At 36.3% G+C, this 72,089-nt stretch overlaps 3 non-coding genes across 3 annotated transcripts; all 3 read right to left on the bottom strand.

Moving 5' to 3' along the window:
* Positions 1-27,297: 27,297 nt before the first annotated feature.
* LOC121210673 (small nucleolar RNA R71) lies at positions 27,298-27,404 on the bottom strand. The gene has a single exon (XR_005905787.1). It is a non-coding gene; the product is annotated as a small nucleolar RNA R71 (small nucleolar RNA).
* A 3,416-nt stretch (positions 27,405-30,820) lies between these two features.
* Positions 30,821-30,927, bottom strand: LOC121210221 (small nucleolar RNA R71). The gene has a single exon (XR_005905344.1). It is a non-coding gene; the product is annotated as a small nucleolar RNA R71 (small nucleolar RNA).
* A 16,378-nt stretch (positions 30,928-47,305) lies between these two features.
* On the bottom strand, positions 47,306-47,410 carry LOC121210531 (small nucleolar RNA R71). The gene has a single exon (XR_005905649.1). It is a non-coding gene; the product is annotated as a small nucleolar RNA R71 (small nucleolar RNA).
* Positions 47,411-72,089: the final 24,679 nt, after the last annotated feature.

Below are 72,089 nucleotides of genomic sequence, written 5' to 3'. Positions count from 1 at the left end.
GAAATAAATTTATCTTTAAATCGGATTTGTGGTTACGAAACAACTGTTCCGATAACATTGAATTTACGCCATTACAACTCTCCCCCCCTTTTAAGGATTTTCGTCCTCGAAAATTTTACCAGTAAAGAGGTTTGGGTATTGTTTCCTCATTGCCTCCTCCGGTTCCCATGTTGCTTCCTCAATCCCGTGCTTTTGCCACAATACTTTCACCAAATTTATCTTTATATTTCTAAGCTCTTTTGTCTCCCGTGCCAATATCTTGACCGGTTCTTCACTGTAAGTCATATCCGGTTGAATCTCTACTTCTGTCGGAGAAATAACATGTGAAGGATCTGATCGATATCGTCGTAACATACATACATGAAAAACATTATGGATTATATCAAGTTCCGGTGGTAATGCCAATCGATAAGCGACCGGTCCAATTCTTTCTATGATTTCATAGGGCCTGATAAATCTTGGACTCAATTTACCCTTTCGACCGAATCGAAGAACTTTCTTCCAAGGAGACACTTTCAGAAATACCTTGTCACCGACTTGAAATTTAATCTCTTTTCGCTTAAGGTCGGCAGATGATTTTTGACGATCGGAAGCTGCTTTTAGACTATCTCGAATAACCTTTACTTTTTCTTCTGTTTCCCGGATCAAATCAACCCCATGTATCTTCCTTTCACTGAGCTCTGTCCAATATAACGGTGTTCTACATTTTCTACCATACAAAGCTTCATATGGAGCCATTTTAATACTAGACTGATAACTATTATTGTAAGCAAATTCAATCAAAGGTAGATACCTCTCCCAATTACCTTCAAACTCTAGTATACAACATCGGAGCATATATTCCAATACTTGAATTACACGCTCAGATTGACCATCTGTCTGAGGATGAAATGCAGTGCTGAAATACAACTGAGTACCCAAGGCTTCTTGCAATTTGTCCCAGAAACGAGACGTAAATCGGGGATCTCTATCTGATATAATGGAGACAGGCACTCCATGTAACCTGACAGTCTCAGATATGTACAGTTCAGCTAGTTTATCTAAAGAATAATCCATACGTACCGGAATAAAGTGAGCTGACTTTGTCAATCGGTCTACAATCACCCAAATAGCATCTTTTTTCCTCGGAGACAAAGGTAGCCCCGATACAAAATCCATAGTGATTCTTTCCCATTTCCATTCCGGTATAGTAATTGGCTGAAGTAACCCCGAAGGTACCTGATGTTTAGCTTTAACTTGTTGACATATTAAACACCTTGATACAAACTCAGAGATATCACGTTTCATTCCCGACCACCAGTACATCTTTTTCAGATCATTATACATTTTATTACTCCCCGGATGTACAGACATAGTACTACTGTGGGCCTCGCATAGAATCTTCTGTATGAGCTCTGAATTCTGAGGTACACATACCCTACCTCTGAATAATAAACAATCATCAGAACCAATCTGAAATTCAGAATCATTACCTGACTCACACTGTGCCCGTTTAACCTGTAACTTCTCATCATTCTTCTGAGCTTCACATATTTGCTGTAAAAATGTCGGTTTAGCTCTCAATTTAGCTAGGATTGAACCATCATCAGTCAATGATAACCGAGTATTCATAGCTCGTAAAGCAAACAGAGATTTTCGGCTCAAAGCATCAGCTACAACATTAGCCTTACCCGGATGGTAATCAATAATCAAATCATAGTCCTTTATCAGTTCAAGCCACCTGCGCTGTCTCAAATTCAAATCTTTCTGTGTCATCAAATATTTCAAGCTTTTATGATTAGTATAAATATGACATTTCTCACCGTACAAGTAATGCCGCCATATCTTCAGCGCAAATACAATAGCAGCTAATTCAAGATCATGTACTGGGTAATTTCTTTCATGTGGTTTAAGTTGTCTTGAAGCATAGGCTATTACTTTACCTTCTTGCATCAAAACACAACCTAAACCATTTAATGAGGAATCACTGTAAATAACAAATTCCTTACCCGGTTAAGGCTGCACTAATACAGGTACTTTAGTTAATAGGTCTTTCAATCGGTTGAAACTTTGTTGACATTCATCAGTCCACTCGAACTTTACATCTTTCTGCAATAATCAAGTCATTGGAGAAGCTATCATAGAGAATCCCTGTACAAATCTCCGATAATAACCAGCTAAACCCAAGAAACTTCTAACTTCAGATACATTCTTCGGTGGACTCCAATTGACAATAGCTGAGATTTTACTTGGATCTACCCTGATGCCTTCGGCAGATACAATGTGTCCAAGAAAACTCACTTCTCGAAGCCAAAATTCACATTTACTGAATTTAGCATACAACTGCTTCTCTCGTAGAATTTGCAACACAATTCTCAAATGTTCTCCATGTTCTTCTTCATCCCGAGAATAAACCAAAATATCATCAATGAATACTACTACAAATCTGTCTAAGTACTGTCTAAATATTCGGTTCATCAAATCCATGAATACTGCAGGTGCATTAGTTAGCCCAAACGGCATAACTAGAAACTCATAATGCCCGTACCTGGTTCTAAAGGTTGTTTTTGGCACATCTGAGTCCTTTACCCGTAACTAATAATAACCTGATCGAAGATCAATCTTTGAAAACATAGTAGCACCTTTCAGCTGATCAAATAAATCATCAATCCGGGGTAACGCGTACTTATTCTTTATGGTTACTTTATTAAGCTGCCGGTAGTCGATACACAATCTCAAAGACCTATCTTTCTTTTTCACAAATAGAACTGGAGCACCCCAAGGTGAATGACTCGGTCGAACAAGGCCCCTGTCAACAAGCTCTTGCAATTGTGTCTTTAACTCTTTTAATTCTATAGGAGCCATCCGGTACGGAGATATGGAGATCAGAGTAGTTCCCGGAATCAAATCTATAGAAAATTCCACTTCTCTTTCTGGTGGCAATCCTGGTAATTCTTCTGGAAACACATCAGAAAATTCACATACCACTGGAACTACCTGTATCTTTGACTCAGATACCTTGGTGTCGAGTACATAAGCCAAGTAAGCATCATACCCCTTTTTGACATACCTCTGTGCTGCCATTACTGAAATCATATCAGATAACCCCTCTGTCTGATCAGATTCAACCCGGAGCAACTCACCATTCTGACATTTTAACACAATATATTTTTGTTTACAATTTACTACCGCATCATGCTGGGTTAACCAATCCATACCCAATATCACGTCAAATTCATCAAATGGCAGTAACATCAAATCAGCCGGGAAACAATAACCTCTTACCATCAGTGGACAATTTTTACAAATTTTATCCACTAACACAGACTGGCCCAGGGGGTTCGAGACTTTAACCATAAATTCAGTAGGTTCAACAGATAAATTTTTAACAATTGCAAGTTTAACACATATATATGAATGCGTAGAACCAGGATCAATCAATGCAGTAAAATCAGTATCAAGTAAAGAAAATGTACCAGTAATAACATCGGGTGCTGAAGCATCTTCTCTGGCACGAATGGCATATGTCCTAGCAGGTGCTCGTACCTCAGGCCTACCTATAGTATCTTTTGTAGCTCCTCGACTACCACTGACATTACCGGATGGTCGAGGTGGTCTGCCCCTCGAAACTAGATTACTCGGCTTCGATATATGTTCAACTTCTTTTTCAACCCTTTTTGGACAATCTCTGAGGAAATGGTCAAAAGAACCACATCGGTAACAAGCCCCACTCTTAAATCGACATTCACCAAAATGAGCTTTATTACAGTACTGGCATCTCGGTTTAGGAGTGCCAACACTGCCAACACTGGTCACTGATGGAGTAGAAGGCCTTGGATTAGTGCGTTGAGAACCTCGTTCTTTGCCCGAATACCCAATGGCTGAAGTAGAACGATCCTGATATTTCTTCAATTTCTTTGAAGCAGAAAACTGGGATTTTCCCATCGGTCTTTTACTAAAAATTCGAGCTTCCCTCTCATCCTGTTTCTTTTCTTTGCTCAATTCTTCTGCTTTATAAGCTCCCTCTGCCAATGTAGCAAACTCTCGAATTTCAAGAATTCCGATCAGTAACTTAATGTCTTCATTCAACCCTTATTCGAATCGTTTACACATTTCAACTTCTGACTGTACCCATTCTCGAGCATATTTACTCAATCGAACAAATTCTCTTTCATATTCAGATACTGATCTATTGCCCTGTTTTAGCTCAAGAAATTCTTTTCTTTTCTGGTCAAGGAACCTCTGGCTGATATATTTTTTTCTGAACTCGGTCTGAAAGAATTCCCATGTAATTTCTTCTTTCGGAACAACTGAAGCTTTAGTATTCCACCAATGGTAAGCTGTATCTTTTAGCAGTGAGACGGCACATTTCAGACATTCTTCTGGTGTACAAGATAATTCTTCCAGAACCCGAGTAGTATTTTCTAACCAGAATTCAGCCCGTTCGGAATCATCATCAACTGCTGCTCGAAATTCTTCGGCCCCATATTTTCGAATTTTATCTACTGGAGCTTTCCCTTTTCTGACAGATTCAGTACATGTACCTTGTAGGATCTCGGGAACCGGTGAAGGAGCAGGAGGGGGAGCTTGAACTTGCTGCACTACAGGGTTAGTTCTTAAGTATTGATTAAACCATTCATTCATCATTTGAAAGAAGACTATTTTTGCCTCCTCCCCTCGACCCTCTGTCTCGGGCCTTCTCCTGCTAGTTTCTTCTCTTTGTACTAAAGCCGGAGCATGACTCCCAGCTTCCTCAGATTGAGCTCGGTCGAATGACATTACTATAAGAAAAACACATTTTAAATGGTCAGGAGATATCACACTATCAATAATAATTTAAATGGCATGTATAGCTAATCCCGTATTTGCTACATCGGTCCTAAAACCGGCTAAACCGTAGCTCTGATACCAATAAATGTAATACCCCTACCCGTATTCATTTCCAGAATAGGGTACGAGGCATTACCGAAGTTTACGAATTAATTTTTTTTTCAATTCAACATATTTTCATGATAGATTCATGCATTTATATAAGATAACGTCATCACATATCTATAACCAGGTTTGTTAACCATACTAATGGCTAACTTTACATTCATTTCACGTTAACATTTACTTTGTTAGCTTATACATGCCATTGATTTCCAAAATAAAGTTTCTTTATATACCGAAATCCTGAGGTTGACAGTGTGATGTGTCTCCGACCAAATCCGACCTCCGAGCTCTTAACACTACAAAACAGGGAAAAAGGAAACGGGGTAAGCACTTTGTGCTTAGTAAGCTCATGTAACAAGAATTATACTTGCCTAATATTTTCAATACAATATAATAAACATTCATATATCCATTCAATGCATTATTACCCTAACATGCACAAATTCGACATTCAAGTTAGTACAATAATTTCCATGTATCAATAATATATATATACCATGATTGATTTACTCATCAATACCATGATTTTCATTCCCTTATTATTTTTCATATTTATCCCGTTGAATTTATTGGAATTTCGATGGATTCTCAGAGGTACACTTTTAGTGTACAATTCCGGGTCCGTCAATTCATATTCATGTGCGCACATTTCCATTTTAGAGAGCACACTCCAGCGAACCTCAACCTTGCAGCGGGATTACCAGTCCAGGCTAAATCCCCTGCAATATAAACTCATAGAGTATTGTCGGGATTACCAGTCCAGGCTAAATCCCCTGCAACGACAATTACTCTAATGAGCTTGGATCTGAATTACCAGTCCAGGCTAAATTCAGACCCTAATTCGGATTACCCGTCCGGGCTAAATCCATTTTACACATATTCTTAGGGAGGGCTATATCAGGATAGGATCACCCGTCCGGGCTAGATCCTTTTTACCGTCAATTCCTTTTCAGAGATCCATCGAATTTTCCTTTCATTCAACCGGGATTTCTTCCCCTTTTATCAAATATATCAATGTTTCATTAATTTTCATACAATGAACACTCAAATCATATTCACATCAATAACATGCAATCTCAAGCATTTAAGAATATAATTCAAGTTACACGAACTTACCTTGATACTTGTTTGTAAACAGTAAAAATCTATTAATCCCGAACTTTTTCCTTTCCTCGATCTAGCTTCGTATTTGAATCTTCTGGATCTAAATAAATAAATTTAATTATCAATTTAATACATTTCATGTTCATATGCAACATTCTCTATAATTCAACTATTATTTATAGTTCATTCAAAGCTGTCTACTTGAGTCATAGCCACTAAATTATTTATAACTTGAGCTACAGAACTCCAAATTAAGATCCGTTAATTTTCCCTGAAACTAGACTCATATATATTTTTACCATAAAATTTTAAGAATTTTTGGTTTAGCCAATCAGTACAGTTTATTCTTCAAAGTCACCCCTGTTCTGTTGTCTAACAGTTCTGACCCTTCTTCACTAAAAATAAATTATATCTTTATACAGAATTCAAATGATGTTCTTATTTGTTTCTATTAAAAATAGACTCATTCATAATTCTATACATATAAATTTAAGTCCCTAATTATTTTTATTCAATTTTTTATAATTTTTCAAAGTCAGAATAGGGGAACCCGAATTCATTCTGATCTTTTCTCACAAAATTCATTATATCTCAAAATTTACAAATTCATTGCTTACAATATTTCTTCTATGAGAAACTAGACTCAATAATCTTTAATTCCATATTTTTTTCATCTTCTAATTTGATTCCTACAATTTTTGGTGATTTTTCAAAGTTAGTCTACTGCTGCTGTCCAAACTGTTTTAGTGCAAGCTGTTTATTACCATTTTCCCCTAAGCTTTTAATAAATGATAATTTCGTCCCTACTCAATTAGCCTCTCAATTGAGCTGATTTTTCTCAATTAACATTTTATTCTATCACCTTAAACTAGTTTACAACCTTTAGGAATCAGAATTTCAGCAATAGACTTTAATTCCAAACATTTTCACAATTAGGTCCCAAAAATCAATTTCCATTGAAATTGCCTAATAAAATCATCTGATAAACAAATTAAAGCTTTAACTTCATTCTATTTCATCATAAACTTACAGCACTCAACCATGGTGACTTTAAATTTCTTCCATGAAATCAAAAACTAATGAATTTAATAGTAGGATCTAGTTGTAAAAGTCTTAGAAACACAAAAATTACAAGAAAAAGGCAAGGATTAACTCACTTGGTGCAAAAATTATGAAATACCAGCTTAGAGAACCCTCCTATGGCGTTTTTAGCTGCTGGAATTAAAGAGAAATGAAGAGAAATCTAGATATTTCCTATTTAGTCCTAGTTTTATTTAGTTAATCTTGCAATATTCCAATTTTACCCTTAATTTATCAATTTTTCTGCTGATTTCATACCCTTGCCGTCCAGCCCAAATAACTTTTGGGTCTAATTTCCTTTTATATCCTTTCTCATTAGACTAATAAGCTATTTAATCACTCTAGCAACTTTTACACCTATTACAATTCAGTCCTTTTCATTTAATTGACTACCCAAACATTAAAATTTCCTAACAAAAATTTAATACCACATTAATAACATTTCATAAATATTTATAAAATTATTTTTGACTCAGTTTTACGAGATAGAGGTCCCGATACCTTATTTTACCCAATTTCTTCAATAATTTCTTTTTCTAACTAATCACTAAATTGATAAAATTTTCCTATCAATATTTTCATACGATTTTCCTATCATATAAATTTTCAAGCAAAAATATTGAAATAAGTTTCTCTTTAAATCGGATTTGTGGTTACGAAACCACTGTTCCGATAACATTGAATTTACGCCATTACAACACCTGTGTGCTATGGCCGTGTGATACTTAGCTAGCTACTGACTTTAGCCCACGGCCATATGACACGCCCGTGTCCCCTGACCGTGTGGCACAATGTAGGCTTGGTTTAAGCCAACTTGCCACCAATTATGGGTCAACCTACAACAAGGAAACAAACATACATGTACAACCCAATCAACCATTCTTTATGCTAAAACGTACATCATTCATGCCATAGTTACAAATTAACATCACATATCATAAGCCTTTTTCAAATATGAGTTCAAACACAAATTAGCCAAATCTCATGGCTAACTATATACATCACAAAACATACTTCACAACTATTAGCCTATACATGCCATACTTCAAATATTTAAATTTTCAAAAGTACCAAAATGAGATCGATAGTGTGGTGATGATCCTCGACTATCCCCGAGCCTTCGGTAGCTACAATAACAGTAAAACAGACAGTAATCACATAGAGTAAGCTTTCAAAGCTTAGTAAGCTCGTACTCAAAACATTCATAGTATATGAACCTAAAATGATAACCTATGAGTATTTGCACAATTTCAATCCATATAACTATATCAACTCAATGAGATTCATATACATAACATCATCTACCACTTAGGCATTATACATACCTGAAGCTTCCCGTACTTATTCACTTTTGTACTTACCTCATGTTGAATATTATAAGACTTTCCATAATTTATTCATATTTTACACATCAGCACACTTAGTGCTATAAGGTTAGCCAAAGCTAAATATTTCCACATACTTAGTGCCATCTCAAATAACCGAGACTAAGTTGGTATCGCACACTTAGTGCCTCAAGTAGCTGAAGTTAGTTAAATCGCACACTTAGTGCCAAAACTTCCGTTTCATCACCATATTATTCAATTCAATTATATACAGCCTATGTATAATAAAGAAATCAAAACTTACTTAACATCATATTTTAAGTACGAACTCACCTCGTACTCGGACTATCTACTCGATAACCTTCGACTTTCCTCGATTTAAGTCCGAATTCCTCCTTTCTTGATCTAAATGTATTCAAAATTAACCCTTTTATTCACCAAATAATTCAATTCAATCCATAAACACATATTTAAGGAATTTTACATACCAGCCTTCATATTTTCACATTTTGACACTTTAGTCCCTATTTTACAAAATCACAAAATACACAAAATTTGTTTGTACAGAAGCTTAACCGAATTTTCATGGCTCTCAAACAAGTCCATACGTTTCATTTATTTCCACATTTTAGTCCTTCAAAATAACATTTCCACAAATTTGCTCAATTTACTCAAATCCAACTAAAATTCAAAGACAAAACATGTAAACTCAACATCAAACTTTCATATTTCACCATTTTGCAACACAAAACTCATGAATTCATCCATGACACATTTTCAAATCATCAACAAAATCAAAAATTCAGGCATGGGCTTTATAGTACACTTAGCAACGATCACAAAAACATAGAAATTATCAAAAACCGAAGCAAAAACATACCTCAATCAAAGAATACAATGGCCGAACCCTAGGTGTTCTTCTTCTTTTATTTTCTTTTCTATTTTCGACTATGAAACATGAATAATGGCTTTATTTTATACATTGTTTTATTTAACTAATAGTTATTAAACAAATACCCATTTTACCATTTATTTAAACATATAAAAATAATTTGAAATAAGTCTGTATATGTCCATTAACTAAGTAAATGGCATAATAACCACATAAGGACCTTTCAATTATAAAGCCAAGTCAAATAAGCACTTTTAACATCTAGCACATAGCTTTTACCTTTTTCGCGATTTGGTCATTTTTCGAATTAAGCACACAAACAGTTAAATTTCTACACGATACTTTCACACATGTCAATTCACTTACAATATACATGAAATTAATATTAAAATATTTTTCTAAGTTGGATTTGTGGTCCCGAAACCACTATTCCAACTAGGGTCAAAACTGAGCTGTTACAATTCTCTCCCTTATAGATTGTCGTCCCCGAATATCTTACCGTTAAACAGATTTGGATATTTCTATTTCATAGCATCTTCAGGCTCCCACGTGGCCTCTTCAATATCGTGCCGATGCCACATCACTTTAACTAACGGAATCTTCTTATTACGTAACTCTTTAACCTCTCGAGCTAAGATTCGAATCGACTTTTCTTCATAAGTCATATCAGACTGAATTTCAATCTCAGACGGAGGAATTACATGTGAAGGATCAGATCTGTATCATCGAAGCATCGATACGTGAAATACATTATGAACCTTTTCTAGTTTTGGTGGCAACAATAATTTATATGCAACCGGCCCAACACACTCAATAATTTCATACGGCCTGATAAATCTCGGACTCAATTTGCCTTTTCTACCAAATCGAAGCACTTTCTTCTATGGAGACACTTTCGAAAACACATTCTCACTGATATCGAACTCAATATCTTTTCTTTTCAAATCTGCATAAGATTTCTGACGATCAAAAGCTGCTTTCAAACTATCTCGGATCACTTTCACTTTCTGTTCAGTTTTTTTATCAAATCAACCCTGTGAATCTTATTTTCGCTGAGCACTGTCCAATACAAAGGTGTACGACATTTACGATTGTATAAAGCTTCGTATGGTGCCATTTTGATGCTCGACTAAAAACTGTTATTATAAGCGAATTCAATCAAAGGTAAGTACTATTCCCATGTACCTTCAAACTCAAGAATGCAACATCTCAACATATCCTCGAGTATTTGAATAATTCGCTCGGATTGACCATCCGTTTGCGGATGAAAAGCAGTGCTAAAATGTAGTTTAGTACCTAGAGCGTCTTGTAACTTCTTCCAAAATCGTAACGTGAATCTTGGATCTCTATCTAAAACTATAGGCATGGGCACACCATGCAATCTCACTATATCAGAAATGTATAACTCAGTTAATTTATCAAGTGAATAATCAGATTGAACATGAATAAAATGAGCTGATTTTGTCAAATGATCAACTACAACCCAAATGGCATCTTCGGAGGTAGAGGTAAACCCGACACAAAGTCCATGGTCACTCGATCCCATTTCCACTCCGGGATCAGAATCGGTTGTAGTAACCCAGACGGTACTTGATGTTCAGCTTTAACTTGTTGATAGATTAAACATCTCGAAACATAGTTAGAAATATCTCTTTTCATTCCAGACTACCAATAGCGTTGTTTCAAGTCATTATACATTTTTGTACTACCTAGATGCACAAATAACCGACTACTGTGAGCTTCACTCAGAATCATTTGAATTAACTCAGGATTTCTCAGAATGCAAATCCTATCTCGAAATCTTAAACAATTATTTTATCAATTCTGAATTCTGAATCTGTCTCTATATTACATTGAGCTCATTTAGCCAAAATCTCATTATCACTCTTCTGAGCTTCGATAATCTGCAGTAAAAACAAAGGTCTTACTTTTAATTCAGTTAAAAATGAACCATCATTAGACAAAACTAAATGAACATTCTTCGCACATAAAGTAAATAATGATTTTCAACTCAAAGCATCTGCAACAACATTTGCTTTTCTCGGGTGATAATCAATCATTAGTTCGTAGTCTTTCAACAATTCTAACCATCTTCTTTGTCGTAAATTTAAATCTTTCTGAGTCATCAGATACTTCAAACTCTTATAATCATAAAACACATGACATTTCTCACCAAACAGATAGTGACACTAAATCTTTAAAGCAAACACAATAGCAGCTAACTCTAGGTCGTGAGTTGGATAATTCTTCTCATGTGGCTTTAACTGTCTTGAAGCATAAACAATAACTTTTCCTTCTTGCTTTAAGACACAACTGAGTCCATTTAATGAAGTATCACTGTAAACAACAAATTCTTTACCTGATTCAGGTTGTACCAAAATCGGAGCTTCAGTTAACATAGCTTTTAATGATCAAAACTTTTCTGACATTTCTCAGACCATTCAAATTTCACATCTTTCTGAAGCAATTTTGTCAACAGAGTTGTTATCCCAGAGAAATCTTTTACAAATCTTCTGTAGTAACCGGCAAGTCCCAGAAAACTATGGACTTCAGATACATTCCTCGGAGGCTTCCAATCCAGAATAGTTGAAATCTTGCTCGGATCAACTCAGATATCGGAAGCTGATACAATATGGCCCAGAAAGCCAAGTTCTCACAGCCAGTATTCACATTTGATAAATTTCGCATACAACTGTTTATTGCGCAGAGTTTGTAGCACTATTCTCAAATGCTTGGCATGCTCAGATTCATCACATGAATAAATCAATATGTCATCAATGAATACTACAACAAATTGATCTAAATACGGCCTGAAAATTCTATTCATCAAATCCATAAAGATAGCAGGAGCATTAGTCAATCCAAAAGGCATAACTAAATATTCATAGTGGTCGTACCTCGTTCTAAAAGCAGTCTTCGGAATATCTGAATCTTTCACTCGTAGCTGATAGTTGCCCGATCTCAAATCTATTTTCAAAAACACAGTAGCTCCTTTCAACTGATTAAACAAATCATCTATTCGGGGCAATGGATACTTATTCTTGATAGTCACTTTATTCAATTGACGATAATCTATACACATTCTCATCATACCGTATTTCTTTTTCACAAATAAAATCAGAGCACCCCAAGGTGAGAAACTCGGTCTAGCAAATCCTCGATCGGTCAATTCTTGTAACTGAAACTTTAATTTTTTTAACTCGGTTGGAGCCATTCTATACGGAGCTATCGAAATCGGAGTAGTACCAGGTATCAATTCTATGCCAAATTCTACCTCTCTTACTGGAGGTAATCCCAAAAGTTCTTCAGGAAACACATCAGGAAACTCACAGATAACAGGTACAGATTCAACTTTCTTTTCCAAAACATTTGAATCAATCACGTATGCAAAATAAGCTTCACAACCCTTTCTAACAATATTCAATGCTTGCATAGAAGATATCACAATAGGTAACCCATTCAAATCACTAGATTCAACTCTAACTATTTCATCATTCTTACATCTCAAATCAATAGTTTTCTATTTGCAATTCACCACAGCATCATGCAAAGTTAACTAATCCATTCCCAGAATAATATCAAACTCATCAAAAGGTAACAGCATCAAATCAGCTAGAAAACAATTATCTCGAAACATTAACGAACAATTCCTGCAGACTTTATCAACCAAGACACATCTACCTAGAGGGTTTGAAACTCTAATTACAAATTCAGTAGACTCTACAGAAAAAGTCTCATTGTTCGCTAAGTTCATACATATATACGAATATGTTGATCCAGGATCTATCAAAGCAATCACAGAAGTATCATAGAGAGAAAATGTACTCGTAATCACATCTGGTGATGAAGCTTTCTCACGAGCTCGAATAGCATACGTTCTAGCAGATGCACGAGCCTCAGATCTAACAGCTGTGTCTTTCGTTCCTCTTTGACTACCACTTACATTTCTCGTATTTCTGAGAGGTCTACCACGAGAAACATTACCACACTCTCTCGGATTCTGAACATTATCTTTTCCAGCCAAATCTGGGCAATCTTTAATAAAATGGTTTCTCGAACCACAACTATAACAACTTGATTATTACTTTTTCCCTAGCATTCACCAAAGTGTCGTCTTCCACATTGCTCACATTCAGGCCTTTCATTCTTTGCATTATTAACACTTGCAATAGACATGGCTGAAGATTTGTAATTCGATTGCAATCTAACACAGTCTCTATTTGAATATCCCACACTAGCCTTTGAACGACTGCTGTTATCTCTAAACTTCTTGGATCCAGATTGAAATGATTTGCTCGATGATCTCTTTCATACATCTCTAGCTTCAAACTCAGCCTTTCTTTTCTCTTTCCCAAGATCTTCCGCTTTACATGCTCGTTCAACAAGTACCACGAATTCTTCGATTTCCAGAATCCCAACTAACAAGCGAATATCTTCGTTCAAGCTGTCTTCAAATCTCTTACACATTATTGCTTCCGAAGATACATATTCACGGGCATACTGACTCAACCTTACAAATTCTCACTTATATTCTGTAACAGACATACGACATTGCTTAAGCTTAAGAAACTCTTTACGTTTCTGATCAATAAATCTTTGGCTGATGTATTTCTTCTAGAATTCAGCTTGGAAGAAATCCCATGTAACTCGTTCACTCGGAACTACAAATGTCAAAGTCTTCCACCAATGATACGCCGTGTCTCACAGAAGTGAAACAATGCATTTTATACATTCTTCGGGACTCAAGGATAATTCATCAAAGACTCTTATGGTGTTCTCTAACCAGAACTCAGCCTTTTTTGCATCATCACTTGTTGTAGCTCTGAATTCTTCAGATCCATATTTTCTAATCTTGTCAACTGGTGGTCTACTCAACTGTACTAAATTCGATTGTGGCGTATTCAAAGTTTGAGGGAGATTAACCGGGGGTCGAGGCTGTTGTACAGCTGGATTGGTTCTAATATATTGGGTGAACCAATCATTCATCATCTAATAGACGTCTTGCTTAGCCTCACCATCACGGCTACTTGTAGCCAGTCGTGAATTAACTTGCACCGTCCCATACGCGAGAGCAGGCGCATTGCTTTCAACATCGTCAGCTACAGCTCTATCGGGATCCATTTGCTATATAAAAGCAGATTTCAATGCCAGGAGTCATCACACTATAACAAATTCAGATATATGACATGCATAGCTAGACTCACATAGGCTATGGTAGTCCTAGAACTGACTAAACCATAGCTTTGATACCAAAAAAGTGTAACACCCCTAACCCGTATCCATCGCCGGACTAAGGTTACGGGGCATTACTGGACATATTGGAACATTTTGTAATCACTTAATAATCAAAAGTCAAACATAATCATAAAGTCCCTTAGGTCAATGAGACCATAAACCTACATTAAGAAGAGGTCGGGACTAAACCAAACACACTCGTAAATTTCAGAACTTAGAAAATTTTTCAATTCTATTGAGGTTACACGCTCTTGAGTCCAGGCCGTGTGCCTCACACAGGCATCAGACACACCTATGTGAACTAGCCGTGCCAAAACAGGGTGACCATACTGACTTTCACCCACGGCCAATAGGCACGCCCGTGTGCTATGGCCATGTGATACTTAGCTAGATGCTGACTTTAGCCCACGGCCATATGATATGCCCGTGTCCCCTAACCGTGTGGCACAATGCGGGCTTGGTTTAAGCCAACTTGCCACTAATTATGGGTCAACCTACAACAAGGAAACAAACATACATGTAAAACCCAATCAACCATTCTTTATGCTAAAAAATACATCATTCATGCCATAGTTGCAAATTAACATCACATATCATAAGCCTTTCTCAAATATGAGTTCAAACACAAATTAGCCAAATCTCATGGCTAACTATATACATCACAAAACATACTTCACAACTACTAGCCTATACATGCCATACTTCAAATATTTACATTTTCAAAAGTACCAAAATGAGATCGATAGTGTGGTGACGATCCTCGACTATCCCCGAGCCTTCGGTAGCTACAATAATAGTAAAACAGACAGTAATCACATAGAGTAAGCTTTCAAAGCTTAGTAAGCTCGTACTCAAAATATTCATAGTATATGAACCTAAAATGATAACCTATGAGTATTTGCACAATTTCAATCTATATAACTATATCAACTCAATGAGATTCATATACATAACATCATCTACCACTTAGGCATTATACATACCTGAAGCTTCCCGTACTTATTCACTTTTGTACTTACCTCATGTTGAATATTATAAGACTTTCCATAAGTTATTCGTATTTTACACATCAGCACACTTAGTGCTATAAGGTTAGCCGAAGCTAAATATTTCCACATACTTAGTGCCATCTCAAATAACCGAGACTAAGTTGGTATCGCACACTTAGTGCCTCAAGTAGCCGAACCTGGTTAAATTGCACACTTAGTGCCAAGGCTAGTTTAAATCGCACACTTAGTGCCAAAACTTCCGTTTCTTCACCATATTATTCAATTCAATTATATACAACCTATGTATAATAAAGACATCAAAACTTACTTATCATCATATTTTAAGTACGAACTTATTTCGTTGACTCGGACTATCTACTTGATAACCTTCGACTTTCCTCGATCTAAGTCTGAATTCCTCCTTTCTTGATCTTAATGTATTCAAAATTAACCCTTTTATTCACCAAATAATTCAATTCAATCCATAAACACATATTTAGGACATTTTACAAACTAGCCCTCATATTTTCACATTTTGACACTTTAGTCCCTATTTCACAAAATCATAAAATACACATAATTTGTTTGTACAGAAGCTTAACTGAATTTTCATGGCTCTCAAACAATTCCACACATTTCATTTATTTCTACATTTTAGTCCTTCAAAATAACATTTCCACAAATTAGCTCAATTTACTCAAATCCAACTAAAATTCAAAGACAAAACATGTAAACTCAACATCAAACTTTCATATTTCACCATTTAGCAACACAAAACTCATGAATTCATCCATGACACATTTTCAAATCATCAACAAAATCAGAAATTCAAGCATGGGCTTTATAGTACATTTAGCAACGATCACAAAAATGTAGAAATTATCAAAAACCGAAGCAAAAACATACCTCAATCAAAGAATACAGTGGCCAAACCCTATGTGTTCGTCTTATTTTATTTTCTTTGCTATTTTCGGCTATGAAACATGAATAAAGGCTTTATTTTATTCATTGTTTTATTTAACTAATACTTACTAAACAAATACCCATTTTACCCTTTATTTAAACATATAAAAATCATTTGAAATAAGGCCATATATGTCCATTAACTAAGTAAATGGCATAATAACCACATAAGGACCTTTCAATTATAAAGCCAAGACAAATAAGCACTTTTAACATCTAGCACATAGCTTTTACCTTTTATACGATTTGGTCATTTTTACAAATTAAGCACACAAACAGTTAAATTTCTACACGAGACTTTCTCACATGTCAATTCACTTACCATATACATAAAAATTAATATTAAAGTATTTTTCTAACTCGAATTTGTGGTCCCAAAACCACTATTTCGACTAGGGTCAAAACTAAGTTGTTACAGGGTTGGACCAAATGAACTGAATAAAATGTCTATGGTGATATCGTCTATGTCGACTAAGAAATATTTGAGGAAAGGATATGAGGCATATCTTGCTTTTGTGTTGAATACTCAAGTGTTTGAGTTGAAGATAGAATCAGTACCAGTGGTTTGTGAGCTTATAGATGTATTTCTAGAAGAATTACCCAGACTATCACCAAATAGGGAAATTGAGCTTGAAATCAAGTTGGTACCGGGCACGACACCCATTTCTATTGCTCCATATAGAATGGCCCCAACAGAGTTGAAAGAGTTGAAAGTACAGTTGCAAGAGTTAACAGATAAAGGTTTTCGAGACTTAGTTATTCACCGTGGGGCGCACTAGTGGTGTTTGTGAAAAAGAAAGATGGGTCGATGAGGTTATGTATAGACTATAGACAGCTCAATAAGGTAATGGTGAAGAACAAGTATCCTTTGCCAAGGATAGATGATTATTCGATCAATTGAAGGGAGCCACGGTGTTCTCCAAGATAGACTTGAGATCTGGTTATTATCAGTTGAGAGTTACAGAGCAAGATGTACCGAATATTGCTTTTTGGACGAGGTACGGTCATTATGAATTCCTTGTCATGCCCTTTGGTTTAACTAATGCCTCGGCGGTGTTTATGGATTTGATGAACCGTATTTTTTGGCTGTATTTGGATGAGTTTGTGGTGGTATTTATCGATGACATATTGATTTACTCGCGTGATGAGGGTGAGTACGCGAAGCATTTGAGAACTATGTTGCAGACCTTGAGAGACAATAAATTTTACGCCAAGTTTAGTAAAAGTTAATTTTGGCTTAAGAAGGTCGGATTTTTAGGACACATTGTGTCAGGTGATGGGATTAGAGTTGACCCAAGTAAGATCTCGACTATTGTTGAGTGGAAACCACTGAAGAATGTGACTAAGGTTCGAAGTTTCTTGGGCTTGGCCGGGTACTATAGAAGTTTGTTCAAGGGTTTTCTATGATTGCGACTCCAATGACGAGGCTATTACAGAAAGATTTCAACTTTGAATGGACAGAAAAGTGCCAAAAAAGTTTCGAGAAATTAAAGGCTTTGTTGACCGAAGCTCCAGTGTTAGTGCAACCGGTGTCGGGTAAGGAGTTTGTGATATATAGCGACGCCTCCTTGAATGGTTTGGGGTGCATGCTTATACAAGAAGGTAAGGTCATAGCTTACGCTTTAAGACAGTTAAAACCACAGGAGAAATATTACCCGACACATGATTTAGAGTTGGTTGCCATCGTATTCGCATTGAAAATTTGGAGACACCATCTGTATGGCGAGAAGTGTCGAGTGTTCATTGATCATAAGAGTCCTAAGTACTTGATGACTCAAAAAAAAGTTAAATTTCTGACAACATCGATGGTTAGAGCTAATAAAAGATTATGAGTTGATTACCAATTACCATCCGGGAAAGACAAATGTAATCGCTGTCACTTTGATTAGAAAATCACTATTTGCGTTGGGGGCCATGAGTACTCAGTTGATCGTGTCTAACGATTGTTCAGTTTTAGTAGAGTTAAGAGCTAGACCGACATTTCTTTAAGAGATCTGCGAAACTCAAAAAGGCGATGAGGAGTTGCAAGCTAAAATAGCTTAGTACGAGACGGGGAAAGAATCCGAATTTCGTATTGGTACCGATGGTTGTATAATGTTCAAAGATAGAGTTTGTGTACCCAAGAATAACGAGTTGATCCGGAAGATTTTAGATAAGGCACATAGCAGTTGTTTGTCCGTCCACCCAGGTAGTGTGAAAATGTACAACGACATAAGGAAAATGTACTGGTGGTCGGGAATGAAAAGAGACATTTCAAAGTTCATTTCCAAGTGTCTAGTGCGTCAGAAAGTAAAGGTTAAACATCAGGTGCCTTCAGGTTTACTTCAGCTAATCACGATCCCCGAGTGGAAGTGGGATCAGATTACGATGGACTTCATGGCGGGTTTGCCATAAACCCCAAAGAAAAAGGATACCATTTGGGTTATTGTGGTTAGGCTAACAAAGTTGGCACATTTTATACCAATGCGTATCGACTACTCCCTTGAGAGATTGGCCAACTTATACATTTCTTAGATCGTGAGACTACACGGGGTGCCCTTGTTGATTATTTCGAATAGGGACCTGATATTTACCTTGAGGTTTTGGAAAAAGTTACAAGAGGCTTTGGGGACTAAGTTGAGTTTTAGCATGGCATTTCACCCGCAAACCGACGGTCAGTCAAAAAGAGTGATTCAGATTTTAGAAGATATGTTGCGGTGTTGTGTTCTCGAATTTCAGGGTTTTTGGGAAAAGTACTTGCTATTAGTTGAATTTGTTTATAACAACAGCTATCAAACAAGTTTGAAGATGGTACCTTATGAAGCTTTGTATGGGCGAAAGTGTCGAACGCCTTTATATTTTGGACCGAGCTTAGAGAGAGTCAGATTCATGGGGTCGATTTAGTCAAGGAGACTGAAGAGAATGTTAAAGTGATTTGTGACTGCTTGAAGGCCACCTCGGATAGACAGAAATCCTACGGGGATTTGAAACGAAAGGAAATCGAGTTTCAAGTCGGTGATAAGGTATTTTTAAAAGTATCTCCGTGGAGGAAAGCCCTCAGTTCTGGTAGAAAAGGCAAGTTGAGTCCTCATTTCATAGGACCTTATGTGGTTACCGAGAGAGTAGGGCCAGTTGCCTACTGATTGGATTTGCCACCGGAATTGGAAAAGATTCACGATGTGTTTCATGTGTCCCTGCTACGTCGATATAGATCAGACCCTTCGCATGTGATTACACCGTCAGAGGTTGAGATTCATCTGGACGTCACTTATGGTGAAGAGCCGGTCAAGATTTTAGCTCGAGAAGTCAAACAATTGAGAAATAAGAGTATAGCACTTGTGAAAGTTTTTTGGCATAGACATGGAGTCGAGGAAACCACATGGGAACCTGAGGAGACTATGAGAGATCAGTACCCGAACTTATTCACTGGTAAGATTTTCAAGAACGAAAATCCCTAAGGGGGGAGAAGTGTAATAGCCCGATTTTAGGGGCTAGTCAGAATAGGGGTCTCAGGACCACAAATCTGAAGTCAGGGAAATTATTTTATTATTAAAATAGAGTCATAGCATGTTTATAATAGTGCATGAAAAATTTGGTGAGCTAATTTTAGCGTTTGTGAGCCCAATTGCGAAAAAGGATTAAATTACATAAAGTACAAAAGTCTTAAATTGATAACTAAGGGTGTCAAATTGCCATGTATCAGAAATTGGGGGTTCTAAAAGTGAAATTGGGCCATTAAATAGGTGATGGTCGGCCATGGTAGATGGAAAATGTTGAAAAGTCAACATTAGGTGAAATTTGATGACATAAGGTGTATTATAATAATACTTAAGCCTAGCTATCATCTTTTTCTTTCATTCTCTCTTCATTCCACCTATATTTTTAGCCATTGATAAGGGTTCTAAACTTCAAAATTTGCAGCAAATTATTCCTCTTACAAGTAAGTGATTTTAATGAGTTCTCTTGAAGATTTTTGCATTTTTGAGACCCTTGAAGCATGAGCTGTCAAATGAGGGGTCTATGTTGCAAAATGATTAAGAGTTTAGGGTTTTACCATGAGAGTATTCAGGGTGTTTTCTGAAATTTTATGGAAGAAAATGAGTCTTGGGTGTCTTATAAACAACTTTTGTGAAAAGTGTTAGCATGAAAACACCTAATAGGACTAATGTGCATAAGTTGTAAAATAGATAGTAAATGTGTGAAATAGTGAAAATCTGGAGTTGCTATAAGAGTCAAAAAGGTTCGGCTAGTCTTGAGAAATAATGAAATTCGATAAAAATCAATTTTCGGGCCGAGGGGTAAAATGGTCATTTTGCAAAAGTCTAAGGGCAAAATGGTCATTTAACCCAATTGTGAATTGTTGAGTGCTTAGGTTGATAAAGTGACTTAATAAGTACATTTTGTTATTATAGATCAAGAAATATTGAGTCCAAACCTAGACCGAGGGAAAGCCAAGCAAACCAACTAAATCTGCTAGTCGCCAAATGTTGTAATCCGAGGCAAGTTTTATGTAAATAATACAACTACATTTTTAATTATATGTGCTTGAATTATTACGGCATAAATTGCTTGATTGTGAAATTGAGAATGTATAATGATAAATGAGATAGTAGAATTTTCTTTGGAACCTTAGGAAGTAAATCGGATATTCATGCCATGACATTTGGGTCATTCGTGTGTGAGCTAGTGTAAGACATGTCTGGGACATGCACCGGCCACATTATGAGAGCCAATGTAAGACCATGTCTAGGACATGGCATCGGCATTGAGACGAGGGCTACTGTGAGAAATGTCTGGGATATGCATCGGCTACGAGATGATAGTCAGTATAAGACCATGTCTGAGACATGGCATCGACTTGAGATATGAGCCAATGTAAGACCGTGTCTAGGACATGGCATCGGCACCTTACCTTATGCTTGAGGCTTATGTAATGTCCGATAGTATTCTGAATGGTTCAACAGTGAAAGTTATGTTCTTAAGCTAATTAGGAAAGTATAACCGTGTTGTTAATGGTACAGGTACCTAATTGGTACGTATGAGATATGAGCTTAATATATAATATGTGACTTGTATGGATGGTAATGAGCAAGTTATGCTTATGCCTACCTTGGTGTTATGAGCATGTTGATTATTGATAAATTGTTGTTGTATACTTACTTATATGCAACTTACTAAGCTGTTATGCTTACTCCCTTCCCTTTTCATTTCCTTACAGTGTCGCCTAACTAGCTCGAAGATCACCGGAAGTTAGAGATATTGATCACACTATCAACCGAAGCATTCGGTATAGTTGGATTTATATTTTTAATTATGGCATGTATAGGATTTAGACTTTATTATTTTGTATCATTGAGGTTTGGCCATATGTATTGGCTTGGATTGGAAACCCTTTAATTTGTATTAAGCCTTGAATGATGGCTAACATTCATTTTGAATTTATAAAAGATGCATTATCATGGTTGAATAAATGTCTATTGTGGCTGATTTGGCTATAGGAATTATGCTTGTTTTTGTATTGGTTGGTATTTGTATTGAACTACATATGTAAGTGTGGCAATGGATCTTGGCAAATAGCCTGATATTGTCCACATGGGTAGGCACACGGGCATGTGTCTAGACCGTGTGTGACATACGGTCTACCCCATGGGCATGTGGTCCGGCCGTGTGTCCCATACGCGTAAAAGATTTCAAGTCAGTATACATGGTAGTAAACACACGGGCAGAGACACAGCCGTATGTCTTAGCCGTATGAAGGGCACGGCCTAGCACACGGGCGTGTGACTTAGCCGTGTGGCCCTTAAAAATTGCTGACGTCAGAAATAGAATATCCAGGTTTTTGTACACGGGCTTGTCATGGCCTTGTGAAGGACACGGGCCAGAGACACGGGTGTGTGCCAGGCCGTGTGAAAACCCCTGTAGGTGTGCATTTAGAATTTATTCCACACGGGTAGAGAACATGGGCGTGTCCCTATCTTGCTTAGGCCATGTGAGACACACGGGCCATCAGCACGGCCATGTTGGAATGCTCACACGGGTGTGTTGCCCCTCCCATACAGGCGTGTGCCCCTGTGTCAAGTGACATTTCTCTATAGTTGGAAAAAGAACCCGGATTGGTCCTGAATGATTTCCGTTGTGTGTTTTGGGCCTCGTAAGTCCATATAAGAATATATTGATACGTTTAAGAAAGTTTAAATTTTCCAAGTCATCAAGTTAAGTCCCTTGATTAACTCCCCCCACTACTCCACTTCTTAGACTTTTAGTTTGACCAAAACTCTCTCGGTCAAATGAGCAAAAATAAACTTCCTTGCTTGCACAGGGATTCCAATACAAGACCTTTAGCAATCCAACACTCAACTTAACCACTAGACCAATAGGCCCATTTTGATATGATTTTACCAATAATTAAATAAAAGTCTATTGAACATAGATAAGGCTTTATTCATAAATTAAACCTAAGTAAGGCTTGAACTTGGGACGTCTCACACACAACCAGAACACTTAATCACAGAAGCAGATACACATTTAAGTCACAATTTAACAGGAACAACAATATAAATTTTGGGGTGTTACAAATATTTTATATTTTTACCCCAAACTCCCAAACCTTTTTACTTTCTCCCCAATACTTTTACTCCCTCTTACTTTCCCTCCTCCCAAAACTTTTACTCCCCTATCATCCCACCCCCATCTACTCCAAACCCATTTTCCCCCATTTACTTTTCCCCCAAAATTTTACTCCTCCAACCCTCAAAACTTTTTATTTTCCCTCTAAATTATTTCTTTTCACCTTTTATCCCCAAATAAAAACTCATCCAAAAAAATTCCAAAAATTAGATAGTAATAAATTTATTTAAATTAAATTTCACATTTTGTACTATATATATTATTGAATTGTTTAATCATATTAAATCTTTATAACTTTCGGATAAAATTGAATTATTAATGATGCCATAAAATATTCGTGTTAAAATTTTATATTGGTATCAATTTCACATTCTATTTGTAAGATAACTTTTATTAAAAAATTAATTTTTTATATTTAATATATTTTTTGAATTTCAAAATATATAGTGATAAAAATCAAAAGATAATTGAAGCAACTAAGCAAGCAAAGAAGCTAACCCGAATATAAAAGATTAATAAATAAATTATGAGTAGATGAAAGTTAATAACAAATTTGATTACGATGGGTGACAATGGTTATAAGGATACAACGTCATTTTTTTAAATTTAACTCGAAAAAATATATTTGATTTGATTTGATTTAATTCGAATTCCATCTCACTTGACTCGATTTAGGATGAAAAAAATAGGATTCATCAACTCGATTAACTCAAAATTTTTTCATTCGATTCAATCAAACTCGCACCCCTACTTTTGGATATGATAGTAATGCTTTGAGCTTATAAGTGGAAACACTAAAATATATAGACCTTTTCAACACCTTATAGGCATTAATTCATGCAAATTCCAAGTATTTTCTATCAGATTTTGTGCTTTCATTATAAAATAACTAAATTGGACATAATTTAAGACACATCTTGATTTTTAGTGATTGATGTAAATCGCGATAATTTTTATATTTATGATTGATCGTTCTTGAAAACTAACTATTATCACGATAAAGGCAAGCGCACCTATCGAACAGTAGTATAGTTTATAGCAAGACCGGAATGTCGAACCCACAGGAACTAAAAGTACTAGTATTAACCTTCTTTTTATTATCTAGCCTAAAAATAAGAGGTTTTGTTTTATCTAAACTAATTAGCTAAACTAAGAATGCACAGGAAAAAAATTGGAGAAATACTTTTGGGAAAACTGATTGATTTGGACAATACCCAAGGGAAATTCCACCTAGACTTCATTTGTTACTTGACTCTGAATTAGATGATTTATTCACTTGATTTGATCCGTAGAAATCCCTAAGTTATATTATTATCTCTCTTGAAACTAACAACGTCTAACCCTAGGTTGATTAATTGAAATCTCTTTCTAATTAAAACCCCTAGTGTTGCATTAACTCGATCTATGGATTCCCTTATTAGGTTTCACCCTAATCTGGCAAAATTATGTTGCCCTATGTCTAGGGGTGCAATCAACTCCGCTTAATCATGCTAGATCTACTCTTCGAGAGGGACTTTTGCTCCTCTGAATAAGCACATCAATACCTGAATCATTATCCTGGAATATTAAAGCAAGAATTAAGAACTCATAATTAAGAACAAATCAAATATTTATCATATAATTAAGAAAATAATAACAAGATCCATTTTAGGTTTAATTCCCCTTAGGTATTTGGGGGATTTAGTTCATAAGTGTAAAAGAAAACATCTCAGAACAATAATGATAACAAAACATAAAGAATCCCAAAAACCCTGAAGGAAATTGAAGGGAGATCTTTAGTCTTGAAGGAGAATCCGGCTTCTGAGATGGATCAATCAGCTTTCTTCGAGTAATTCCTTGCCTCCGACTCTGTGTGTCTCCTCTAGGTACCTCATGGGGTGTTTATATAAGCTTTAGAAGGCTTCAAAACCCTCTGGAGTGGCCTTTTTCAAATAGGACTAGATTTGGGCTCGACAGGGACACGCTCGTGTGAGGTGGCTTAGGTCGTGTTGCAATCTGTTAAATAGACACGGGCATATGAACTACCCATGTGAGGAAGTCCAGGCTGTGTTGATTTCCTGTGTTGACCCATTTTCTTTGTTTTTGGCCCGTTTCTCGCTCTTTTTACTCTCTTATGCTCACCTAAATATGAAACATGAAATTAAAGAATTAGGAGCATCGAATTTTACAAATATGATGATAATTCATCCAAAAATATGCTAAGCATGGGTGCTAAGCATGGGATAAAAATATGTATACATTATGACTTATCATTTAGCTATTATGATATTAAACTTATCGAATTCGACCAATTTTGAACAATTTTGTGCAATGGAAGCAAAATCATCCTTGAAGTCACCTTGGGAAGATTAAATTTCTAGAGCATCTCTGAAGCATTAGGTGATGAATTAATAGTCATGATCGTCCCAAATTAACATACTCGGACTCTCTAAAAAATTAGTTTGATCCATGATAAGTCATAATTTATACATATTTTTATCCCATGCTTAGCATATTTTTGGATGAATTATCATCAGATTTGTGGAATTCGATGCTCTTAATCCTTTAATTTCATGTTTTATACTTTGGTAAGTATAGAAGAGTAAAAAGAGCGAGAAACGGGCCAAAAACGGAGAAAATGGATCAACATGGGAAATCAACACCGCCTGGACTTCCTCACACGGGTCGTTTACACGCCCATGTCTATTTAATAGATTGCAACACGGCCTAAGCCACACCACACAGGCATGTCACACGGGCGTGTCCATGTCAAGCCCAAGTTTAGTCCTATTCGAAGAAGGCCACTCTTGAGGGTTCTGAAGCATTCTAAAGCCTATATAAACACCCTAGGAGGTACCTAGAAAAGGCACATGGAGTAGGAGGCAAGGAATTACTCAAAGAAAGCCGATTGATCCATCTCAGAAGCCGGATTCTCCTTTAAGACTGAAAATCTCCCTTCAATTTCCTTTAGGGGTTTTTGGGTTTTCTTTATGTTTTGTTATTATTCTTCTGAGATGTTTCCTTTCACACTTATGAATTAAATCCCCTAAATACCTAAGGGGAATGAAACCTAAGACGGATATTGTTATTATTTTCTTAATTATATGATAAATATTTGATTTGATCTTAATTATGTGTTCTTAATTCTTGCTTTAATATTCCAGGATATTGATTCAAGTATTGATGTGCTTATTCAGAGAAGCAAAAGTCCCTTCCAAGAGTAGATCTAGCATAATTAAGTGGAGTTGATTGCACTCCTAGACAGAGGGCGACATAAATCTGCCAGATTAGGGTCAAACCTAATAAGGTAATCCATAGATTGAGTTAATGCGACACTAGGGGTTTTAATTAGAAAGAGATTTCAATTAATCAACCTAGGGTTAGACGTTGTTAGTCTTAAGAGAAATAATAATATAAATTAGGGATTTCTATGGATCAAGTCAAATGAATAAATCGTCTAATTCAGAGTCAAATAACAATTGAAGTCTAGGTGGATTTTTCCCTTGGGTATTGTCTAAATCAATCATATTTCCCAAGAGTATTTCCCCAATTTACTTTCTGTGCATTCTTAGTTTAGTTAATTAGTTTAGATAAAACAAATTTCCTTATTTTTAGGCTAGATAATAAAAAGAAAGTTAATACTAGTACTTTTAGTTCCTGTGGGTTTGACATTCCGGTCTTGCTATAAACTATAGTGCTGTTCGATAGGTGCGCTTGCCTTCATCGTGATAATTGTGAGTTTTCAAGTACAGTCAATCATTAATATAAAACTTATCACGCACATCGAGTTTTTGGCGCCGTTGCCGGGGAACTAAGATATTAGGAACCCTTAATTTTTATTACTTTAGCCATTTATTTATTGCAATTTAATTTTTATTTTTATTTTTGCTTATATCATTAAATTTTCTTTTATTTACTTCTGGTAGGTTTTTATAGTTTATGACTAGAAGAAACCTGTCAAGACCTCTACTTTTTGATAGTGAGATCGAAAGCACAGTCGCAGAAACTGAAAAGAGATAAGGCGAAGTCTACAATACATAGAGGAACGGCAAGAGGAAGATATCCATACTACAACCGAGGAGATGGCTGAAAATCAGAATAATCAGCTTCCTCCAGTGGTTGCTGTAGATCCAATAAATCAGGATCCTGCTCCTTGTACTATGTATGATTATGCTAAACCTACTTTAACAGGAGCCGAATCGAGTGATATAAGTTGAGGAATGATATCTCTTCTTTTGTGCAGATGGATCTACAAACACTCTATGATGCATGGGAGAGATATAAGGACCTATTACGAAGGTTCCCTCACCATGGGTTACCTTTATGGTGACAGGTTCAGACTTTTTATAACGGTGTGAACCCCTTAACAAGATAACTCATTGACGCAGCCGCCAGTCAAACGTTAAACAACAAAACACCTGAAGGTGCTTATGAATTTATTGAAGAGATGTCACTGAATAACTATCAGTTGCAAGTCATGAGAATAAAGCCAACAAAAGCAGCCAGTGTTTTCAACCTAAACACGGTTACTATACTATCTAACCAGGTAGAACTGTTAAATAAAAATATTGACGGTTTGTATGGTTCTACACAGTACATCCAGTGATGAGGTGCGATTCTAATGGAGGAGGAGTACACACAGAATATCAATCTTTCAACCCTAGCACCGAAGAGGAACAAGTTCAATATATGGGTAATAATAATTCTAGATCTCAAAATTACCCATACAATAACACTTATAATGCAAGTTGGAGGAACCATCCCAACTTCTCATAGGGTGGCCAGGGAAATCAAAGGCCACAACATCCCTTAAGTTTTCAGCAACCACCTTACCAGCAGGAGAAGAAGCCAAACCTCGAGAAGATGCTAACAAAATTCATCTCGGTGTCAAAAACTCATTTTCAGAATACCGAAACCGCACTTAAGAATCTACAAGCACTGATCCAAGGGCTCGAAACTCAGATAGGCCAGCTTGCCAAACTGATTTCTGAACGACCATAAGGTAGCCTGCCGAGTAACACTGAATGTAACCCAAAGGAGTAGCTTAATGCGATTATTGTTCAAGATGAAGAAAGGTTAGTTGAACCTGAACCAGAACTGAGGCAAGGAATTGTGGTAAGTAAAGGTAAAGGTGAGGTGGACCACAGTAAGTGAGAATCGGTAAGTAAAGAGTACAAACCTCGCATACCATACCCAGTTCGACAAGGAAAGACCACATGGACAAACAATTTGGTAAATTCCTTAAATTATTAAAGAAATTACATATTAACTTACCGTTTATTGAAGCTCTTTCGCAGATGCTAAACGTAGTTAAATTTTTAAAGGAGCTTTTAGCAAATAAACGGAAGTTGGATGAGGCATCGCATGTAGAGTTGAACGCAGTTTGCTTAGCCGTTCTACAGAATAAGCTACCCAACAAGTTAAACGATCCAGGGAGTTTTACGATTCCTTGTTTAACTGGTAGTTTGAACGTAAATAATGCATTGGCTGATTTAGGGGTGAGCATTAATGTTATGCCTTATAAAATATTTAAACAGCTAGGTTTTGGGAAACCCAAAAAAACTAGGATGAGCATTCAATTGGCTGATAAAACCATTAGAATTCCTAAGGGTATCATTGAAGATGTTCTTGTTAAAATCGATAAATTTATATATGATAAACTGTAATTTATACATATTTTTATCCCATTCTTAGCACATTTATGGATGATTTCTCCCTAGAATTGGTGAATTCAATGATTCTAATCTTTTAATTTCATGTTTTATACTTAGGTGAGCGTAGGAGAGTAAAAAGAGCGAGAAACGGGCCGAAAATGGAGAAAATGGACCCACGTGAAAAATCAACACGGCCTGGACTTCCTCACACGAGCGTGCTACACGGTCGTGTCCCTTTGGCAAGATTGAAGCACGACTTACATGGGTATACTACACGCCCGTGCCTGTTCAACAGCCTTGACCACGGGCTAGAGTATCGCACACGGGCGTGTCCCTGCCGAGCCCAAGTATAACCCTATTCGAAAAAGGCCAATTTTGGGGGTTCTTAGGCATTCTAAAGCCTATTTAAACACTTGAGGATGCACTTAGAGGGGGACAGAGTGTAGGGAGCAAGCAATTACTCAAAGAAAGCCGATTGATCCATCTCAGAAGCCAGATTCATCATCAAGACCCAAGATCTCCCTTCAAGTTCCTTCAGGAGTTTTGAGTTTTCTTATGTTTTGTTATCTTTATGCTTTTGAGATGTTTTCTTTCATAAGTATAAGCTAACCCCCCTAAATACCTAAGGGGAATGAAACCTAAGACGGATCTTGTTATTATTATCTGAATTGTATGATAAACATTTGACTTGTTCTTAATTATGTGTTCTTAATTCTTGTTTTGATATTCCAGGATATTGATTCAAGTCAAGCTCTTATTCAGAGGAGGAATAGACCCTGTCTAAGAGTAAGTTTTTCACAATTAAGCGGAGTTGATTGCATGCTTAGAGATAGGGTGATAAGATTTTTTCGAATTAGGGTGAAACCTAATAAGGGAATCCATAGATCGAGTTAATGCAATTCTAGGGTGTTAATTAGAAAGAGATTTCAATTATTCAACCTAGGGTTAGATGTTATTAGTCTCAAGAGAGATAATAATATAACTTAAGGATTTCTACAGATCAAGTCAAATGAATAACTCATCTGATTCAGAGTCAAATAACAAGTGAAGTCTAGGTAGATTTTTCCTTAGGTATTGTCTTAATCAATCGAATTTTCCCAAAAGTATTTTCCCAAATTTTCTTTTTGTGCATTCTTAGTTAGTAATTAGTTTAGAAAACCAAACCTCTTAATTTTTAGGCTAGATAATAAAAAGAAAGTAAATACTAGTACTCGTAGTTCCTTTGGGTTCGACAATCCGGTCTTGCTAAACTATACTACTGTTCGATAGGTACACTTGCCTTAATCGTGATAATAAGTTAGTCTTAAGAACGATTCATTTATAAATTTTTAAAACCTGTTACAAATATCACGCATCAAGTTTTTGGCGTTGTTGCCGGGGAACTAGGATATTAGGAAAACTCGATTTTTATTACATTAGCCATTTACTTTATTTGCAATTTAAGTTTTTATTTCCTTTTCTTTTCTATTTTTTATCTTATTGTCTTTTGACAGGTTTTTCTAGTTTATGACTAGAAGAAACCCGTCAAGACCACTACTTTTTGACGGTGAAATAGATTGCACAGTTCGTAGAAACTGAAGAGAAATAAGGCGAAGCTTAAGATACACAGAAGAGGAGAAAAAGGACGACATCCACACCACAATCAAGGAGATGGATAAAAACCAAGAAAATCCTCTACCTCCTACTATTGCTATTAATCAGAATCCTGCTCCGCGTACTATGTATGATTATGCTAAACCTTCTTTAACAGGAACTGAATCAAGCATAGTTAGACCAGCTGTAGCTGAAAATACTTTTGAACTGAAACCTAACACAATTCAAATGGCACAACAATTTATTTAGTTTGATGGTTTGTAGGACGAAGATCCCAACGCTCACTTCACAAACTTTTTGGAACTATGTGATACATTTAAAATTAATGGCGTTTCTGATGATGCCATTCACCTTCGGTTATTCCCTTTTTCATTGAGAAATAAAGCTAAACAATGGTTGAACTCGTTACCACGAGGGTCAACCACTACTTGGGAACAAATGACCGAAAATTTTTTATTAAAATATTTTCCGCCGGCTAAAACGGCTAAATTACGTAATGATATCTCTTCTTTTATACAGATGGATTTAAAAACACTCTACGATGCATGAGAGAGATACAAGGACCTTTTGTGAAGATACACTCACCATGGGTTACCACTTTGGCTACAGGTTCAAACCTTTCATAATGGCCTGAATCCTTCGACTCTACAAATGGTTGATGCAGCTATTGGTGAAACCATCAATAATAAGACACCTGAATATGCCTATGAATTTATAGAGGAAATGTCACTGAATAACTATTAGTGGCAAGTTACAAGGACAAAGCCAACGAAAATAGCCGGCGTTTATAACGTCAATTCGGTCACCATGCTCTCTAATCAGGTAGAACTCTTGAATAAAAAAATTGATGTTTTTCTTAGTTCTTCACAGGTTCATTCAGTAATGCAGTGCGAAGCAAGTGGAGGTGGATCAAGCAGTTCAGAATACCCACTTTATGGCCACAACATAGAGAACGAGAAGTTGAATTACATGGGTAATAATCCTCGATCTCAAAACAATCCTTATTGCAATACTTACAATACAGGTTAGAGGAACCACCCAAATTTTTCATGGAGAGGCCAAGGAAATCAGAGACCACCACCCCTTCCAGACTTTCAACAACCACCGTACCAGTAGGGGAAATAGTCGAACCTTGAGGAGATGCTAACCAAATTCATCTCGGTGTCAGAAACTCTTTTTCAGAATACCGTGACGGCATCCAAAAATCAACAAGCATCACTCCAAGGGCTTAAAACTCAGATTGGACAGTTCACCAAGTTGATTTCCAAATGACCACAAGGTAGCTTGCGAAGCAACACTGAATCTAACCCAAAGGAGTAACTTAACATGATTGCCATTCAAGATGAGGAAGGGTTAGTTGTAGAACCAAGGCCAAAAATGGTGGTAAGCAAAGGTAAGGATGAGGTAGGCCACAATGAGCCAAAGCCGGTAAATACAAAATATAAACCTCGTGTGCCATACCCCAATGCTACAAGGAAAGACCGATCAGACGAACAATTCGGTAAATTTCTTAAACTTTTAAAGAAACAACATATTAACTTACCGTTTATTGAAGTCGTTTCGCAGATGCCAAACACAATCAAGTTTTTAAAGGACCTTTTAACAAATAAACAAAAGTTGGATGAGGCGTCGCATGTGGAGTTGAATGCAGTTTGCTTAGCCATATTACAAAATAAGCTACCCAACAAATTAAAGGATCCAGGGAGTTTTACGATTCCTTGTTTAATTGGTAGTTTAGATGTCCATAATGCATTGGCTGACTTAGGGGCAAACATTAATGTTATGCCATATAAAATGTTTAAACAGCTAGGTCTTGGGAAACCCAAACAAACTAGGATGAGCATTCAATTAGCAGATAAAACTATTAGATTTCCTAGGGGTATTATTGAAGATGTACTCGTTAAAATTGACAAATTTATTTTCCCAGTTGATTTTGTTGTTCTAGACATAAAAGAGGATAGTAACGTCCCCCTAATTTTAGGAAGGCCTTTTTTAGCAACTGCTGAAATGATTATTGACGTTGGCACAGGTGAACTCACACTTCGTGTGGGGGACGAAACAATCACCCTTCAAGCTCGTAATTCGAATAACACTTCGAAAATTGAAGATGATTGTTAAAATCATTCTGCTAAAACTAACTTTATGGTGCAACCTTCTTTGCAGGAAATAAGTTCGAATAACCTACACAAGCCATGTTCAAGCAACAAAGGACCTATCTATGAAGAAAAAATGCTACAAATCGAGGAACTAGATGAATGGCGGATACAGAAACTAAGAACACCCGATAAATTAAAACCGAGCCAGGACGAGCTCAATACATCACCAAATCAACTTAAGGTTGGAGACAAAGTACTACTAGATGCAGCAGATCCTCGCATTACCACTTCTGAACGTAATGAAGAAATTTCCCTCATGGTACTCAATATTTTCCCATATGGTACAGTCGAGGTAATTCACCCCAAATTTGGAACCTTTAAGGTAAACAATACTCGTCTTAAACCATATATTGATAAAGTTGATAGCAGAGATGAGGAGTGTAAGCTCCTCGAGCCACCATGATCACACACCAGAGAGGCAAGTCGAGCTTAGACTATAAATAAGCGCTTCCCGGGAGGCAACCCGAGCACTAACAGTATTAATTTCTTTAAATTTTAGTTCTTAACATCTACCATGCTAACCAAATCATGGAACGCAGGCTTGCTAAAGCCCACACGGCCAGGCACACGGGTGTGCCTTAGGCTGTGTGAAAACAGGGAAAGATTTTTTATTCCCCAACACGGGATACGAAAAAGTTGCCACAGCCGTCCGATATGGCCATAGGCAAAATTGCCAAAACACCACAGGCGTGCGACACGCCCGTGTTTGAAACCGTGGGCAAACCTGTCAAAGTAGCACGGGCGTTCGACACACCCATGCCCAGCCCCGTGCTCAACACTAACACAATAACAAGGGCATGTGCCTGCATACACGAGAGTGGAAGAAGCGATCAAAGATTGACACTGCCGTGCAACATGGCCGTGTACACCAATGCGCCCAATTTTGAAAACCACGAAACGCAGGGGCTGAACCAAAGGCACACGGGCGTGCCCCACGACCGTGTGCCCCAATTTCTCTATAAACACCTAATTTTTATTTTAGCTTTATCTTTATATTTTGAAATTAATTTTTATTTCCTGTTAATACTTTTTATTTTATCATTACGAGTAAATATGCTCCCTTTAGAGTATAATTTTTGTCAGATCTTAAGCCTTTAGAGCATATTTTATTCATTTCATGCTCATTTTCATTATGAGTGCGTCAGTATTGATTTGTTATTCTAGAACTTGCTTGATTATGCATGTCAAGACCACACTATTTGATTTGATATGTCAAGATGATAAAGGCACTTAGGTTTAACCCACTTATTCCGTAAAAGCCTACCTCCATAATTAACTCTTAGTAAACCCCTTTTGAGCCTAACAAGCCATTAATTGATTGACCCTCAATATTAACCCATAACCCATTATTGTTGAATCCCCTAATTTGATCCCTATTTTTTTGTTAAGATTTGATTTGAATAAATTGCTTAGTTATGTTTTATGCTTCTAAATATTTGGTTCAAGTTAAAAAAAATACTTACATATATATTAGTAGTAATTCATCATTTTTTGAGCTTGAGTGTTAATTCTTATTCCATATTCTAAGAAGAAGCTCACTTGTATTCAACTGATGACTAGTTATTTTTCTAACTAGGTAATTTTTCAATTCAATCTCGATTCTAACATCTTCTTTCAGCTTGCGACCACACCCCCTAACCAAAGCCACATTACAACCTTCTAAAAAGACCTTTTTGATTGATCTATCAGCTTAATAGATAGTGGTGGAGTTTGATTTTCAAGCAAGCCTATGGTAATAACTTTTCATATTGACTAATGAGTGCTTTTATTGATGTCCTTAAACACCTTGAGTGATTTGAGTGAACCTTTAGTGAGGATGTTAAACTCTATAATATTTTGATTAAAGGAAATCACTTAGATGAGGGGAGACACCATTGTTTTCGTGATAAAATGCTCAACTTGGAATGTTTAAAACCAAGATGTACTTTTAGTTTAATTTTCAATGTATGAGTACTTATGGATTATTTTGGGATATTATTGATAGGGATTATGAATTGAGAAGAATTTATTTTGATTGTGAGTTGAGGATTTTGCTTGAGGACAAACAAATGCTTAAGTGTGGGGGTATTTGATAAACCGTAATTTATACATAATTTTATCCCATACTTAGCACATTTATGGATGGTTTCTCCTTAGAATTGATGAATTCGATGCTCCTAATCCTTTAATTTCATGTTTTATACTCAGGTGAGCATAGAAGAGTAAAAAGAGCGAGAAACGGGCCGAAAATGGAGAAAATGGACTTACGTGGGAAATCAACACGGCCTGGAATTCCTCACAAGGGTGTATTACACGGCAGTGTCCCTTTCGCAAGATTGAAGGATGACTTACACGGGTATACTACACGCCCGTGCCTGTTCAATAGCCTTGACCACAGGCTGGAGTAATCGCACATGGGCGTGTCCCTGCCGAGCCCAAGTATAACCTTATTCGAAAAAGGCCAATTTTGAAGGCTCTTAGGCATTCTAAAGCCTATTTAAACACCTGAGGATGCACTTAGAGGGGGACAGAGAGTAGGAAGCGAGGAATTACTAAAGGAAAGACGATTGATCCATCTTAGAAGTTGGATTCATCATCAAGACTGAAGATCTCCCTTCAAGTTCCTTCAGGAGTTTCAGGTTTTCTTATGTTTTGTTATCTTTATGCTTTTAAGATGTTTTATTTCATAAGTATGAACTAAACCCCCTAAATACCTAAGGGGAATGAAACCTAAGACGGATCTTGTTATTATTATCTGAATTGTATGATAAATATTTGACTTATTATTAATTATGTGTTATTAATTCTTGTTTTGATATTCCAGGATATTGATTCAAGTCAAGCTCTTATTCAGAGGAGGAATAGACCCTGTCTAAGAGTAAATTTGTCATAATTAAGCAGAGTTGATTGCACGCTTAGAGATAGGGTGATAAGATTTTGTCGGATTAGGGTGAAACCTAATAAGGGAATCCATAGATCGAGTTAATGCAATTCTAGGGTATTAATTAGAAAGAGATTTCAATTATTCAACCTAGGGTTAGACGTTATTAGTCTCGAGAGAGATAATAATATAATTATTACCTAGGGTTCGAGATTTCTACGGATCAAGTCAAATGAATAAATCGTCTGATTCAAAGTCAAATAACAAGTGAAGTCTAGGTAGATTTTTCCTTAGGTATTGTCTTAATCAATCGAATTTTCCCAAAAGTATTTTCCCAAATTTTCTTTCTGTGCATTCTTAGTTAGTAATTAGTTTAGATAACCAAACCTCTTAATTTTTAGGCTAGATAATAAAAAGAAAGTAAATATTAGTACTCATAGTTCCTTTGGGTTCGACAATTCGGTCTTGCTGAATTATACTACTGTTCGATAGGTACACTTGCCTTAATCGTGATAATAAGTTAGTCTCAAGAACGATTCATTTATAAATGTTTAAAACCTGTTACAAATATCACGCATCAATATACCCAATAGACTTTTTTGTTCTAGATGTGAAAGAGGATAGTAACATACTTTTGATTTTAGGACGACCCTTTTTAGCAACTGCTAGAACCATTGTTACTGTTGGTACAGGTGAACTCAAACTTCATGTGGGTGATGAAACAATCACTCTTCAAGCGCATAATTTGAATAACACATCGAATATTGAGGGTGGTTGTATAAATCATGCTACTAATACTAACCATGTGGTGCAGCCTTCTTTACAGGAAACACATTCGAGGAGCATACATGAGCCACATTCAAATAACAACAAAGGACCCATCTATGAAGAACAAAGACTCCAGGTCGATGAACTAGATGAACGGCAAACACCTATCAAGGAGAAACAAAAGCACACGAAAAATTGAAGCGACACCACAATGAATATAGGGATGAAACAAAGCAAATTAAATTTGGGTACAAAGTATTGTTAGATGAAAATGACCCCCGAATTGCTACTTTAGAGCACAATACGGACAGAGTGACTCCCTTCACGGCGATGAACATCTTCCCACATGGTATAGTTGAGGTAACACATACTGTATTCGGAACTTTTAAGGTAAATAATACTCAACTTAGACCTTATTTTGATAAAATTGATAGCAGAGATGAGGAGTGTAAACTCCTTGCACCACTATGACCACGCACCCGAGAGGTAAGTCTAGCTTAGACTGTAAATAAGCGTTTCTCAGGAGGCAACCAAAGCACTAACAGTGTTGATTTCTTTAAAATTTTAGTTTTCAAGATCTAAATCATTAACTGAATCCTTAAACACAGATGGTCCAAATCTACACGGCCAGGCACACGGGCGTGCCTTAGGCCGTGCTCGTACCACGGGTGGAGACACGGCCGTGCGATACTGCTATGTGAAAACAGAGTAAATTTTTCCTACAACACGAGATTTGATACATTACCACGGTCGTGTGACATGGCCATGGGCAATTCTGCCAAATCAATACGGGCGTACGACACGCCCGTGTTTATAAGCCGTGGTAGAAACTGAGAAATTAACACGGGCGTGCGACACGCCAGTGCCCACCACCCGTGGTCAAACTTGTCAAAATAACACGGGCGTGCGTATACATACACGGGTGTGGAAGAAGCGAACGAAGAAGGACACAACCGTGTGCACCAACACGCCCAACGAACACGAGAGTGGCTGAATTTTAGATGCGCCCAAATTTAAAAATCACGAAAAACACAAGCTGAAATAAGGGCACACAGGTGTGCCCCACGGCCATGTGCCCCAATATCTATATAAACCCTCACTATTCATCACCCCCTTCCCCCTTCCCCAATAACCTAACCCTACCCGCCGCAATCTTCTTCCCCCACCGACCGGCCACCCCTTAGCTCTTCTTTCTTCTTCTATTTTCTTCCTCCTCATACCCCTTTCCCGTTTCTTTTCCATTTTCTCCCCACTTTTCACCCTTGCGAGCCCCCATTGCGAACCACACGGCCCCATAGCCCATGCCTGTGGCTGACCCACACCCTCACCATCACGCCATCACTCCTTCGGCTGCCAGTCCTCCACTAACGATTTTCTGTTCTTTTTCATTTCCTTTTGATGCTTACTATCATGATTTTATTACTTACATTTTACTGCTAATTGCTTATCATAACATTCTCATTCTTAGGATCTATTTCATCCATTTCGTGTTGAATTTAGTCATGATATTACTATGTCATTTGCCATAAAATTTATGTCGTCAAGTTAGATTGCTTTTGGTTGAGTCTTGTTAGTGTCATTAGTTTGGTTTGATTTTTTAGTTTAACTATAGTCATGGTTGATTCTTGAATTTTTTAGCATATGTTATTTTCCTCGTTATTCTTACAGATACACCATGTCAAACCCACGAGGGAAAAAGACTACCGTTCCCGCCTCAAAGAAGCGAAAAGGACTAGCATCCCCCTTGGGTCCTACTAACGAGGTGTGCCACCCTTTCCTACAATTTCCTTTGGGACCTCAGGAGGAACTTTTTCAGATACTATGGGCCTGACCCTTAGGTGTGGGCCGTTGCATTGGTTGGACCACCATAGAGCAGATCTAACTCACTGACGCAGTCCGAGCTCTCCTGACAATTGACCTGTAGGGCCTCTTCTTCGAAATCATCGAGCCGACGTACCTCGAGCTAACACTCGAACTCTGTTTGACCTTCCATCTTCAAGTCGTTATGACAGAGTTTGATGATCCTGGAATGGTCCAGTTCCGACTCGGCGGTTTAGTTCTCCAGTTGAGTGTGCCTGAGTTCGGAGTCGCGTTAGGACTATATACGAAGAAATTCATGGACGAGGACGACTTCGCCAGCCTCCATCGCCACATCCACTACTCACCTTCAAACTGTTGGAGGGCCCTCGTTCCTGCTTCGGCCACCTATGACCATATTCACTCTAAGGCATTAGCTCTTGCCCCATCCCTGAGATACCTACACGCCTATTTTTTATGGAGAATAGAGCATGGGCACGTATTCGACCTCGCCTATTTCATTGCCCTCGCCATTCACCATCAGACGGAGCGGTATAGGAAGGGAGTCATTTCTATCGGCCCTTATGTGACTCACCTGGCGCAGTACTTCGGTCTCCTCAACACGGCGGCATAAGCATCCCCTCTCACCCTCATCGGTCAGATGTCCCCATAGGGTATCTCGAGTATGCTCCATATGAGGATGACCGAGCGATGACTTGGATTTGATCCTCTCCAATACCGCCTCGTCCAGTCAGCCGAGCAGGAGGACCTAGAGGACATTACTGATGATGTCTCACCACCTAATGAGGATCCACCCTTTCAGCCACCACCTATTTATCGCCCAGTTCATGCGGCTGCTTAACTCTCTGACATCTCTGATCGCCTAACTCAATTCGAGCAGCAATGTTTTCAGTGCTTTGATCACATTGATGCAACATTACATCGGATTTGTTAGCACCTTCACATCTCATCGCCACCCCCACCTCGCGAACCATCCGGCGATGAGGATTTTTAAAAACTTTACTTTATTTCTATTTGTTTACTTTTATCTTTATTTACCTTTTTAAATTACTTTTTATTTTATTTTTAAGACCATTTTACTTCATCTTTAGGTTTTATAATTTATATTACGTAATTTATATTTTCGGCCATTTCCTTACGAGTAATCATGCTACTTTATATTTCCTAAAGAATTAATGATTCTATCGCAGTTATGTAGAGCTCCAAAGCTCACTATTACTTAAGAATTTGCAACTCCACTGGAAAAGGTTCTCCACGACTGTCATGTCCTGCTCGACCACGACCATAGCTACCACCAGATATAATATTCTTTTGGCGCAGGACTTATGGACTAACGAACTTCTACCACCACCGGAGTATCCTCCTCTAATCTCATACTTGCCTTAGCCGACTACTCTCCATGGATCCAATTCAAGGATTCCATTTAACATTCAGAAAGTTTCACTTCTCTCCCTATCTTATGATCTTATATCTATAATTTTCAGTAAGTCTATCTTTGTACATTGAGGACAATGTACATCTTAAGTGTGGGGGGTTATTTATATCATTATCAGAAAAATCCCTAAATTTTTTCTTATTCTCACGTGACTCACTCATATCACTATTAGAATAAATTTTGATTAATTTATGATTTTTATTGATATGTCTTGAATTAAAACATAGGCATTTATGCTTTGATTGTTTAAACTTTAAGGAATTAGAGAATCAAGCATGATAAGTTGATTTTTGAGAATAAAATTTTTTTAGGTTGTTTCCCCAAGTTTAGGTATTTTCTTGAGTTGAAATTCACAGGTTTAACATCAAAAAGCCATAATGTTTGTGAGATCTTGAGCCTTTAGAGCATATATTATTTCTTTCATGCTCATTTTTATTGTTGCTATGAGTGCGTCAATATTGATTTGTTATTGAAGACCACACCATTTGATTTGATATGTCGAGATGATAAAAGTACTTAGGTTCAACCCACTTACTCCATAAAAGTCTACCTTCATAATTAACCCTTAGTGAACCCCCTCGAGCCTAACAAGCCATTCATTGATTTACCCTTAATATTAACCCATAACCCATCATTGTTGAAATCCCCTCATTTGATCCCTATTTTTGTCGAGATTTGATTTCAATAAGTTGCTTAGCTATGTTTTATTTTTGATAATTAGCAAAGTTCTATGTTATTTTGATTTGATCTTAAACAAAAAAAAATACATACATACATATTAGTAGCAATTCTTTGTTTTTGAGCTTAGGTATTTAATTCCATATTCCATGAAGAAAAGCTCAATTCTAGGATCTTCTAGTTAGGAATGTAATTTGTCAGTTTTAGTATTTTTTTCTAGCTAGGTAATTTCTCAATTCAATCTCGATTCTAATCTTTTCTTTCAGCTTGTGACCACACCCCCTAACTAAAGCCGCATTACAACCCTCTAAAGGCCTTTTGATTGATGTATCATCTCAATATATATTGGAGATTTGATGTTCGCGCAAGCCTATGGTAATAACTTTTCATAATGACTATTGAGTGCTAAATTTTTTGTCCTTAAACACCTCGAGTGATTTGAGTAAATCTTTAGTGAGGATGTGAAACTCTGTGATATTTTGAATCAAAGGTGATTACTTAGATGAGGGGATACACCTATGTTTTCGTGAAAAAATGCTCAACTTGGAATTTTTGAAACTTTGATGTTCTTCGAGTTGAATTTTTAATGTATGATTACTTATGGATTATTTTGAGATACTATTGATGAGAGTTATAAGTTGAAAAGAATTTATTTTGATTGTGAGTTGAGGATTTTGCTTGAGGACAAGCAAGCGCTTAAGTGTGGGGGTATTTGATAAGTCGTAACTTATACATATTTTTATCCCATGCTTAGCATATTTTTGGATGAATTATCATCAGATTTGTGCAATTCGATGCTCCTAATCCTTTAATTTCATGTTTTATACTTAGGTGAGCATAGAAGAGTAAAAAGAGCTAGAAACGGGCCAAAAACGGAGAAAATGGGTCAACATAGTAAATGAACACGTCCTGGACTTCCTCACATGGGTAGTTCACACGCCCGTGTCTATTTAACATATTGCAACACGGCCTAAGCCACACCACACGAGCGTGTCACACGGGCGTGTCCCTGTCGAGCCCAAGGCTAGTCCTATTCAGAAAAGGCCACTCTTGAGGGTTTTGGAGCATTCTAAAGCCTATATAAACACCCCAGAAGGTACCTAGAAAAGACACACGGAGTAGGAGGCAAGGAATTACTAGAAGAAAGCTGATTGATCCATCTCAGAAGCCAGATTCTCCTTCAAGACTGAAGATCTCCCTTCAATTTCCTTCAGGGGTTTTTGGGTTTTCTTTATGTTTTGTTATTATTCTTCTGAGATGTTTCCTTTTACACTTATGAACTAAATCCCCTAAATACCTAAGGGGAATGAAACCTATGACGGATCTTGTTATTATTTTCTAAATTATATGATAAATATTTGATTTGATCTTAATTATGTGTTTTTAATTCTTGCTTTAATATTCCAGGATATTGATTCAAGTATTGATGTGCTTATTCAGAGGAGCAAAGGTCCCTGTCTAAGAGTAGATCCAACATAATTAAGCGGAGTTGATTGCACTCCTAGACATAGGGTGAGATAAATCTGCCACATTAGGGTCAAACCTAATAAAGGAATCCATAGATTGAGTTAATGCGACACTAGGGATTTTAATTAGAAAAAGATTTCAATTAATCAACCTAGTGTTGGACGTTAGTCTCGAGAGAGATAATAATATAAATTATGGATTTCTACGGATCAAGTCAAATGAATAAATTGTCTAATTCAAAGTGAAATAACAAGTGAAATCTAGGTGGATTTTTCCCTTGGGTATTGTCTAAATCAATCAATTTTCCCAAAAGTATTTCCTCAATTTACTTTCTGTGCATTCTTAGTTTAGTTAATTAGTTTAGATAAAACAAATCCCTTTATTTTTAGGCTAGATAATAAAAAGAAAGTTAATACTAGTACTTTTAGTTCTTGTGGGTTCGACATTCTGGTCTTGCTATAAACTATACTACTATTCGATAGGTGCGCTTGCCTTCATCGTGATAATAGTGAGTTTTCAAGTACGGTCAATCATAAATATAAAACTTATCACGCACATCAATCCAATTAAAAATTGGGTCGATAAATTTGGACAGCCTAATGCAGAATGAAGGGGCCAAAGTGACCAAATAAGGAAGGAAGATGCATAAGCCCAAGAAGCAGCCCAAAACCGTCCATATCTTGCCCAAATAAGCTCTTAGAGCTAGTTAAAAATAATTGCAAAATAGCCCTTAAGTACTTCCTAAAGTCATCCCTACCCCTCCACTTTTCAAGGCTTCACTTCCTGGCACCAAGCTAAATTTAGCAAAACCATCTCAACCCCTATTCCTAATATCATGAGTCGGCCATGGGAGGAGTGTAATACCCCTTACCTGTACCCAAGACCGGGACCAGGTACGAGGTGTTACTAGACACATACTTGGACATTTTCGAAAACTACAAGGTATAAAATTTTGTTCCAAATTAAAACCAATCAAACAACATCTTAGTGTCCCTATTATGGACCTACGAGACCCAAAACATACATTAAAAAATGGTCCAGGACTAAACTGAGAATGTAAGAAAATTTTAGGAAATTTTTTTAGGTTAAGCCTCACAAGCTCGTGTGGAGACAATGCACATGCTCGTGTCTTTTAGGACAGGCCCGTGTCCCTAACCCGTGTAGAATTAATTGAATTTATTTTCTATTTTGAACCTACAGGGGTTTTCACACAGCCAAGCACACGCCCGTGTCTCTGGCTCGTGTCTTTCACACGGCCTAGGCATGCCCGTGTCCAAAAACCCAGACATTCTGTTTATGACGTTAGCATGTATTTAGGGGCACACGGCCAAGATACACGCTCGTGTGCTAGGCCATGCCCTCCACATGGTTGAGACACATGGCCGTGTCTCTTTCCGTGTTTTTTACTACCATACATTCTGACTAAAAAAAAAATTTAGGTACAAGGAACACACGGCCGTACCATACGCCCATGGGGCTGACCGTGTGTCACACATGGCCTAGGCACACGCCCGTGTGTCTACCCGTGTGGACCCTTTTTAGGCTATAATTTTAAGCCAATGGTCACCCTCATCATTTCCTCACATATAAGAACCCCAATTGCATTTAACATGACCCAAATATACTCAAGGACTATCATCAATGAATCTATTTCATGTCAACCTCATCTCATCGGTTAAATACATACTCAATTATCCTCTTTTTATAATAAGGATTTCCGTCCCATTGAAACATATTTAGGCTTGGCTTATTATTACAATTCATTGCCAATTATGGCCTAACCATTTCCAAGTATTTTGACCATATTACGAATGCCTATTTATGATATACCACATTTAATCATCACAAAAACATTTCTAAAATAAACATACATGGTTGGTAGGTCATAACCTACAACAAAATGAGCCATGTCTTATGGCCATATTCCAAAAAGAATAAGTTTAACATTTAAGCCTTTACATTGGTCAACCAATGACATATTACACCAAGTAACCACAAACCTATACATGCCATTGTAACAAAATAGAAGTATCTATATACCAAAACAGGACAAATAGATAGTGTTGACAATACTCCAACTGTCTTCCAATCTCTATGAGTCATTGAGCTCTGTAAGATAGGGAAAAGAGAGGGGTAAGCATTTACATGCTTAGTAAGCCTGAATAACTGGAAAGTAAACTTGCCGATTAATTAGCATACAACCATGTTAGACAACCAATCTAATAAATATAGGATAGCTTCCTATTACATGCACTCAAACATCAAGTTAGTCCCACAATAATTCATCATGTAATTTGTCTTAGATGAGCTCATCATCCAAAAATTTTATTTCTATACCTCATGTTAATCACGTTGAGTACATCAAAAATCTCGATGGATTATCCCTTTACTGTTAAGTCATAAGAGTGATCTTCTCAAGTATGCACTCCCGCGAACCTCACATCTTATGATGGGATTACTAGTCCAGGCTAAATCCCCTGTAATATAAACTCATGGAGTGTTGTCAGGATTACCAGTCTAGGCTAAATCCCTTATAGTGACAAACACCCTTAATGAGCTCGGATCTGAATTACCAGTCCAGGCTAAATTCAGACCCTAATGGGATTACCCGTCCGGGCTAAATCCTTAATGTACACATATTCTTCGAGAGGCTCGATCACTCAAGGAACACCCGTCCAGGCTAGATCTTCCTATATTTGAGATCAATAGATTACCTGTCCGGGCTAAATCTCTTTTCTGCAACACATGCAGGATCTCAAGTCAAGTAAGCCATCATTTATCCATCGAATTTCCCTTTTAACTTCAACTGGGACATTTATCATCTTGTCATTATTATTAACACATTTCATGGGTTTTTTATGCCATCATTATATAAAACAATCACACATTCATAAAACATGCATTTAGGCATATTATGGGTTTACCTTAAGTTATTCGAACTTACCTGGTATTTGTGTTGATTTTCGTGTTTCGATTATTCTGAAACCTTTTGTTTTCCTCGATCGACCTCTGAAATTTTCTCCTCAGGGTCTATAACAATAAAAATGAATTATCAATATCTCATATTATTCTTTTCGAGCTAAATTTCACCCCTAGACAAAATGACCATTTTGCCCTTAGCCTTTCATATTATTTACGATTTAATCCCTAGGCTCGTAAAATGATATACATGCAATTCCTTGGTTACCCAAGCCTAGACGAATGCATTATAAACTCATACTAGCCCACATTTTCCTCTACTTCACATTTCTACCACATATTTTGTACCTTTTCCAAAAAGGTCCTTTTAGGGGCTTTTCATGAAAATCACTTAGGAAAAGATGTTTAAAACACATCTAACTTTCATATTCTCCCATAAATTTCAAAGAAAAAACATGTCACACATGGGTCACTTTGCATACATGAACCCTAGCTTAAAATATAGGTAGAAATGGGGAGAACATGTTACAAGGATCTCAAAAATACAAAGAACATTAAAAACGGGGCTAGGAGTCACTTACTATTGAGCTTGAAAATGTTGAAAATCCTAGTTATGGAGGGCTTGAGAATTTCGACTGGTACAAGGGAGAATATGGCTGATTTTTGCCTTTATTTCCCTTTTTATTGATCTTATTACCAAATGACCAAAATGCCCCTCCTTACTAAACTTCCAAAATTTTCTATGCATGCCCATTTTTGTCCAAAAACTTAGAAATTGGGAAAATTACTCTTTAAGACCTTCTGGTTAATAATCTAAAGCAATTTCATGCAAATCGCTTCTAGAATCCAAGTTTTGCAATTTATTCTATTTGGTTCTTATTTTCCAATTGGACGCCTTACTCGTAGAATTACTGTATGAAACTTTAACACATGCATATTTTCATACTCTAGGCCTTATAATAATCATAAAACAAATATTTAAATGTCAGATTTGTGGTCCCGAAACCACTGTTCCGACTAGGCCCTATTTTGGGATGTTACAAGGAGAAAATCAAGGCTCTCCCATGCTATTTTTAGCCACATCAAACTTGTATAAATAGCCACCCTCCTTGCCTTTCAATGATTCACTCATTCACTCACCATTCATCCTTTCTTCTCATTCATCTTCTCCTATTTGCTCTCCCATTTTCCTTCTCTCATTTTTTATTTTTCCCTCTTGAAAAAGAGCCGTGCAAGTCCTTTAAACAGAAGCAACCAATATCTTGGAGGCCCTTGATTAGTAAAACAAAGTAGAAGAAAGAAGGGGACCACACTAGTTTGACCCCGATAAACACTGGATTTGTCTTCTAGTTTCTTTCTCTTATCTCTTATTAATTTGTTTTGAGATTATAAACATGAATGCTAATTGTTTTTATTCTTCCGATTTAATTAAAATGAATAAAATTGTGTTTGTGTTAGATTGATTAAATTCCACCTATTTAAATTATTGAAATTGTGTTTGTGATGTTATAGGCCTTGGTAATTTGTTCATTTAAATAAAATCATGCCTATGTTATTTTTTCATTATAAGTATAAGATTGCAATTGAATTAATTATTTAATCAAATTATAATTATAATTATAATTAATTGACACAGCATCTAAATAGTGCATGTTTAATCTTTTTAAGTGTAAAATTAGATTAAATAAGTAATAGTATTAACCAATACTATTGCCTTGCGTAACCTAAAGATTATTATGATTAAATTTGTTTCAGTATAGAAATAAATTGTTACTTCACTCTGTCTTATGTCTACTTATAAAAATTAATTAATTAATTTAACATAGACATATGCTAGAAAGATTAATTGATCTTAATAAGTATGTTTGCATCAGTTACCAAAGGACCAAGTTGCCATGGAATTATCCATAACATATATAAACATTGTTTTTATAATTCTAAGTCAAGGAATGAAATAAATCTAACACACCTATGTCATATTGATTAAACTTGTTAAAATCTTCATTTTATTTTACTTTACATCTTAGTCTAATTTAATACTTAGTTAATAGCTCACTTCCTTCAAAATATTTTTTTCTGCTACCAATTTGCATCAATATTTCATAAACATTTGCTTGTACAGTCCCTCTGGAGATGATAACTCAGTATACTTATCACTTTATTACTTGTCAGGATTGTGTACACTTGCACATTCCATCGTTTCAAGTTTTTGGCGCCATTGTCGAGGACTGTTTAAAAGACATTATTTGTGAAATTATTAATTTTTCATTTTGGTCTATTTTTCTATTGAATTTTAATTTAATTATTTTGTTCAAGTTTTTATGAGTATTGATCATATTATTGACTTACTCTCAGTAGATCCCAAAATTGAAAGAACTTTTAGGCAAAGGAGAAGACAAGCAACTCAAAGACAAATCGAAGAGATGAACCTTGAAAACCAAGACCAAGGAAATTGAGCAAATCATGCTCAAAATCCTATCCTTGCTGCTAATGACAAGGATCGAGCCTTAAGACAGCATGTTGTGCTGCTTTTTCATGAGCTTAATTCGAGAATTAGAAGGCCTAAGATTGAGGCATAACAATTTAAGCTGAAGCATGTTATGTTCCAAATCCTTCAAACAGTGGGCCAGTACAGTGGAATGCCTACTGAAGATCCTCACCTTCACCTCAGATTGTTTATGGAGGTAAGTGACTTCTTCAAAATGGTCAGAAAAAAACTGAGGATGCACTAAGGCTAAAGTTGTTTCTATATTCACTAAAGGATAGAGCTTAGCCTAGTTAAATCCATTGCCACTCGATCCAATTTCTACATGGCGAGAAATGGAAGAAGGCTTCCGAATGAAATACTTTCCACCTAGCAAGAAATGCTAAGTTGTGAAACGAGATTACTACCTTCCAACAAATGGATGATGAATCCTTGTATGAAGCGTGGGAGAGATTCAAAGAATTATTTTGAAAATGTCATATCACAGAATCCCGCATTGCACCCAACTAAAGATGTTTTACAATGGTCTCAATGCACACACAAGGATGATAATAGATGCTTATACAAATGGAACACTTCTTTTTAAGTTTTATAATGAGGCTTATGAGATTATTGGGAGAATCACTAGTAAGAATTACCAGTGGTCAACCAATAGAGCAACTTTAGGAAGACAAGTAGCAAGAGTACATGAAGTAGATGCTCTCACTTCACTTGCTGATGGGCATCGAACCACCAAAAATAATTCCTACAAAATAACTCTAAATAGTAGTAAATAGTAGTAATAGGGTTGAGTCCATAAGGATTGGCATTATAATCAAATTTTGCATTTAACTTGTGATCAGAATTTTTGTTGTGTCAATAGTCGTGGCTATAATCGTGCCTACAACTCCAAATAGACCTACTGAAGAATAAACAAGTAAATTAGGGGAGTTTTGAAATGTTTAGAAACTAAATAATTGAAACAACATAGATAAATAATTAAATAAATTAGAAATTAAATTCAGATTTTGTAATCAAAGATAATAAGCCTTAGCCCTAGACTCGGTGGATTCCGAATTTTTGAATCGATCTTTGAAAATTAATTTTCTCCTCCAAACAATAAGCTGGTTATAGTAGTTAAGAACGTCCTAACCATCAATTCGTCCTCTCATAGCTCGTCCCGGTATGACCTACAAACCAACGCTTACGGATTATCTAACCGAGATACATGTGTTCTCGATTCAAGATTTCGACAGCCTTGCGCATCTGAAGAACCCAACTCAAATTAAAAGCCACAACCGCATAGGTTGTTTAAACCCAATCACTTCTTCTATGATTTGTTCTCTGATATTCAAATACAGCACGGCTGTTCGTTTCTCCAACTGTCAGCAAACACGACTCAAACCCAATGCGCACTTTTTGACTTGAAATCAAGTTAAATTTAAGGGATGAGTTGTCAATCTTGATACTTAGGAAAAATGTGATTACTAATTGAAAAGATTTTTAGTATGGATACGTATCTGACGATTCCCGACCAAAAAGAACATTTGCTTAAAGCTAAGATGGAATTTAGTGAAACATGGATTTAATCATGCTTCATAGGTTTTGAAAGGTGATTTGATGATAATGGAGGAAATTGGGAAGGGAAAGGGTTTGAAAGGCAATTAGACAAATTTTGGTAAAGGACAAAGAAATGAAAATGAAACAGCAATATACTAATTACGCACCAACTTTGGAAGAAAAAAATAATTCTATTTAATTCCAAATGGAAATCAAATGTAAAATGTAATGTGTCTTTCCAAGGTACTTAAAACCCTATTTATATACATGATATTTACTAAATTTAGCTTTAACCGCTTCAACATATAATTAAAATTAAATAAAAAATAAAATTAGTTTTTTCTAATTTTGGCTTTTATAAAGTCAAAAGAATTTGATAAGTCCTTGGCTTTTTCCATATTTTTTATTCGGCCTCACTTTATTGATTGTGTTTCAATTTTGTCATTTTCTGCTTGTTTTTGGCTCATAGCATTCCAATTGCATCCCTGACAATATTAAAACATAAAAGCACTAATTCAGCAGGGATCAATTCAGAAATTAACCGAATTACATAAAAAAAGTCATGCAAATTAACATGTTAACAAATCCCCCTACTTGGCTCCTGCATGTCCTCAAGCATATTGTACTTTCAAACATAAGAAATAATTCTACAATTTATTAAAAATCGAGCCTCTTTTCCACATCCATAATCAATACAAACAACATAGGCAAATATAAATAAATACTAAAAATATATAGTTTGATAAACAAGTATCATAAAACTGAAATATGTGAACTAAATCATTTCACTAAATTGAGTTTGAATCCAAAATTTGGAAGGTATTATAAATTAATCACGCCATAATAAAATTTTTAAACACGGTCAAACGTTTTTACGCGACTAGGATGACAACCCAAGCACCCTATCCCAATTACTCAGTTCAAACAGTCTTTATTTTTTTAGGCTCGATTAGTGGAATGTTTGTAAGTTCTCGATTTGTAACTCGAACCTTTTTACGTAAGATGAAATGACAACCCAAGCACCTCACCTCGGTTACTGAATTCAATTACATTTTTGAAGCTTTCACTCATAACTTGAGCCTTTATTTATTTATATTTCATTTTATTTATTTATTTATTTATGTACAAGCAAATATTTTTTTCAAAACAATCAATTTATATGAAAAAACTAGTTACATATATCAACCTTAAAACACAAATGTCGACTAATCTAGACACTTGAACACTTTAATTCAAAAATTACCCAATTGTCCAAATTTACTAAGTAATGAGATTAGAGACTCAATGTCAAAATATACTATCGAATAAATCTAGTATAAGATTGAACATATGCAAAAGAGGGACATGCAACAAAAATCATGCATATTTACCATTTTTCATGCATGTTTCAACCCCCACTTAATCTATGCTTGTCCTCAAGCATGTTTTATATGAAATAAAATACAGTAACCCAAATAACGAGTAAAAAGAAAACTTAAGACTACTCCCCATGTGTCTTTTAACGATGTTGTACGTGTTGGGGGTAACGACTTTGTAGGATGTTAAAGATTGTGGAGACTTGGGTTTCCATTGTTCCAAGTCGAGCTTCGATCCGGCTTAAACGTGCCTCCACAGGTAGAGGTTGCTCCTCTTACTCCCTAGTAGTGAAGTGTGGATGTTGGCGAAATACCATATTTTCGCGAGTAGTTCGTGACCCTGGAGGAACAAAATAACACGTAGTAGGGGTGCTGGCAAGCAAACCCATAGAATCCAAACAATATTTATCTAGGCTATCCATACTATATTCACATGTTAAGGACGAGAAATCAACTTCAGAGGGAAGAAGTCCAGAGATGAAATTCGTAATATATGGCCCCAAATATTAGTGGATGACTACATCGCAAATCAACATGAAAGTTTCGTGCAAACCAATATCCTAAATTAACTTTAAATTCAGAATGCATGCACCACAGAAAAACAATTCAATTTTAGTTAAAAAAGATGACGAATCATTTCGACCAAAAAAACTGAAGGCTAAAAATTGATGAATATATCTTAAAGCGGATTCATTCACCAATAAGTCTTTTGTGGTTTTTGGATTATAAAGTTGATTTCTAGAATGAGTTAAAGCACAATAAACATCTTGAGCATCAAAGTTACTTGAAATAGCTAACAGAGTAGTATGATAGGAATCGGATTGAATATTGTTAGGGTCGATTCAGAAATCGACATCCAAGTCCTTACCAAGTAACCGAAAATAGATAATGCTTTGTGTTTCAACAGTTCGTAATGCATTAATATTAAAGATAAATGTGATGCAGAATTCATAAATCAATTCATAATATGCACTACATGAAATATTTTCAAATGAATTCCAACCAATAGCATCAAAATAGCCAATGACAACATCACAAATATTTAACATATCAAGAGTGTAAAGATCGATTTGCTTACAAATCGGGAGCGGACATTGTTGGATGTCATCGTATTTTACGAGATGCTCCGAGGTTAAAAAGTTTAGAAACCCTTGTAATCTGTAACACCCCTAACCCATATCCGAAGCTAGAATAGGGTTACGAGGCATTATCGGACAATACATCTCATTCACATACAATTATACAATCATAAACAAAATCCATTCACAATGTCCCTTATGAGGCCCTACAAGACCTTAAAACATGCTTAAGAGTGGTTCGGGACTAAACCGATTACATTTAAAAATTTCAAACACTTAGAAAAATTTCATGAAATCATAGGTCACACGCTCGTGTGAACAGGCCATGTGCCTCACACGAGTACCAGACACGCCCGTGGCACATGCCGTGTGAAAACAGGGCATACATACTGACTTGTACCACATGACCGAAGACACGCCCGTGTGCCATGGCAGTGGGAATGTAACACTCCTAACCCGTATCCATCGCCGGACTAGGTTACGAAACATTACCGGAAAGGAAAAAACTTTCTCACCTTCACACAGTCAATCAAACCAAGTTCAGAAATATACATTTATAACTTCAGTATATAAATTCATAAAACAATATTACAAAAATAACACAATCCAGGTTTATTTAACTGACATATAACCAATTTTAATATCTTATAACAGAATTGCTAATCATATGATAAGTTTTCATTACAAAAACTGAATATTTAAAACATACTATTTAAATATGCTACACTCTGTAACAACGTTGTCTTTTTCTAATACTATACACGCGTAAAACATTTCATAGTATCTAATCCATATATTCAAAGTTCAATTCATATCATATGCCTAGTTAAAAAATTTACTATAAGTATATGTGCAGTAGATCATAGTAACAAAAAATTCTCTTGAGCACAACAAATAACATTACGAATATCCCTTTCACATGCTAAGTTGCCAATCCTAAACTCATATACATAATTTCATTACTTCAATGTAATTCACAATCACACATGTTATATGCACATATTTTTAATATAACTTATATTAGTTGTATATGTACTTATGTCATTTATCAATTCCGAGTAAATTTAATAAGTCAATTTATGTATCAAAATTTGTGTCAACACAAACACACCAAATAACCAAATTTCTCTGAATGATTAAGTCATTTCATAACTTATAAAAACATGTAATGAATATCACATAATAAACCATTTCCAACCTTAGTAACCGAAATGCATCCAACCATGTTATCGTACATTTCATACATATATCTTAAATTAATCAAATGCACATTGTCATTGAACTTATTCAACTAAAATACTAAAATCATACAGAGAACATTAACAAATAACAAACATTTCACACATACTATATATATATAAACATACATGCAAGTGCCGAATCATCAATTATACAAATTCATTATCCAAATCCAGCATTTATCTGAACTCACTCATCAACCTAAAATAATTATTAATACAAAATGTAAAACATCCTTGTATCATTTATTTTACTACGAGTAGCCTAACAAACATACTTCATATTCATGCATATACCAAATTGTTTCAACGGACACACATTTAAATTCATCAACCATATTCCATGCATGTAACATATATAAGTATGACTAAATTCATATAATCACTTGTTATATTAGCCATTTTCGCATGGCTTAATATATACATCACATTACTCTTATCCAAAACTAAGCTAGCTTATACATGCCATAGATCCAAGTTTAAACCTTTAATGTACCAAAAACAGTCGATAGTGTGGTTAACTTTGACGATAATCCCCGAGCTCATATCTTGACTCTATAATCTATAAAACAAACACACACATAAACATAAAGTAAGCTATTTATAGCTTAGTAAGTCATAAGCAAATGAGCAACCCAAAAATATCATCAATTTAATTAAACCAAACCAAAGCACATTATTATAAAACATTTGGATCTAAACATATAAAATCAATATTACAAATATGTACTCATTCATATTTATCACTTGGCCAAATACTTTTATATTCTTGGTAACAAATTATCAATTAACTTCTAAGCCAAATGATTAATTTTAACCTAGTTCATATGCTCATAAATACACAATCTCATGCATCGTCATATAATTTTCATATACATTTTAATTAGATAGCCAAGTACATGTATTTATACATACATATAATTGAAACTCATTTTAAAAAAACTATTCATAAGACCGAATGCACTTACCTAATTCACATGTAACCATCAATTGCATTATGCATAATTTGAAATAAGTACCAATTTACTTACTTACCTTGTCTTAATTAAATAGCAAGCCAATTCATACCTGGCCAATTAACTTATCTAACATATTCAAACACAACTTGTCTTTGCCCGACGAACCATTCGGAATTTGGTAGGACACGCGGATAATCACACATATATTGTACATTGCCAACGTCCCGAACGTGGTCTTACATGTAATCACATATCGATGCCACTGTCCCAGATAGGATCGTACTCGAACACATATATCAGAATCACATATCGATGCCATGGTCTTACTCGCACACATAAATCGGAATTCTATGCCATGACATATGTATCCTAGCTATTCCTAAGGTTCAAATGGGGCTTTCGAACGTCGTAACTTGGTCGAAACGAATTCAGAAATGTAGTAGTCAAGCCTTTTCATATTCGGCCATAACAAATATAAATTCATACATTTTGTAACAGCATATATATCTACCATTTAAGTACAAATAAATATGTCTATTTGCTTATAAACTTACCTCGGACGACGTAAAACGGAACAGGACAGCTAGTCGACAACTTTTGTTTTTCCTTGATCCAAATCTGATTTCTTTGGTTCTTGATCTAAACATATTCAAATTAAGCTCATTCAAATATATTTTCATTCAATTTAGTCCAAAAACACATAAATGGAAAAATTACCATTTTACCCCTGACATTTACACTTTTTACAATTTAGTCCCTATTGCACAAAACACAAAATATGCGAAATCTCAAGATACCCATGTTAGGCCGAATGTTCCTAGTGTTCATAAAAATTCATATATTTCATTTAATTCACATTTTAGTCTCTAAAATTATTATTTTTTCAATTTGGTCCTAATTACTCAAAATCATAAAAAAATCCAATACAAAACATGTTAATCTCAAACATATCTTTCATATTTCATCATTAAACAACAAAAATCACAAGCTCTCAACAATGGAATAACTCAAAATATTCATCAAAATAAAAAAGTAAAGCATGGTTTTTGTAGTACTCGAAGCAACGATCTCAAAAACGTAAAAATTATCAAACACCGATACGAAATCCATAGTGATTCTATCTCATTTCCACTCGAGAACTATAATTGGCTGCAGTAACCTAGACAGTACTTGATGCTCAGCTTTGAATTGATGACAGATTAAACATTTTGAAACAAATTTAGAGATATCACGCTTCATACCAGTCCATCAGTAAAGTTTTTTCAAACCATTACACATTTTTCGTACTTTTCGGATGAACAACCAAATGACTACTATGTGCTTCGTTCAAAATCATCTAAATCAACTCTGAATTTCTCGGAACACATATTCGGCCTCTGAATCTTAAACAATCATCAGAATCAACTTGAAATTCTGAATCAAAATTCGAATCACATTGAACTCGTTTTGCTAACATTTCATTATCAACTTTCTAAGCTTCTCAAATCTGCTGTAAAAACAAAGGTCTCGCTTTCGACTCAGCTACAATTGAACCTTCATCAGATAGAGCTAAATGAGTATTCATTGCACATAAAGCAAATAAGGGTTTTCAGCTCAAAGCATCAGCAACAACATTAGCCTTTCATGGATGGTAGTCAATCACTAGCTCGTAATCTTTCAATAATTCCAACCATCTTCGTTGTCACAAATTCAGATCTTTCTAAGTCATTAAGTATTTCAAACTTTTATGATCAGAATAAACATGACATTTTTCACCGAACAGATAATGGTGCCAAATCTTCAATGCAAACACGATAGTTGCTAACTCCAAATCGTGAGTCAGATAATTCTTTTCATGGGATTTTAATTGTCTCAAGGCATAAGCTATAACATTTCCTTCCTGCATCAAAACACAGCCCAGACCATTTAACGATGCATCACATAGATTACAAATTCTTTACCCGATTCTGGCTGAACTAACACTGGAGCTTCAGTTAATAAAACTTTCAGCTGATCGAAACTTTTCTGGCACTTGTCCGACCAATCATACTTAACATATTTTTGAAGTAGTCTCGTCAACAAAGTTGCAATCATAGAGAAATCTTTTACGAATCGCCTGTAATAATCGGCGAGTCCCAGAAAACTTCGAACTTCGGATACATTTCTCGAAGGCTACCAATCTAATATTGCTGAAATCTTACTCGGATCTACTCACAATATGCCCCAGAAAACCAACTTCTCGTAACCTGAACTCACATTTACTGAACTTTGCATATAATTGCTTATCACGAAGAGTCTGTAATACAATTCTCAAATGCTTGGCATGGTCAGTTTCATCTCATGAATAAATAAAAATATCATCTATAAATACAACAATAAATCTGTCCAAATACGGTCTAAAGATCTGATTCATTAGATCCTAAAAACAGCAAGTGCATTCGTTAGTCCAAAAGGCATAACTAAAAACTCATACTGTCCATTCCTCGTTCGAAAACTAGTTTTTGGCACATAAGAGTCTTTAACTTGCAACTGGTAGTAACTTGATCTCAAATCTATCTTTGAAAATACCGTAGCCCCTTTCAGCTGATCAAACAAATCGTCTATTCATGGCACATGATATTTATTCTTAATAGTCACTTTATTGAGTTATCGATAATCAATGCACATTCTCATAGTTCCATCTTTCTTTTTCACAAACAAAACTGGTGCACCCTAGGGAGAATAACTCGGTCATGCGAAGCCTCTATCTGTCAAATCTTTTAATTCAGTCAGTGCCATTCTATACGGAGCTATTGATATTGAAGTTGTTCCTGGCACTAACTTAATACCAAATTCAACTTCTCTGATCAGTGGTAAACTCGGTAACTCTTCAGGAAACACATCCAGATATTCACACACAACTAGTACTAATGTAATCTTCTTTTCAGTCACTTTAGTGTCGAGGACATAAGCAAAATAAGCTTCACACCCTTTTCTCACATATTTCTGAGCTAACATCGAAGAAATCACTGCAGTCAAATTATTCAAATCATTAGACTCAATATGAATTATCTCATTATTCTGACATCTCAGATCAATTGTCTTTCATTTGCAGTTAACTGTTGCATCATGCAGTGTCAACCAATCCATACCCAGAATTATATCAGATTCATCGAATGGCAACAACATCAAATCGATCGAAAAATAGGAATCTCAAATCATTAACGGACAGTTCTTGCATATTTTATCAACCAAAACACATTTGCTTAAGGGGTTTGATACTCTAATCACAAATTCAGTAGACTCTATAGGCAAAGTCTTACTATATACTAAGTTCATACATATATACAAATGAGTAGATCCAGGATCAATTAATGCAACAACACTAGTACCATAGAGAGTGAAAGTACCGGTAATAAGCTCTGGCAGGTGCTTGGGCTTCAGATATCACAGAAGTGTCTTTAATCATTCTCTGGCTACCACTCATAGTACTCGCGTTTCTAGGTGGTCTACCTCTAGCTGCAGTGTTACTCGGCCTCGTATTATGCATTGTATCTTGCTCAGCCAACTCAGGACATTCACGGATAAAATGATCTAATGATCCACATTTAAAACAAGCCCGATCATGCAATCTACAATTGTCGGGATGTTGTTTACCGCAATGTTTGGACTCAGATTGATTTGGTCTGACATTACCAACACTAGCTATAGAGGTAGCTTTGGAACTCATAGGTCGTCTGTCTCAATCTCGTCTAGAGTAACCCACAGTTGTATTTGAATAGCAAGAATCATCTCGAAACTTCTTTGATGTCATCTGAAATGGCTTACTCGATGATCTTTTTCGTACCTCTCTAGCTTTCGAGTTGGCTTTTCTTTTTTCTTTCCTGAGTTCTTCATCTTTACACACTCGTTCGACAAGCACAAAAAACTCTTTTATTTCCAGAATCCCGACTACCAAGCGGATACCTTCATTCAAACCATCTTCAAATCTCTTGCACATAATTGCTTCGATCGAGACACATTTTCGTGCATATTGACTTAATCTCACAAATTTTCATTCGTACTTCGTAACAGACTTACAGCCCTATTTTCACTCAAGAAACTCTTTGTATTTCTGATCTATGAAACTCTGACTGATGTACTTCTTTCTAAAATCAGTCTGAAAGAACTCCCAAGTGACTCGTTCTTCAGAACCACAGATATTAACGTTTTCCACCAATGATATGCCGTATCTCTCAGAAGTGAAACAGCATATTTAAGACATTCATCAAGAGTACACGACATTTCATCAAACACTCGTATCCTATTCTTGAGCCAAAACTCAGCTCTCTCAGCATCATCATCAGTAGTAGCACGAAACTCTTCAGCCCCACATTTTCTAATTTTACCAACTGGAGGCTTACTCAATCGAATCGGATTCACAGCTAGACTTTCTCAAAGTACATGCATTCCAATTCACATGTAAATTCATCAAATACTTACTCTTTTCAATTCTCGTATGAGTTTCGCACGTACCAGAAGCACTTATTTAGTCTCATATTCAATCTTGACATGACTTTTCCTATTGAACCCTTCAGAATCACTAAGGATACTCGGATATCTCGTAGTGCTCATACAATGCCATATCCTAGATATGGTCTTACATGTTAACATATAATGATGCCAACATCCCAGACGTGGTCTTACACGAAATCATATAACGATACCAATGTCGCAGACATGGTCTTACACGTAAACACAATACAATTACAATGTCCCAAACATGGTCTTACATGTAATCTCATCTCAATAAACCTAGTGTCATAACATTTGCATCCTAGGCATTCCTAAGGTTCGTACGGGACTTTCGGACTTAGTAATTCTGTCATTTCTTGCTCGTAGTTGCTAGTTCATACTCATTGCAATTCAATGACAAATAATACATATCTAATTTAATTTAAAAGCATGTATTTGCATATGAACCTGCCTCGTAGTCAGAATAAACGAACGGAATCGACTATTCGTCAACTTTCTATTTTCCTTGATCTAAATCGGTTTTCTTTCGTTCTTGATCTATATTCATTCAAAATTAGCTCTTTTATTCATCAACACATTCAATTATTCCACAAACACATATTTGGGCATTTTTCACTTTAGCCCCTTAAGTTACATATTTATTCAATTTAGTCCCTATTTCATAAATACACAAAATTCATAAAATTTGACAAAACCCATGCTTGGCCAAATTCTCTATAGGTCCCTAGTAGCCCATATTTTTCATTTATTTCATAATTTAACCCCTCTATTTACATTTTTCTCAATTTAATCCCTAATTTACATTTTTGTCAAAAATCACTTTACAAAACATGTATATCAAACACTAAGCTTTCATAATTCATCATCAAATATCATAAAACTCATGGAATCATCAATGGCAACTTTTAAAATCATCAACACTTTCAAAAATTTAGTCATGGGCTAGCTAGTACTCAAAACAACGATCACAAAAACATAGAAATCATCAAAAATCGAGCTCAAAACATACCTCAATCAGGCTAAAGAAGTGTCGAACCCTAAAATGAATTTTATTTTTTCTTCTTCCACCATAGTCAGCCAAAGATGAATGAAAATTAAGCTTAATTTAGCTTTTGTTTTAATTATTCAGGCTTTAATAATCAAATACCAAATTTACCCTTAATGAAAACATTACAAAATCACTTAATCTATGCCCATTTATGACAAATTCCACTATCAATGGTCTAATTACAACATAAGGACCTTTCATTTAATAATCCATGGCATTTAAGCACTTTAACAAATAGAATGCAACTTTTGAATTTTACGCGATTTAGTCCTTTAATCAAATTAACCACCTAAACGATAAAATTAACACACAAAACTTTCACACATACATATTCACAAGCTATAAACTACAAAAATAATATTGAAATAAATTTTTAACGTCGGATTTGTGGCTCCAAAACTACTGTTTCGATTTAGCTAAAATCGGGCTGTTACATAATCGTCCTTCGGTAGGAATAGTGCTTGCATGATCTTGTCTATTACGTTTACCGTATCATGATGGTCGAACATATTAGTTAGACGAGTCGGGTGGTGGACTTGAATTTCTAGCAGTGTCAGTACTACTGTGTAGGGGTGTCGCTAACTCATTTGTCAATCGTCAATAGGCTCAAATGGTGGAAAATCATTTTCGACACTGCGAGACACGATCGTTTGCAGTTAAGGGACCTTTGACATCGTCATTAGAATCCCAACCTCCTACGAGTAATTTGCATAATACGTTAGTAAAGGCAAAACAAGTTGAGGACTAGGAATCGACCTTTCGATTCAAATGTTCTGTTTCAACCGAAGTTGGAATTTATCGGTAACGAGTTCTCTTTGGTACGGTCATTCATCTTGCTTTTAAGTTTTCATCGTCTAAATCAACGACTAGATGCTAAAATTTGGTGTCGTCTTTGATTAAGTGAAGCTGAAATATTTTCATTTATTTGGTTTCGAGTTTGAACCATGGTTTCTGTACAATCTTCATGAATAAATGATTCTTCTTACTACGACAGTGGCAGATGGCGACGGATGACGTGGATTGGGTCAATTTTTTTTAAGGGTGGTGGTGGGGTTTCAGGGATGGCGTCCGTTAAGAGGATAGGAAGGGTGGTTTGGAGGTTTGGTGATTTTAGAGAAAAAGAAAAAATAAAAATAGATGAGATGGTGTATGGGGAAGGATGGAGCGACGGCGCATGGGTGAGCGTGTAGAACGGTGAGACCGCGTCAACGTGGTGGTGTCCAAGTTTGACAACATCAAAATGGAGGAATGGGACGAGCAGCGGTACTCTAAAAAATGATGGTTGGTGATGGTGGCTTGTGAGAGCACGACGGGACCACTGTGACTCGTGAGCGTGAGACGATGATGACGGTTGGCGATGATGGTGACGATACTCGACGACGGTGGTGAGGCGAAGCAACAGCAGTGTGGTGTGGTTTTTAAGAAGTTAGGCTTTTTTTCTTTTGGAGAAAATGAAGAAGACAGAGGGTTTAGGGATTTATGGATTTGAGTGTTTTACTTTTCAAAATTTTTTTCTTTTTTCTCTTATAGTTGTTTTGGGTCTTCTTGTCTATTTTTTTTCTTTTCTTTGGGCTAGCTAGATCGTTCGACCCAATTTCCTTTCTTTTCATTTTTTTACTCTCTTCTCCTCTTGGGCTTATTTGGGTGTTGGGATTATTTTGGGTTTATTGTGTGGTTTTTTTTTCATTTGGGCTGATATTTGGGTGTGGGATGTGTAACACCCCATACCTGTAGCCCATGCCAGAGTGGAATATGAGGTATTACCTATCTCAATCTCATACACACAAACGTTTTCCCAAGTCACCAAGACTTGGTTCAACTTAGAACTTTTGCAATTTCTACTTTAAACTTCTTATTATGGGCCTGCGAGCCCCAAGTCGACCATTGAAAACTATTCGAGATCAACCGGGGTCCTTAAACCATCAATAGAAAATTTGGCTTTGAAACAGGGCATATGCCCGTGTAGAAGAGCAACACGCCCGTGTGGCCATTTCGACATGGTCGTGTTGATGGCCCGTGTAGCTCACACGGCCTAGGTAATATAGGGACACGCCCGTGCCCTTCACCTGTGTGGGATTACTTCTAAATACACACTTACAGGTGTTTTCACACGGCCTGGTACACGCCCGTTTGCTAGGCTGTGTCCCTCACACAGCTGAGACACACGGCCGTGTCTCTTCCCGTGTGTTTACTATTATGCTTGTGGACTTGAAATTTTTACCTACAGGGGACACACGGCTAGACCACACGCCAATGGGGTAGACCGTGCGTCACACACAGCCTAGACACACACCCGTGTGTCTACCCGTGCAGACAATATACGGCTATTTATCAAGCCTATTTGCCACCCTTACTTACACAACCTACATAATAGCAACCACAATCAAGATAAGACTATCTCATGCAACCAAATTAGCCACAATAGACAACATATCAATGAGCAATTATTCATTCATGAGAATAAGTTCATTTGCATATATCAAAATGAATATTTTCCAATATTCAAGGCTTAATACAAAATGAAGGGTTCCCAAACCAAGCCAACACATTTGGCCAGTTTTCAATGACACAAAAATAGTAAAGTCTAAGCCCTATACATGTCATATTCAAAAATATAAATCAAACTATACCAAATGCTTCAATTGATAGTGTGATTGATATCTATGGCTTCCGTTGATCCTTGATCTAGATAAGCGACACTATAAGAAAATGGAAAAGGAGAGAGTGTGTAACAGCCTGATTTAGGGCCTAGTCAGAATGGTGGTCTCGGGACCAAAAATTCGAAGTTGGGGGAATATTTTATTTTCTTAAAAATAGAGGCATACCATGGTTATTATAGTGCATGAAAAAATTGGTAAGCTAATTTTTTAAAAAGTTTGTGAGCCCAATTGCGAAAAATGACTAAATCGCATAAAGTGCAAAAGTCCTAAATTGATAGCTAAAGGTATCAAATAGCTAGAGAAAAAAAATTAGGGGTCTTTAAATGGCAATTAATCCCTTTTAAAAGTGCTTGGCCGGCCATAGAGTTAAAGAGGGGACAAAATCTTTAAGTTTGGTATGTTAGGTGACTTATTTTGACTAAAATAAAAAAAGTAGTCAACTTTCTTTTCTTCTCATCTCTTCCCCCCAAAATTATCAGCCATTGTTGGGGTTTGAAAGCTTCAAAAATTTCAGCAACTTTGAGCCCTCTCAAGTAAGTGATTTTGATAGTTTCTCTAAATGATTTTTACATTTTTGAGACCCTAGAAACATGAGCTTTCTAATGAGGGGTCTATTTTGAAAAATGATCAAGAGTTTAGGGTTTTTCCATGAAATAATTTATTTTTTTTCTGAATTTTTATGGAAGAAAATGAGTCTTGGTTGTCTTATAAACAACTTTTGTGAAAGGTGTTAGCATGAAAACACCTAAATGGACTATTTTGCCCAAATTGCAAAATAAGTGATAAATGTGTGAAATAGAGAGAATTTGGAGTTTCTATAAGAGTAAAAAGAGTTCAGCTAGGCTTACGATGCAAAGAAATTTGATAAAAATCGATTTTCGAACTCAAGGGCAAAATGATCATTTTACCAAAGATGTAAATTTTTAATTGCCTAATTGTAATTAGTGACTAAATGAGTGTATTTTTGCTAACATAGATCAAGAATTTCTAAATCAGAACCAAGACCGGGGGAAAGCTAAGCAAATCGACTAAACTGTATATTCGTTACATTTTGAAGTCCGAGGTAAGTTGTATGTAAATGATACAACTATATTGCTGACATTTATGTTGGAATCGTTATTGAATTGATATAGCATGAAGTGATTGATTATGAAATTGATATAGTAGAACTTTCGTTGAAACCATAGGAAGTAAACCGGATATTCATGTCGTAACATTTGGGTCACTCGTGTGAGCTAGTGTAAGACATGTCTAGGACATGCATCGGCCACAATATGAGAGCCAGTGTAAGACCATGTTTGGGACGTGGCATCGACATCGAGACGACTGCTAGTGTAAGACATGTCTGGGACATGCATTGAGCTCGAGACGTAAGCCAATGTAAGACATGTATGGGACATGCATCGGCTGCGAGATGTGTCAGTGCAAGACCTTGTCTAGGACATGGCATCGACACGATTATGTGAGATCTAGTGTAAGACCATGCCCGGGACATGGCATCGGCCTCGAAGATGATAGCCAGTGTAAGACCATGTTTGGGATATGGCATCGGCTCCTTACCCATGTTTGAGTCTTATGGAATATCCGACAGTGTACCGAATGGTTCAACGACAAAAGTTATGAATTTAAGTTAATGAGGAAAGTATAAATGTATTGTGAGTATTACAGGTACCTAAGTGATACATATGTATAAGATGTGAACTCATTGTATATGCTATGTGATTTGTATGAAGTGAAGAGTAAGTCATGATTATGCCTACTTTGGTATCATGAGTTGTTGATAAATAGTAGACTTAGTGTTGTATATTTATTTATGTGCAACTTACTAAGCTTTATGCTTACTCCCTTTCCTTTCCATTTCCTTACAGTGCCGCCTATCTAGCTTAAGGATCACCAAAAGTCAGAGATATCGATCACACTATCAGTCGAAGCAATCGGTATAGTTGGATTTATATTTTTGAATATGGCATTTATAGGGCTTAGACTTTATCATTTTGTGTCTTTGAGAATTGGCCAATTGTAATGACTCGGGTTGGGAATCCTTCATTTTGAATTAAGCCTTGAATGATGGCTAACACTCATTTTGATTTATAAAAGATGTGTTCTCATGGTTAAATGAATGTCTATTGTGGCTGATTTGATATTAGAAGTTGTGTTGTTTTGATATTGGTTGGTTTTTGTATGAATCTAAGTATGTCAGGGTGGCAAAAAAGCTTGGTAAATAGCGTTATATTGTCGATACGGGTAGACACACGCTTAGTCCCATGGGCGTGTGGTCCAGCCGTGTGTCCCCTACATGTAAACATTTCAAGTCAGTATGCATGGTAATAAACACACGGGCAGAGACACGACCATGTGTCTCTGCCTTGTGGAGGACATGGCCTAGTGCACGAGCGTGTGCCATGCCCGTGTGACATTTTAGGGATGCTGACGTCAGAAACAGAATGTCCAAGTTTTTGCACACGAGCTAGAACACGGGCGTGTCATGGCCGTGTGAGGAACATGGGCCATTGGCACGGGCGTGTGTCCGGCCGTGTGAAAACCCCTGTAGGTATGAATTAGAAATTAATTCTACACAGGTGTGAGACACGGGCGTGTCCCAGGGTGCTTAGGCCGTGTGAATCACACGGGCCATTAGCACGACCATGTCAAAATGGTCACACGAGCATGTTACCCTTCTACATAAGCGTGTGTCCTATTTTAAAGGCAAATTTCTTAAGGTTGGTTTAAAGACCTGGAAAGGCTGTGAATAGTTTTCAATGATCGATTTAGGGCTCATAGGCCTATAATAAGAAGGTTAAAGTAGAAACAGAAAAAGTTTTAATTTAGACCGAGTCTCGATGACTTGAGGTCAGTTGAAAGCATGATATCGAGTTAGGTAACGCCTTGTACTCCACCCTGGTGTGGGTTACGGGTATGGGGTGTTACAGGGAGTAAGCATAAAGCTTAGTAAGTTGGATATAAATAAATATACAACATAACTTTCCCATTCATCAACAAGTATCATAGTACACAAGTGACATAAGCAAAACTTACTCATCAATATTCAATACACCTCATATAGCATATATTGAGCTCACATTTCCCACATATCATAGAGGTACTTGTACCACTCACAACACAGTTATACTTGCCTTGTTAACTTGAAATTATACTTTCACCGTTGAACTATTTGGAACATTATCAGATATTCATTAAGCCTCAAACATGGGGTAAGGTGCCGATGCCATGTCCCAGACATGGTCTTACACACATTTTAGCACATCTTTGCCGATGCCATGTCCCAGACACGGACTTACACTGACACGTCTCGTAGCCGATGAATGTCTCAGACATGTCTTACACTAGCTTACATCTCGAGGCTAATGCATGTCCCAGACATGTCTTATACTAGACTCATCTCAGCGCCGATGCCATGTCCCACACATGGTCTTACACAAGCTCTCATAATATGGCCTATGCATGTCTCAGACATGTCTTACACTAGCTCACAATAACCCATATGTTATGGCATGAATATCCGGTTTATTTCCTAGGTTCAAACGGGAACTCCATTATCTCTATTACCATCATGCTTTCTCAATTCCACAATCAAGCAATTAATGCTATATAAAATTCAAGTACAATTCAGCACATACATTAACATTGTAGTTGTATTATTTACATACAACTTACCTCGGATTACAAAATGTGGCGACTAATCGATTTAGTCGATTTGCTTGGCTATCCCCCGGTCTAGGTTCGGATTCGGTATCTCTTGATCTATAATAGCAAAATGTACTTATTTAGTCACTAAATAAAATATAGAAATCGAAAATTATATCTTTGGTAAAATGACCATTTTGCCCCTAGATTTTGACAAAATGACTATTTTACCCATAGGCCTGAAAATCAAATTTTATCAAATTTCTTCACATTTTAAGCTTATCCAAACCCTTTTGTTCTCTTAGAGCAACTCTAAATTCCCACTATTTCACGTACTTAACACATATTTTACAACTTATGCACTATAGTCCTTTTAGGTGTTTTCATGCTAACATCTTTCACAACTCAGCAACCATTACAAATTCATTCATGGAAAAACCCTAAACTCTTAATAATTTTTCAAAATAGTTCCCTCATTTGAAAGCTTATGCTTCAAGGGTCTCAAAAGTACAAAAATATTCAAGAAAAGCCATTAAAATCACTTACTTGTGAAGGCTTAAAGTTGCTGAAATTTCAAGCTCTTAAAACCCCATTTCTTTGCTGAAAATTTCCGTCAAAAGAAAGGATGGAGAAAAGAAAATGATAGCTAGGCTTTTTTCTTTCTTTCTTTTTTTTGGCATTTTTATAACATGCATTATGTCATCAAATTACCTAATATTGACTTTTCAACATTTTCATCACCTATGGCCGGCCAAGCTATCAAAATAGGGTTTAATTGCCCTTTAAAGACCCCCAATTTTTATTCTCTAGCTATTTGACACCTTTAGCTATCAATTTAGGACTTTTTCATTTTATGCGATTTAGTCCTTTCTCAAAATTGAACTCGCAAACGTTAAAATTACTCCACCAAACATTTCATGCACTAATAAAAACATGCTATAATATCAAAATAATAATAATATAAGTTCTCTAACTTTGGATTTGTGGTCCCGAGACACTATTCTGACTAGGCCCAAAATCGGCCAGTTATAGGGTGGGTAGGCTAAGTAGATTTGGGTTTGGGATTATTAGTTGGGTTAAAGGTGTAGGGTTTTGTTTGTAGGTAAATAATTTTCATCATTTAGCACGTCGTGCCCACGCCACAATCACTATCTGACTTTTGGAAAATTCACAACCTCCATTACGTTCGTGAAAACATCAAACTAACGGGATTAAATAAAAATTTATTTATTTATTTACAACCTAAATCTTACTTAAACTCAAAATTAAATAAATGAAAATAAATTTGGGTTGCTTCCCAAATAGCATTTTTGTTTAACAATGTTATCTCGACGACCTAGAAATTTATTTAACCGGCTCTTCAAAGACTAATTCATCAACCATGTGGACTTGAAAATTTTCGTAGAAAGGTTTTAATCACTATCCGTTGACTTTGAAATTTTTTCCAGATTCTTTGCTTTTAACCTCAACTACACCATGTTGAAATACGTGAGTAATTACAAAAGGCCCTAACCACTTAGTTTGAAGCTTACCTGTAAAAATTTTTAATGTAGGGTCATAGAGCAATACTTTTTGTCCTATTGAAAATTGTTTACGATTTATCTTCTAATCATGGTATGCCTTGATATTATCCTTATAAATTTGGGCACTTTCTTACACGTCTCATCAAATTTCCTTAAGTTCCTGAATATGTAACTTACGATACTTACCTGCAACTTCCAGCTCCATGTTGCATTGCTTGACTGCCCAGAGGGCTTTATGTTCTAGTTCTATAGGAAGATGTTAGTCGATAAGGAGACATACACGATTTATAAAAAATTAGTCGATAAGGAGACATACTTATGGGTCCTTTATAGGCTGTACGATATGCCCACAGTGGATCATTTAGCCGCAAACTCCAATATTTCCTATTTGGCTTAACAGTCTTCTCCAAAATCAACTTGATTTCTTGATTTGACACTTCCACTTGACCATTTGATTGAGGGTGATAGGCCATAGCAACTCATTACACTACCCCATATTTTTCAAAAGTGCATCGATTACCTTATTACAAAAATACGTTCCCCCATATCTGATCAATTCTCGCGGTATGCCAAATCTATAAAAAAATATAACTCTTTAGAAAATCAAATACCATTTTGGCATCAACATGACAGTGGCTTTTGCTTCCACCCACTTGGATACATAGTCAACTGCAAGTAAAATATAGATGTTACTGTATGACGAAACAAAAGGTCCTATAAAATCAATGCCCCATATATCAAATATTTAACAGACATGTATAGGGGTTAAAGGTATTTCATTTTTCTAGCTCAAGTTTCCTATATTTTGACACTTTTCGTATATTTTATAAAATAAACATGCATCCCAAAAAATATGTGGCCAATATAGTCCACATTCAAGTACTTTATGCGCAATTCGTTTAAGGCCAAAATGTCCACCAGATGCGTAAGAATGACAAAAAGATAGAATTGATTTTACCTCAGCTTTTGCAATGCATCATCAAATTACCTAATTGAATAGTATTACCAAAGGTAGGGGTTGTCCTAAACATAGTATCACGAATTACATTTGATCTTATGTTTTTCAGATCGAAATAAGTTAGAAGAGACTATACCTGTAGAAAGGTAATTAACCATGTCTGTGTACCAAGGGAAAACTATCTGAGTAGCAAGCAGACTTTCATCTAGAAAATCATTTTGCTTTCTTTTTCCTGATCAGAAATTTAAGAGCTGCATGATCAAAAAAAACAACAATCTTAGTCCCTAATAAATATGAATGAAATTTTTTCAAAGCAAAGACTATAGCTAGAAACTCCTTTTCAGTAGTCGAGTAATTGCTTTGGGAAGCATCCGAAGTTTTAAACGCATAGGAGATAACGTGTGGTTTTTTCTCGATTCTTTGCCCAAGGACTGCTCCTACGCTATGGTCACTTGTGTCGCACATTATTTTGAATGGATAATTCCAATTTGGTGGCTGAATGATGGGTGCCGAAATGAGCTTATGTTTGAGCGTGTCGAACGCATTCCTGCATGATTGGTCAAACTCAAACTTATTATCCTTCTGTAAGAGAACTAAAAGCGATTGCGCAATTTTTGAAAATTCTTTAATGAACCACCTGTAGAAACCTATATTACCAAGGAAAGAACGAATCTCCCTCACAGTTGTGGGGTATGGCAGTGAGTTGATAATGTCAATTTTTTCTTTATCGATAGAAATTCCCTCGGCAGAAATGATTTAACCTAGAACTAATCATTTATCCACCATAAAATAGCATTTCTCATAATTTAGTACAAGATTAAATTCTAAGCATCTTTCCAAATTTTTTGCAAGATTTGACAAACACACCTCAAAAGACTCACCATAGACAGTAAAGTCGTCCATGAACACCTTAATTATTTTCTCGATGTAGTCAAAAAATATACTTACCATACACCTTTGAAATGTGGCTGGTGCATTGCAAAGTTTCAACGGCATCTGTCTGTAAGTGAACATGCCAAATGGACACGTAAAAATCATCTTCTTTTGATCCTCCGGTGCCATTGGAATTTGGAAAAACCCTGAGTAACCATCAAGACAATAGTAATGATATTTCCCAGTTAAACGTTCTAACATCTGGTTAATAAAAGGAGGTGGACAATGATCTTTTCGAGTCAAGGAATTCAACTTCCTATAATCAATGTAGACTCTCCACCCATTTTGGACCTAAGTGGGTACCATCTCACCTGACGAATTCTCAATTACGGTCACGCCAATTTTTCTTGGGTACTACATTGACTAGGCTGACCCAATTACTGTCAGAAATGGGATAGATTATCCCAGCATCAATTAACTTTTGAACTTCTTTCCTTACCACTTCCATCATGGGCGAACAGAGACGCCTTTGAACCTCTTTTTTGGAAATAGCATTATCTACAACTTGAATTTTGTGCATGCAAGTCAAGGGGCTCAACCCCTTAATGTCAGCTATCGTCTATCCAATTACCATTATAGTCTCTAAGAACTCGTACCAAGTTTTCCTCTTTTACCTTCGAGAGTTTACTTGAGATTATTACCGGTAAGGTATTTCTTTTGCCAAGAAAAGTGTACTTAAAATGGTCCGGCAGTGGTTTGAGTTCCAACTCTGGGACCTGCAAAATACATGGTACAAGCTTAGTTTGTGAAGGAGATAAATCAAAAACTTTACCTAGACTTTTTCGTAATTATGGTGCCTCTATATGAGCCACTATTTCACAAGCAACTCTTCAAAGGTTATCCACTCCTCTAGTTCCTCCATGGCATCAAAGTCTAGACTTCTGCAAAGAACAATTAGTAATTCATCCTCGTCATGATATTCTAAATGTAATTCAGTTAAATGATCGATTATATCAATATTAGAAATATTAGAAATCATGCTAGGGCGGCTCATGGCCTCATAGACATTGAATTTCACCACTTTCCCATCTAACTCTATAATGAGTATCCCACTTCATACTTCAATCTTTGTTTGTGCGGTACTCAAGAATGGCCTCCCAAAAAAAATGTCAGACGAATTAGCCGAATTGGCATCCTTCATGTGGATAATGTAGAAGTCTACATGAAATATTAGTTCATTTCCTTAACAAGAATGTCCTCTAGCACTCTCTCCGGATGCACTACAGATCTATCTGCAAGCTGAATAATTACATATGTTTCCTTCAAAAGACTCGCATTAAGTAGTTTATAAATTGACAAAGGCATAACATTAATTGATGCATCTAAGTCACATATTGCTTTTTTAATACCGACACTACCTATTTTACAATATATGAAAAACATACATTGGTCCTTATATTTGGGTGGTTTTTTCCGTTGCAGAACGACGATGATATTTTCTCCAACACTTACCTTTTTATTTCCCAAGAGCTTCCTCTTACTCGTACATAATTCTTTTAAGAATTTTACATATCGTGGAATCTGCTTAATCTCATTGAGAAGAGGTATGTTGATTTCTACCTTTCATAAAGTGTCGAGGATCTCCTTCTCTTCCCACTCTTTCTTGCATTGGACAAGTCTTATAGGAAACGGAGGTGGTATTGCAAATTATTTTTGTGGTGCTGACTCTAATAGGGCCTCTGTGTAAAGTTTCTCATTATCTTGACTAGTGTCGTGGACACAACTCGTGCTGGGTACGGGCTCTAAAACCTTCCCAATCCTTAATGTCATAGCACCTGCATTGTGTCAAGGGTTTGGCTCAGTTTGGGATGGCAGCTTATCTTAGGACTCCAAACGGCTAACTGTGAGCGCAAGCTTGCTTACTTACTTATCCAACTCTTATAACTGCATGTAAGTTTTTTGTTGAAATTTCTCAGTATTATTAGCTAGCCTTTCCACTATGGCTTCCAAAGATGACTTCAGGGGTGGCAACTATTGATTCAAAGGCAAACGTTGTTGGTATGGTTGATTGAACCGAATATTCGACCCATAACTTAGATTCGGGTGATCTTTTCACCCCACATTATACGAGTTCGAATAGAGGTCATATCGACTTTGGGGCAGTTCTAGAAACCTCTCGACAACATTTGCTTATTTTGTCAAATCCTCATGTAAAATTAGACATGAGTCAGTTGGATGATCTGGCTTAGGGCAAATTCTGCACAACCGTGCTAGACCTATTTTATCTGTGAGAAAAGTTTGAACAACATTAGTTAGCTTATCAATTTTATCTTCTAGGGATAAAGAACTTAACCAATGAACCTGTTTTATGGGTCAAAATTGTTGAGAGTTAGCAGCCATTGTTGAAATCAACTCTTGTGCTCTCTGAGGAGTCATATTGACTAGTGCCCCTCCACTTGCAGCATCTATCATTTTCATTTCCATCGGGAGCAACCCCTCATAGAAATACTGCAAGAGTGACTGTTAAGTCATTCCATGTTGTGGGCAACTTGCACACAACTTTTTGTACCGCTCCAGTAATCATAGAGCGATTCGGTATCCTTTTGACGGATTCCCACAATGTCTCTCCTTAGTTCAAACGCTTGAGCTGCAGAGAAGAACTTGTCAAGAAACAAACATGACATGTCAGACCATGTGTAAATAGATCCCGGGGGTAAATAAAATAGCCACTCTCTAACAGAGTCGGCTAATGAGAAAGGAAAAGCACGAAGTTTGATTTGGTCTTCGTTACTCCCTGAGGCTTCATGCTTGTGCACACCATATGGAGCTCTTTACGGTGGGTGTACAGATTTTTGTTCTGTAATCCACAGAAAGTGTGTAGTAAATAAATCAAACCTGACTTTAACTAGAATAGCATTCCTCCTGCTGGATAGGTTATACATATGGGTTGTTGTTCATCCGGTGCAGCTGCGAGTTGGCGTATAGTTTGTTTGGCCATCTTGTCTTGTTCATCAAGCTAAAAAAATTTCTCGGTCAAAGATATGGTTTCAAAAAAATTTCTCGGTCAAAGAATGGCAAAAAATTAGAAAAAAATATCTCCAATCTCTAGAAACGGTGCCAAAATTTGATGGGCATCGAAACCACCAACTATAATTCCTACAAAATAACTCTAAATAGTAGTAAAGATTGGTAGTAGGGTCGAGTCCACAAGGATTGGTATTAAGATAAATTTCGTATCTAACTTGTGATCAAAATTTCTGTTGTGTCGATAATTGTGGCTATAGTCGTACCCACGACTCCAAACGAACCAACTGAAAAATAAACAAATAAATCAGAAGAGTTTTGAAATATTTAGAAACTAAATAATTGAAATAGCATAAATAATTAATTAAATAATTAAATTTGAAATTAAATTGGAAGTTAAATTCGAATTTTATAATCAAAGATAATAAGCCTTAGCCATAGACTCGGTGGATTCCAGATTTTTGAATCGATCCTTGAAAATTAATTTTCTCCTCCAAACAATAGCAGCTAAGAATATCCTAACCGCCAATTCTTCCTCTCGTAGCTGGTCCTAGTACGACTTGCAAACCAACCGTTACCGATTATCTAATTGAGATACATGTGTTCCCAATTCAAGATTCTGACAGCCTTGCGCATCTGAAGAACCCAACTCGAATTAACAACCTCAACCATATGGATCATTTAAACCTGATCACTTCTTCCATGATTTGTTCTCAGATATCCGAATATAGCACAGTTGACTCGTTTCTCCAACTGTCAACAAACACGACTCGAACCCAACATGTACTTTTTAAC

The sequence above is a fragment of the Gossypium hirsutum genome, chromosome A11 (assembly GCF_007990345.1).
Source record: "Gossypium hirsutum isolate 1008001.06 chromosome A11, Gossypium_hirsutum_v2.1, whole genome shotgun sequence".
Taxonomy (NCBI): domain Eukaryota; kingdom Viridiplantae; phylum Streptophyta; class Magnoliopsida; order Malvales; family Malvaceae; genus Gossypium; species Gossypium hirsutum.
The sequence above is the reverse complement of the archived record's forward strand: the minus strand, read 5'-3'. Positions and strand labels throughout refer to the sequence as shown.